This window comes from Phytophthora cinnamomi (assembly GCF_018691715.1).
Source record: "Phytophthora cinnamomi strain GKB4 chromosome Unknown Contig14, whole genome shotgun sequence".
Lineage (NCBI taxonomy): Eukaryota > Oomycota > Peronosporomycetes > Peronosporales > Peronosporaceae > Phytophthora > Phytophthora cinnamomi.
This window is the reverse complement of record NW_027150947.1, coordinates 1,849,164-1,920,294: the sequence shown is the minus strand read 5'-3', so window position 1 is coordinate 1,920,294 and position 71,131 is coordinate 1,849,164. Positions and strand designations below refer to the sequence as shown.

The window sequence follows — 71,131 nt, the reverse complement described above, 5'->3', positions numbered from 1 at the left end:
TCAAACGTGTCGCCCGAAACAGATGGTATACTGTGGTGGGATGTCTGAGTATGTCTTGGCATCGGTCAGGCGGCTTGGGTGGTCTCTCACGAGCCGCGTGTTGATGCTATGTGTACGCAATCTTTGCATAGACGGGGCTACATGGATGCGAGGTACGGGTCGTATTGTATTCCAATGGGTTCTACGCGACGTGTAGATGTTTTTTGCGCCATCACTTGCCCTCTATCTCCAAATAGTGACCTCAAGACGCCTCCCCAAAGTTGGCACTGCGGAACGTGGAGGTCGGCCCCATGCTGTAATCATGATACGCGGTCTGAACTGCAGTCGATGGAGGTGATGGAGGCAGAACTACAGTTGCAGAGCACTTTTGCACTGTAGTCGATGGAGGTGAACGTGCAGTCGATGGAGGCAGGTCCTCTGTGATTGGTCCATAATAGGCTGTGTCCTGTGTTCTGATTGAACAATTTTAACAAAATGTCCTGAGTAGCGCAAGAGCACCAATTGCGGGTCAGCAACACCTCGTCTTTATAAGCTGAAAATTTGGGGAAATAGGTTTTCGCAGGTGGCAAATTCAACTGTACCACTCCCGTGTGACATAGAAAGGGCATATCACCTAATAATAAACTATAGACATTCTGCAGCAAATATAGCTACTCGGAAGCTGGAAATTCGGGAGGGTACGTTTTGAACCACGCCGAACTTGACTATAGTGCTCAGCCATATGGTTTAACATCAATATTCAACCAATCAGCGATTAGCATTCGCGTTTGACGACATACAAACCGTATTGACGCAGAAATTTGGCTGGTGCGAACAGGCAGCTATATAGTGACTTTTTACAAACTTCTACCTCGCAAAATCATATGGGTTGTAGCCAATGCAGTCGTAACGATCCCATACTACATTCAAGTAAATATAAGCGGAAACGCACACGCTAAAGGCCGCGCTGCGAGCTTAAATAAGCGGAATAAATACGCCCTTTCAGCGACTCACGTGATGGTGCATCGTTGCCTGTGGCAAAACGTGTCGCCCAAAACCGGAGGTGAATTGTACTGTTTGGTGGGTGCTGTGCATGTATGTCTTAGCATCTCAGGCGTGCTGGTGGTTCTCTCAGACCGTTGTTGATCGCTTTGTATGCAATGTTGCATAGACAGGCGATATGGTTTCGAGGTAGGGGTCGTATTACCTATCCCACAGCTTCGCGCATGTGTAGATGTTTTTGCGCATCACTTGCCTCTATCTCCAAATAGTGACCTCAGACGCCTCTCCCAAAGTTGGCACTGCGGAACGTGGAGTCGGCCCCATGTTGATGAGGTGTGGTTTTGGATGAGTGGGTGGGTGCTGTGGGGAGATTTTACGTACAAGTGGCTGCAACCACTTGTGATAATAATGGGTTATCTGTAAACGTTTTGAATACTTCCTCACATTGGTGCAAGACTCCGATGGATACAGTGGACCACCACGGTAGAGTGTCCACACACTCTAAGATCCTATTGGTAGAAAGCAGCATCTTTCTACCAATCAAGATGCAATATTAGCGGGCTCTGACGGCCAGCCCTGCCAACCCTTTCAAGATGATAAACAGTTTTTTAGCAGCTTTTGGAGGAAGATCAGTTACAAACAATCAGTTCTCATTTTACCTAATCAAAGTCACTTGGAATCCTTTTGCTTATACTTATGTGTATTCAAATATAATTAACCTAAAGTATTCTAAAGCTTACGCTTCCTCATACGTTGCGCAGCGATGGGCAAAGCTAAATGATGAGTCAAGTTAGACCACTACACCTGGTAGCACTGTAGTCCGTCCAACGACCGACTGCTTGACGTTCGTACGCGGCGTACGAACGCGGAGCCGAGAACCACATGAGCACGGAGGTGCCCATGGAGAGCTCCAACACGCCTGCAACGCATGTTGCACGCGCTGACTGCCCCCACCTGTCTGACCCAGAGTGGGAGGCCCTCCAACGACTGTCAACAGTCATTGGAGAAGCGGCGATAGCTACAATGCTGCGTACGCTATCGCCGACGGAGCAACATGGTGTTGCTCTGGGATTCATCATGAAGGAGCAGCGTGACACTGCTTCCTCAGTGACGGCGTCGTCAGGGACGACACCGCGTGCTCAACCATTAAAGTTGAGCGTAAGCAATTACGTGGGAAGAGGGCGAGCCTCTCCTCCGATGGCTTGTCGAACTCGACACAGCCATAGCGGCTCGACGCATCGTCGACCCGCTGTCGAAGGTCGCGTTCGCCATGTCCTGCCTTGGCGGACGCGCAAGGAGTTGGGCGTATGGACGCCGACTCTCCGATCCTACGTCTTCAGCACGTACGAAGTATTCAAAGAGGAGCTCAAACAAGCGTTTGAGCCCCATAAACGAGTTCCGGTCGAGGGCGGAGTTCCTCGACCTTCAACGGGTAAGCATGACGTCCATGCTTACGCGCAGCGCACGATATTTGGTATCAAATATCGTGACTAACCGATTGACGAGGCGACCAAGGTCGTCACGTTCATGAAGGGGCTTAGAGATGGGCCTGTGAAGACCTATCTCTTCCGAGAGTACCCGAGTACTCTCGAAGCTGCAATAACTCTTGCCATGCAAGAAGAGTTTAGCCTGCGGCAGGCTAAACTCCATGTAAACGTACCGAGGCCGCAACCGCGCCCGGTAGCGAGGACGGGAGGTCCAGAACCAATGGACCTCTCGAATGCAACAACTGCTGGTTACCAGCAGCAGGGAGGTAACGTGCGATGCTTCCGCTGCGGAAGGATCGGTCACTACGCAGGAGTGTACAGCTCCCATGCCCCTGGAGGTGGCCGTCGTGGCGATGCTAGGCATCGCCGCGGACCAACAAAAACGCGAACATCCAGTAGGCGCGGGGCGCCCAACTGGTAATGCAGTCGCGCGTGCCGACATCGGGCACGCGACACTGAGACTGCAGCCCCCAGTGAGACCAGCTCTCACTGCAGAAACAAGATGACAGGCCAAACCTAGTCATCTTGAAGGTTTACTCGAAGAGAGCGAGTGACTCTCTTCGAGCATTGGTAGACTCAGGCGCGTCGAACAACTTTGTTCGACTACGAAGCCTGTCAAGACTTGACTTCGAGGAGGTAGATACACCTCGAAGTCTTCTGGAGATACGACTGGCAACAGGTGCCATCGTGAAGACCGAGAAGCGCGTCGTGAACGTGCGCTTCTCGTACAAACAACGAGTGTTTGTCGAACACTTTATCGTTCTGGACCTGGACGATAAGTTCGACGTGGTAATGGGCATGCCGTGGCTTGCACGGCATGATCCGGTAATAGACTGGAAGAAGCGCACGCTCGTGCGCTTCGGCCGCGACAGCGGAACAGAGAGCGATGGCCCTGTTACCGCAGCGCGCGCACCAGCAGGTGCGCGCGGCTCACCAGTCGAGACAGCGCTTTATGCTGCTGTCCCGGAGTGCCCAAGAAGTGCGCGAGGGCGCGCACAAGTGAAACCCGCGTCGGCAATGCTGCCGACGTCGGAAGATGTTGGTTCCGGGAACCAACACCCACGTTCAAGCGTGTAAGGGACAGCCCCTGACCCGAAGCGGTCAGGTCGACAACGACGCGTCGGCTCCGGGAACCGACGCACCCTCGGTCATGAGGGGCTCCGCCAATGAATGGCGTCGAGGTGACGAAGGCGTGTCAACTCCGGGAGTTGACGCTGCAAACAGTGTGGACGGTTGCAAACGTACCGCACTGACGCAATTTGCATGCTGTCGTGCAGCCGGGCTGCACGGCGAAGCGCCATGCGATCAAGCCGGGCTTGATATCGCTCGCTCGTTGACAGGATCTACCGGTGAAGGAACACATTACCGTGCAGTCCAGCTGCACGGAGAAACATGCGGTCAAACCAGGCTTGATATCGCGCACACGCGGACAGGGTCCGCCGGCGAACGACTGTCCACGGCCGGGCCTGAACAAGAAGAACAACTGTGCGGAGCCGGGCTCCGCACAACAAAGACGGCGCAAGCGAAAAACGCTGCGCAAGTCTCGGTCCGGGACCGAGACGCAACAAAACAGTCTGCTGGGCAGACTGCGGCGGTGACGCCGAATGTCAAGACGCTAAGCGTCTTGACGCGCACCGATACTGGATTCCAGTATCGTGACATGGAACTCGCTAGTCCTCCGACGACGGCGTCGGAGTTGACTTCGCTTCCAGCCATGAGCTGGAAGCGCTTCACGCGACTTGCACGATGGACGCATCGAGCAGAGTCTGCGTTCTTCGGACAGCGAAAGAACGGAAAGCGAGCGAAGAGCTGAGGCAGCTCTTCATGGGAAGTACCACTGAGAGTGAAGACACTCTCAGTGCGAAGACAAAGCGAGAGCGCTTCGAGGAACAAGTTGGGACTCGCTGAAGTCGAGTCCCTATTACGAATTGCTGAGGGAGTACAAAGACGTACTCCCGGAAGACATTCCTGCGGAGCTTCCGCAGGATAAGGGCATTCAGCACGAGATTGATCTCGTGCCGGGCACAAAGTACTGTGTCACGCGGCAGTGGCCACTGCCGCGAGAGCAAGTAGAAAGCGATCGACGACTTCTTTGAAAGTCGTCGTAAAAGCAGAGACAAGTGCGGGAATCAAAGTCCCCGCACAGTGCTCCGACGTTCTGTGTCAAAAAAGCCACAGGGCGGATGGCGCATCGTTCATGCGTATAACAAGCTGAACGATGCGACGGTACCGGCACAGACGCCGATACCACGAAAAGATGTCATCATCGATTCGATGGCCGGGAGCACCGTTTACAGTGCTCTCGACTTGCGAGACGGATTCTATCAGATCCTAATGCGTGAGAGGAATATCCCTCTCACGGCAGTGAGCACGCCAAGCGGCATGCTCTGGGAATGGCTAGTGATGCCACAGGGGCTTAAAATGCCCTGCGACTTTCAACAGGTGCGTGACGCACTTGTTGCGCTCGGTGCGCGACTTCGCACCGAGCTACTTCGATGATGTATTCATCCACAGCCGGGCTGTGGACGGGAAGACTTCGACGTAGAGATGCACAGGGTGCATCTCCGGCAGCTTCACCAGAGCTTATGCGAAAGCATAAGCTCTACGCGAACCTGAAGAAGTGTATCTTCGGGGCGAGCGAGATACCCGTCCTCGGGTGTCTCGTAGGGAAGAATGGTGTCCGCCCTGACCCAGAAAAGGTCCGAGTGGTCAATGAATGGCCAACGCCTTCAAGTGTCAAGGAACTGAGGCAGTTCCTTGGCTTGGACACATACTTGTGCAAGTACGTGGAGGATTACGCGGGCAAGATTCGCCCGCTGTCACAGCTTCTTAAGAATGAGGCTGTGTGGAATTGGACAACCGATTCTCAAAAGGTATTCGATGTAGTCAAGCGGGGCTTGACTGAGGCGCCGACCTTGGCAGTAGCCGACCAAGATCGTCCATTTCACGTCGTATGTGACGCATCCGACTTTGCAATCGGATGCGCGTTGATGCAGCACGATCACGAGGGCCGTGATCGTGTCGTCTACTACCAATCGCGTCAGCTGAAGCCAGCTGAGCGCAACTATCCGGTGTATCACAAGGAACTCCTTGCCATGAAATACGCACTCGCAAAGTTCCGAGTGTATCTACTTGGACGTAGACCATTCGTGGTCTACACCGACCATGCATCACTGCGCAACGCAGTGGAGTCGCCACATATATCACAAAGAATGGCGAGATGGCTCTCATTCTTTGCAGAATATAACTTCCGGGTCGAATACAAACCCGGAAGATTGAACGTGGTGGCCGACGCGTTATCACGTCGGCCGGACTATGCAGAAGCTGTTGACGTCAATGCCATTGACGCCATGCGATCGAGCAAACCCACATCATCTCTGTTGGATGATGTGAAGGCCGCGTACGCGCACGACGCGGACGCGAAGCTCTTGCTGGCATATGGCACAGCGCCTTCTGACAAGTCCCGTCAGAAGCTGCCCAAGCACCTTCGAGCGCGTGCACACCGCTTTCGTGTGCACGACGGACTGCTACTCTACAACGCAGTCGACGACAACGCGGATCGCGTTGTCGTGCCGAACAATCATGATCTGCGACTCAGGATCATGTACGAATATCATGATGCCCCGACTGCGGGACATCTCGGACGTGAGAAGACATACGTCCTTCTCACGCGCGACTTCTACTGGCACCACCAGTATAAGTGGGTGCGCAAGTACATCCGTGCTTGCGAGGTATGCCAACGCGTAAAGCCTGCGCAATTCGCGCAGGCTCCACTGCAATCACTACCGACTCCGTCGGAGTGTTGGAAGTCCATGTCTTTGGACTTCATCTTTGGTCTTCCCCCGGACAGCGGAGGGAACACCGGTGTTGTGGTCTTTGTAGACCGTTTCAGCAAGATGGTACATCTTGCTGCGGTGCCAGCAGAGGTGACCGCGAAGCAGACGGCCCGTCTGCTCGTCGACATGGTGTTCAAACACCATGGCATGCCGTCCGACATCGTGTCGGACAGAGACCCGCGCTTCACAGCGCACCTGTGGCAAGAAGTGTTTACACTTCTTGGGAGCCAGCTTTCCATGTCGACTGCGGATCACCCGCAGACGGACGGTCAAACCGAGCGCGTGAATCGCGTGCTCGTCGACATTTTGAAGAGCTACGCTCACTCGTTCCAATACTGGAGCGAGTGCTTGTCAATGGCAGAGTTTGCCATCAACAACTCAGTGCATGCCTCGACCGGGCATACACCGTTCTACGTGAATGCCATGCGGCATCCACGTCTACCGAGTTTACTCGGAGTGATGGCTCCCACTTTAAGTGGGGGAGGATCTACGACTGCATCACAGCAGTCGCAAAAAGCCGCTGACACCTGCACAGTGTCAGCCGCGACAACAAGGAACACGACAACCAGGTCTGCGCGGGGCCCAGACCTTGGCAGGAAGAACCAAGGGTCAGCGCACTGCGCTGACCCCCAGAACAAGGAAAACGAGTCTGTGCAGAGCACAGACTCCACAAGGAACAAGGACCACGGGTCTGCGCAGGGCGCAGACACCGCAAAGAACCACGCAGAGGCCGGGCCTCTAGCGGAGAGCGAGCTGAATGACTTCAGCTCGGATGCAATCAGTTTCATCACCAAAAGACAAGCCGTGATTCGGTTTGTCCAAGACACTATAGCAGCTTCTGTTGATCAACAGAAGCTGAACGCAGACAATGCGGGCAGAGGCAACACAAATGAATTCAAAGTTGGTTCATTAGTTTTGTTAGCTACACAAAACCTGCCTAGACATGCAGTTTTCGGATTTCGGAGCAAGCAAGCTTGCTCCGCGCTTCATCGGGCCGTTCACTGTGTTGGCACGGCACGGCAACGCATACACGCTAGACATACCGTCTAGCATGCGCCTCCATCCGACCTTTTACGTCGGACGGCTGAAGCCATACCGGCAGCACGAGCCATCTAGCTCGGCTGACCCGAAGCCTCGGCAGGAGCCGAGGCAGAAGCGGAGGACTTGGCCTCGGCGACGAGCAACCTCTCCTCCAGCGCGCGGACGCGCTGGAGCAACCCCTTCATCTGGGTCCCCAGCTCGACCTGGATATTCGAGGCGGTCTGCGAGACCGCCGCGACTTGGGCCTTCTGGTTCGCCAGCTCCTGTTTTAGGGCGGCGAACTCAGCGCCCTGCAGACGCTCCACGACGGTCACCCGGTCGTGGAGAGGCGCATACGGATCAGCCCGGGGCTGATCATACCCGGGGCGTGTTCCCACCCCCGCCACCGCCGATCCGTGACGCCCGCGGCTCAACCCGCTGGATTGTTGAGCGGATTGTTGACCACAGTATCCCGAAAACGAACCCTCAAGGGGCTCGTTTTCGTATTCGTTGAGAGGATTTCCTCCCCATCGATATACATAGAGCCGCGGAACGTCTTGCTGGAGGACGTTCCGGAAATGGTGAGGGCGTACGAAGAGCAGTACGCGCTGGCGCAGCGGAAGAAACACGAGCGCTGCGATCATCGCTAGCGCCCGAACCCTCACGTGCTAAGAACTTAGCACGGAGCTCTTGAGACTCTCGGGCACACGGAACGACGTGTACCCGTTCAGGTCGCGGTCGCTCAAGCGGACCGCGCCTGAAAGCACTTCGTGCACTGAAAGCCCTCGGGCACAGCGCACGGCACATTTGCCTCCTCAGCAGCAACATGAAGTTGCTCCAGCTTTCCACGCTTCGAGTACGTCTCGAAGCGATCACGCGCTTGCTTAATCCGATCACGGTAAGCACTCGGCCTCTTGTTGAAGTTCTCAACAAAGGCGTTCCAGCTTGACAAAGTGCCTGCCATTCGGGCACTTTGCTGCGAGAAGAGGTCTTCTTGCTTTGAAACCATCGGAGCTCATGAAAGAGTCCGATGTAGTATCGCGCCTTTGATGCGTTTCCGCATCAAAGTGCAGCTCGGCAGCCACAGCGTCATCTTTGATGGCGCTGCATACGTACAGCGGCACCTCATTCGAGGTACCGAGTTCCCAAACCGGTCCGCGATCTCGGACGCGGACGGCATCCATGGATCGCGCGCTGCAGGCGCAGCGCGCGGAGAGCCTTGAGCTTTGACATCACGCGCTGCAGCAGCAGCGCGCGGAGTACTGAGAGCCCCAGCTGAAGCGAGTGGGGTATCACTCTCAGTACGCGAACGCTTCGAACTCGAAGCGTCCGATTCGTCCCCTTCACGCGGGCGAACGTTCTTGGCGTGAGGGTCGAGCGACTCGCTCGACACTGAGTCTTTACGCTTTGAGGGCGAGTCCTCCTCGCCCTCCATGTCTTCATCGTCGTCGTCGAAGTCGACGACGTCACCGTACTTCGCCTTCTGGCGTTCGAAGTAGTCGTCGATGGAGAGATGACTCCCCATCGACTTTGAGGGCTTCTTCTGAGGCGCGCTCATCGTTGAATGAGCGCGGATTTCTTCTCCGAACGCGGAGAATTGACGAATGGTCAATTCCAAAGATTGACGTGCGGGGACCCCGCGCGTCTAACCTTAAGGGGGGGATGGTGTAACGGGGTTACACGTACAAGTGGCTGCAAGCCACTTGTGAATTTAACAGATAGGTTATCTGTTAAACGTTTTGGATACTTCCTCACATTGGTGTATCACACACCGATGGATACATTGAAGTGGACCACCACAGTGAGTGGTCCACACATACCCAAAAGATCCTATTGGTAGAAAGCAGCATCTTTCTACCAATCAGAGACATGCATATTAGCGGGGCTCTGACAGCCAGCCGCTGCCAACCCTTTCATAGATGATAAACAGTTTTTAGCAGCTTTTAGAGGAAGATCAATTTACAAACAATACAGTTCTCATTTTACCTAATCTAAGTCACTTGGAATCCTTTTGTTACTTAACTTATATTTGTGTATTCAAATATAATTAACCAAAGTAATTACTAAGTACTTACGCTTCCTCATACACGTTGCGCAACGTGTAAGCAAAAGTAGTGAGTCAAGTTAGACCCACTACAAGCGCAACGAAGTGAAACGATGGATCTTGGGATGCCAGGAATGCGGAAGCCGCAATGCGGGGCCTAGAGAGGTGATATCACCTCTACGTAGCATCAGAGGCGGAGACGTTGGCGACAGATGGGCGCTAGATGTAGCAGGCCCTCTGCCTACGACGGATGGAGGTGAATTATATGTGATCGCGGTGGTCGAGTATGTGACGCGGTATGCGGTGGCGATGACGGTGAAGAGGCACACCGCGGAGAATGTCGCGGCCTTACTCATGAGGAACGTGGTGTTGATGTTTGGTGATTTCCGAGAGATTTTGACGGACAGCGCGCCCGAGTTGACGGGCAAGGTCATTGAGCAGCTCGTGATCATGTTGCAGACGCAGCAAGTGAATCCAGTGCCATATCGTCAACAAATGATTGGGTTAGTAGAGTGCTTTCATCAAACATGTAATGATTGTATTGCTACGTACATGAATGACGAGAAGGAACGGACTGGGACGTCTGGGTGGACTTCACAGTGTACGCCTACAACAGCGGGCGGCACTCTACGGTCATGTTATCACCAAATGAACACATGATGGGCTGACGACTTTGGAATCCTAACGACTTACTGAGGGCGGCGAGTGTCACGGAAGCTGGTCCGTTGACGGACTATCACCGACGACTATTGGCAGCAATGGCGAGTAGCCACGAGTGTGCGGAAGTGGTTCGGCGGCGTGAACAAGAACGACAGGCACGGTACTAGGACCGTAAGGTGCGAAAGAAGCGCGTTTTCGCGCCTGGAGATCGACTATCGTTGTATAAACCTCCGAGAGGTCCGAAGGCATAGAAATGAGTACATCAGTGGCTTGGACCAGTACGCGTGGTGGAACCGGCAGCCTACGACAATTACTTAGTGGAACGGGAGGACGTGGAAAATGACCCTGAGCAATTTATAGCTCATTCTTCGTTCTTAGTTAGCTACCACTACCCCACTACACTACGCACGACGGTGGGGGCGGATATCGAGGGGCAACTCGAGCACGAAGGCGCACTCGAGCTTGAGCATGATGAAACGGAGGGCGGAACGGCTGTGGCATCAGCGACAGCTCGCGTGCAAGCAGCAACGGCGGCACGAGCTACGAAGCGACGTGAGCGAACAGTTGAGAGTGCGGCAGCAGAACAGCAGCAACGTAGACTTGTGGTGGAGATACGACGACGACGGCGAAGGAATGCAGCAGGACAGTAGGTCCTTGAATTTGAGGCGCACAACCCACGACGAGCAGGACTTCGGCAATGACGGAAGTACGGCGCCAAGCGATGGATCTCGATGTGCGCGTACGACCAGCTCCTACAGGACGAAAGGGTCGTGGAAGACCCTAATTTTTGAGAAGACGTGTAACAGGTGTGTTGAGCGTCGAGACCCACGTGAACCTGACGATGGTGACGGACGGCGACGCGAAGTTGGTGGCCGAGCAGCACGGCACAATCTTGATGGGAAGCACGATGGCGGTCCAGTTGATGGCGACAGCACCGGTAGAAGCCGGGTGAGTGGGCAAAACGGACAGTAGCATGAAGGACGGCGTTGTACCCAGCGACGACGTTGAAGTCGACGTTGAAGAACGACGACCGAACGGCGAGGCGTAAGCAGAGAGAAGGACAGAAGCAGATTTGCGGACTCGGGCACAAGCCGAGACGGCCATACGACAAGACTTGCGCCGTCGGACGCAAGGAGCGGACGTGCCGAAGAGCACGAAGTGGACGACGGACGGCGGCACATAGTGCTGGACGGAAGTAAGACGAGTGAGACGGATGCGAGACGAGTGGCTGCATCGGATCGACGAGCAAAGCGGATGAGCGGATAGCAGGCGGTGTGAGACGTGAAGAGGAGTAACGGTGGACACTGGGTCCCGGAGTGCCCTGGAAGCGTCGAGCGCGGGATCTGTGGACGGTCGGTCGTGCTGTTCGTACGAGCTTTGTGTGGTTGTTGAGACGGAACGGTGAATAGCGCTGGCTTGGGTAGCTAGTTTCTATTCAAGTGGTTTGGTTTTCATTCACTAAATCCCTTAATAAAATTGGAGCGAACACTTCGGTGGACGTTCCGGTAGGGGGAGATTCGGTGATCTCTGACGGCCAGCACGGTGTTGAAACTTCGAGGTTCACGCGAGAACACGCAGCGTGAGCATACGATCTGCCCAGACGCTCGGGCAAGATAACAGAGCCTGCTTCAGTACGCCTGGTACGAACGTCAAGGAGTCGGTCGTTGGACGGACTACAAAGTGCTACCAGGTGTAGTGGGCCTAACTTGGCTCACTACTTTAGCTACACGTTGCGCTACGTCTATGAGGAAGCGTAGGAATTAGTAATGACTTGATATAATTAGTCTTTAGTACACAAATATAATATAAATCAAATAAAGACTCCAAGTAGCTTAATTAGGGTAAAATGAGAACTGTATTGTTTGTAAATTGATCTTCCTCCTAAATCTGCTAAACATGTGTATCATCTATGAAAGGGGTTGACAGCGGCTGCCCTGACAATATGCACGACTCTAATTGGTAGAAATATGGTGTTTTCTACGAATAGGACTTTGGGTATGTGTGGATCACTCATTGTGGTGGCCCACTTCAATGTATCCATTGATGTGACTCACACCAAGGTGATGAAGTATCTAAAACTTTTAACATATATTTTATCTATTAAAATCACAAATGACTTGTAGCCACTTGTGCGTGTAAACCCGTTACACAGTCCCCCCTAGCCCTTCTAATCTGAAGATTATTCCGGAGAATCCGTAATTCTAAATATATGAATTAACATATATACCGAAAAATCAGTACTATAGAGCATGTATCAAACCTTTTCGCGTACCACGTGGCCTCAGCGAGAAATTTGATTGGGCAATGCGCTGGGCTGCGCAGTACAGAACATGCCCAAAATTCTACCAATTGCGATCTCCCTGCAAAATAGTTTTCCCTCTTGCAACGACGAGGCCGACAACGCGACAAGCATTTAGCAAAGAGGACTTCCATTCACTTACCCCTCAAACCTAACTGTCTTACTCCTCCTGTTCAGCCTCCTCAACTACCTCCGGTCTGCGCTTGCTGGCGAACCTGCTTTTGTGCTGCAGTTGTGGGGGGATTGTGGTGCCATTCTTCCAGTTCTGGTGCCACACCTGGTCGCAAGTGAGGGAGCTGCCATGCTCGAGGCGGCGCGGCTTGTTGCAGAGCGTGATCCTTCCTTTCTTCTCGTGCGAGCACGCGGCGCAGTAGTAGCTCGTCTCGTAGCTGCGCACGCCAGCACCAGCGTACACAGAATACACTTTAAACAACCATTGTCGACGCTTGGCGCTATTCATCTCTTCGGTCTTCTCCAGAATGTGGGGGTGGCGCGGCAGCGGCTCTGTCCCGCGATCCGCCATGTCGTCTCCAGCCGCAAAGTATTGGCTGGTTTGGCTCAGTAGTTCGGTGCGTAGGCGCATCATAAATTCAGCGTGAGTCGGAATAGGCTTGTTGCGGCGTTTTAGAGCGATCTTGTGCACGATGAACGCGTTCACCATGGCGAGATCGACCAGGCCGAGAAACACTGCTTTGTAGTACTTGTACATCCGAATAGCACGTTGAATAGAGTACCTGTGACGGCGTAATTGATCATGTAGGTCCACTCCCCCCATAATTTCGTGGTAGTCGCGCACAAGCCTCGGACCCGGAACGATCGAGACCGAGCCATCACGCTCTCGGCGCGTTACTTCCGCTCGTTCTGTAGAACACCCTGTTCCGAGGAAGCGTACGGGTTTGTTGTCCATCCAAGCAAGTGTTACAACCTCCGGATGATCTCTCCACACCATCTACCGCGCGGCATACGCTTTGGACGCTTCTTTTGCGTGAACGCGATGGCCGTGCACCAGCCCTTGCGATCTTTTCGAATGGTGCCAACGCGACTGTAATCCATGCTGAGAAGCTTATGTGATAGTGGCAGTGAAGTGTAGAAGTTGTCCGTACACACCAAGCGCTGCGTAGGTTGTCATCGAAGCAGATGCTCCAGATTATTGATGACAGCCCGCTGTACGGCAGCATCTTCCTTGCCGTTCGCCTTCCCGTAGTAGATTTCTAGCCTACAATGGATATCAGACACAATCCGTTAGCTTAAAGTACGGCACATAGGGAATATATAACGGATTTGCCGTATTAGTAAAAACACGGACACCCGTTTCATCCAACAAGTATCCGTAATAGTTGATCTCTGTGCCTGGAGCAGTACGCAGTATCGGCGCAGGACGTCATGTAGAACTTGGCGCCCCACTTGTGGGGCTTCGTGGGCATGAACAGGCGGATCGGGTTACGTCGGTGAAGCATGGGAACCATAACTTCATCAAAGGAAATCCGAGCTCCAAGTCGATACCCGCGGAAAAACGTCCTCTGTAGCGCCTGCATAACGAGGCGAATCTTGAACTCCCGATCACCGCTTTCCGTCTGTTTGGCGTTGTCGTTGAAGTGCAGGAAGCGAGCAATGTCATGGAAGCGGTCCCGGCTGAGGAACTGTCCGAACGTCCCACGCGACAGCGTTCCCTCCACCTTGGTGACCCAATGCCGACTTAGACTCTCGCGGCGCGGCTCGAGAGCGCGTGCGATCAGCAAACCGATGAAGCGCACAATCTCGTGGGGTTGGATGAGGTTCTTTCGTTGCAACTCGCCTTGTACTCCTCCACCGATAGCAGAATTGTCTAAGGCGTTGTCTCGTGTCGTGCACGAGCGCGTGCTCGCATTCCTTGGGCGATCGCGTCAATGCTCTCATCGCGGTAGTTCCTGGTTTCTTGTGCTATTTTCCGCCAGAGTTCCTTCGGAAGGAAGAAGTAGATTATTGCCAGTGCGTTCTCGGCGTACGCCAGAGCCTCACGTGTGGGGGCCCCACGGTCCCTCGTAGAGAGGTGCAGCGTCGTGAAGGTCTTGATCCAAACGGCGCTCATCCAATGTATCCCATCCGTTCGCCCCAAGGCCATCCAACTCGTCGTCTGAAAGGTCAAACCCCAGGGGAACTTCTGCACCATCAGAACCATCATCATCGCTTTGTTCACCTTCAACATCGTTCTCTACACTGCCGTCCTCCTCGGTGCCCTCGTTTTCGTCCAGCAAGATAGTTTCTTCATCACCTTCGGCATCTGACTCGAGTGAGAGCAACCAATCGGCTTCTCCGACGTTGAGGTCATTTGCATCAGCAGGGGGCGAAGAGGTGATTCAAGAGGAACAGAGGTTGACACCTCTGGAACTCGACGGGCAGTATGCTGCACTTCCGTAACAACTGCTTCAGTCGTATCTGTTGTCACCGTTGTCTCCGTTACATCTTGATCAGTAGTCTTCGCAACATCCACTGGCGCACCCGGAACAACTTCTGCAGTAGCTTCCAAAAGATCAGCTGGCGCCTCAGTTCCTGCGGACACTGTAGAATTCGTAACAACTATAAATGTCACTATGTGTACAACAAATTGATCTCGTCACAACATCGTACCCTTCTTGCGTCGCTTCGTAGGAGCCCTGGTTGTGGCCGCTTTCTGCTTGGTCGTCGCGGCACCACTTACAGCCTTGCTAGCAGATCTCAGCAGTCGCTAAGGGGGTCGGAGTAGTCGCAGTAGTCGTCGTTGCCATCGGATCCGTCATAGCACAGACCGTGGGTTTACCAAAAGCCAACCAGCCTTGACGCCGGCAGTACCGAAGCAAATTGGCTTCACCTGGCCAGTGAATCGTAGTTGGTAGTGATAAGCCATCTTGACGAGGCAAAATAAACGTACTGACAAAGTAGTCAATGCCCTCTGTTCCTTTGAGGTTCCTACCGGGAGGCAGGCACCTTTGGTCGTTGCTGAGCGCCGTAGATCGCTTGTATGCCCAGCCCTTCTTCGTCAACTCGCGCTATATCTGCTGAAACGACATCTCGAAGGCGTACATCGTCCCAGGGAGATGGTCTGTTCTCGGGCGCTGATTTCGGAATGAAGGGCTGGTGACAGCCACGCATTATCTGGTCCCCCAAACCTTTCCGAAAATTTTTGTGTCGCATGCGATATGGATTGTACAGCTGACCTGCTTCGATTTATCGCATACAAACTCCTATATGCGGATTTAGCTCGCTGGGAATTTGTTCCGGACATCGCCGTACAGTTTCGCCTCTGTAAATCATAACCCGGAGAATCCGTAATGTCGGAGTAGAAGTGTTAAGGTTAGACGCACGGGGTCCCTGTACGTCAATTCTCCGCGTTTGGGGAAGAAACCCGCGCTCACACGACGATGAGTGCCCCCAAGGAGGAGAAGGACCCGAAGGCGGTGGAGCGTAATCACTACATTGATGACTACTTCAAGCACCAGACGCCGAAGTACGGTGACGTCGGCGACTTCGGCGACGTCGACCAAGAAATGGAGGACGATAAGGACTCGTCCTCTAAGCCCAAAGACTCAGGGTGAACGACTCGCTCGACCCCAACACTGGGAATGTTCGTCCGCGTGAGGGGGACGAATCGGACGCTTCGAGCTCGAAGCGTTCGCGAACTGAGAGCGATACCCCGCTCGCTTCCGCTGGGGCTCTCAGATCTCCGCGCGCTGCAACGGCAGCGCGTGATTCCAAGTATCAAGGTTCTCCACGCGCGATCCGTGGAGGCCGTCCGCATCTGAGATCACGGGCTGGTATGGGAACTCGGTACCACCGAATGAGGTGCCGATGTATGTATGCAGCGCCATCAAGGATGACGCCGTGGCCGCTAAGCTGCACTTTGATGCGGAGACGCATCAAAGGCGCGATTTCTACATCGGACTCTTCCATGAGCTCCGATGGTTTCAGAGCAAGAAGACATCTTCTCCCAGCAAAGTGCCCGAGTGGCAGGCACTTTGTCAAAGTTGGAACGCTTTTGTTGAAAACTTCAGCAAGAAGCCGGATACTTACCGTGAACGGATTAAGCAAGCGCGTGATTACTTCGAGACGTACTCGAAGCGTGGAAAGTTGGAGTAACTCCACGTTACTGCGGAGGAGGCTAATGTGTCGTGTGCTGTGCCCGAGGGCTATCAGGGTGCGAAGTGTTTTCCGGGCGCGGTGCACTTAAGCGACCACGACCTGAACGGGTACACGTTGTTCCGTGTGCCCGAGAGTCTCAAAGAGCTCCGTGCTAAATTCTTAGCACATGAGGGTTCGAGCGATAGCGATGACCGCAGCGCTCGCACTGCTTCCGCTGCGCCAGCGCGTACTGCTTTCGTACGCCCTCACCATTTCTGGAACGTCCTCATGCAAGACGTTCCGCGGCTCCCATGTATCTCGATGGGGAGGAAATCCTCTCCAGCGAATTCGAAAACGAGCCCCTTGCGGGTTCGTTTTCGGGAAACTATGGTCAACAATCCGCTCAACAATCCAGCGGGTTGAGCCGCGGGCGTCACGGATCGGAGGTGGCGGGGGTGGGAGCACGCCCCGGGAATGATCAGCCTCGGGTCGATCAACCCGCGCCTCTCCACGACCGGGTGACCGCCGTGGAGCGTCTGCAGGGCGCTGAGTACGCCGCCCTGAAGGAGGAGCTGGCGAACCCGAAGGCTCAGATCGCGGTGGTCTCGCAGACCGCCTCAAATATCCAGGTCGAGTTGGGGACCCGGATGAAGGAGTTGCTCCAGCGCGTCCGCGCGCTAGAGGAGAGACTGCTCGTCGCCGAGGCCAAGTCTTCGCTTCTGCCTCGGCTCCTGCCGAGGCTTCGGGTCAGCCGAGCTAGGCGACTCGTGCTGCAGGTACGGCTTCAGCCGCCCGACGTAAAAGGTCGGATGGAGGCGCATGCTAGACGGTATGTCTAGTGTGTGTGCGTGCCGTGCCGTGCCAACACAGTGAACGGCCCGATGAAGCGCGGAGCAAGCTTGCTTGCTCCGAAATCCGAAACTGCATGTCTAGGCAGGTTTTGTGTAGCTAACAAAACTAATGAACCAACTTTGAATTCATTTGTGTTGCCTCTGCCCGCATTGTCTGCGTTCATCTTCTTTTGATCAACAGCAGTTGCTATTGCATCTTGGACAAACCGAATTACGGCTTGTCTATTGTTAACGAAGTCGATTGTGTCCGAGCTGAAGTCATCTAGAGGCCTGGTCTCTGCGTGGTTCTTCGCGGTGTCTGCGCCCTGGGCAGACCCGTGGTCTTTGTCCTTGTTGTTGGAGGAGTCTGCGCCCTGCGCAGACCCATGCGTGTTGTTCTTTGTTGTTGCAGCTGACACTGTGCAAGTGTCAGCGGTTTTCTGCGGCTGCTGTATTGCAGTCGTAGATCCTCCCCCACTTAAAGTGGGAGCCATCACTCCGAGTAAACTCGGTAGACGTGGATGCCGCATGGCCTTCACGTAGAACGGTGTATGCCCGGTCGAGGCATGCACTGAGTTGTTGATGGCAAACTCTGCCATTGACAAGCACTCGCTCCAGTATTGGAACGAGTGAGCGTAGCTCTTCAAAATGTCGACGAGCACGCGATTCACGCGCTCGGTTTGACCGTCCGTCTGCGGGTGATCCGCAGTCGACATGGAAAGCTGGCTCCCAAGAAGTGTAAACACTTCTTGGCACAGATGCGCTGTGAAGCGCGGGTCTCTGTCCGACACGATGTCGGTCGGCATGCCATGGTGTTTGAACACCATGTCGACGAACAGACTGGCCATCTGCGTCGCTGTCACTTCTGCCGGCACCGCAGCAAGATGTTCCATCTTGTTGAAGAGGTCGACGAAGACCACAACACCGGTATTCCCTCCGCTGTCCGGGGGAAGACCAAAGATGAAGTCCAAAGACATGGACTTCCAACACTCCGACGGAGTCGGTAGTGATTGTAACGGAGCCTGCGCGAACGGCGCAGGCTTTACGCGTTGGCATACCTCGCAAGCACGGATGTACTTGCGCACCCACTTATACTGGTGGTGCCAGTAGAAGTCGCGCGTGAGAAGGACGTATGTCTTCTCACGTCCGAGATGTCCCGCAGTCGGGGCATCATGATACTCGTACATGATCCTGAGTCGCAGGTCATGGTCATTTGGCACGACAACGCGATCTGCGTTGTCGTCGACTGCGTTGTAAAGCAGTAGTCCGTCGTGCACACGAAAGCGGTGTGCACGCGCTCGAAGGTGCTTGGGCAGCTTCTGACGGGACTTGTCAGAAGGCGCTGTGCCATAGGCCAACAAGAGCTTCGCGTCCGCGTCGTGCGCGTACGCGGCCTTCACATCATCCAACAGAGATGATGTGGGTTTGCTCGATCGTATGGCGTCAATGGCATTGACGTCAACAGCTTCTGCATAGTCCGGCCGACGTGATAACGCGTCGGCCACCACGTTCAATCTTCCGGGTTTGTATTCGACCCGGAAGTTATACTCCGCAAAGAATGAGAGCCATCTCGCCATTCTTTGTGATATATGTGGCGACTCCACTGCGTTGCGCAGTGATGCATGGTCGGTGTAGACCACGAATGGTCTACGTCCAAGTAGATACACTCGGAACTTTGCGAGTGCGTATTTCATGGCAAGGAGTTCCTTGTGATACACCGGATAGTTGCGCTCAGCTGGCTTCAGCTGACGCGATTGGTAGTAGACGACACGATCACGGCCCTCGTGATCGTGCTGCATTAACGCGCATCCGATCGCGAAATCGGATGCGTCACACACTACGTGAAATGGGCGATCTTGGTCAGCCACTGCCAAGATCGGCGCCTCAGTCAAGCCCCGCTTGACTGTATCGAATGCCTTTTGGCAATCGGGTGTCCAATTCCACACAGCTTCTTTCTTAAGAAGCTGTGACAGCGGGCGGATCTTGCCCGCATAATCCTCCACGTACTTGCACAAGTACGTGGCCAAGCCAAGGAACTGCCTCAGTTCCTTGACACTTGAAGGCGTTGGCCATTCGTTAATCACTCTGACCTTTTCTGGGTCAGGGCGGACACCATTCTTCCCTACGAGACACCCGAGGACGGGTATCTCGCTCGCCCCGAAGATACACTTCTTCAGGTTCGCGTAGAGCTTATGCTTTCGCATAAGCTCAAGTAGCTGCCGGAGATGCACCCTGTGCATCTCTACGTCGGTCTTCCCGTCCACAGCCCGGCTGTGGATGAATACATCATCGAAGTAGCTCGGTGCGAAGTCGCGCACCGAGCGCAACAAGTGCGTCACGCACCTGTTGAAAGTCGCAGGGGCATTTTTAAGCCCCTGTGGCATCACTAGCCATTCCCAGAGCATGCCGCTTGGCGTGCTCACTGCCGTGAGAGGGATATTCCTCTCACGCATTAGGATCTGATAGAATCCGTCTCGCAAGTCGAGAGCACTGTAAACGGTGCTCCCGGCCATCGAATCGATGATGACATCTTTTCGTGGTATCGGCGTCTGTGCCGGTACCGTCGCATCGTTCAGCTTGTTATACGCATGAACGATGCGCCATCCGCCCTGTGGCTTTTTGACACAGAACGTCGGAGCACTGTGCGGGGACTTTGATTCCCGCACTTGTCCTGCTTTGCGACGACTTTCAAAGAAGTCGTCGATCGCTTTTACTTGTTCTCGCGGCAGTGGCCACTACCGCGTGACACAGTACTTCGTGCCCGGCACGAGATCAATCTCGTGCTGAATGCCCTTATCCTGCGGAAGCTCCGCAGGAATCTCTTCCGGGAGTACGTCTTTGTGCTCCCTCAACAATTCGTAATAGGGACTCGACTTCAGTGAGTCCCAACCTTGTTCCTCGAAGCGTTCTCGCTTCGTCTTCGCACTGAGAGTGTCTTCACTCTCAGTGGTATTTCCCATGAAGAGCTGCCTCAGCTCTTCGCTCTCGCTCTCCGTTCTTTCGCTGCTCGAAAGAACGCAGACCTGCTCGATGCGTCCATCGTGCAAGTCGCGCGTGAAGCGCTTCTAGCTCATGACTGGAAGCGAAGTCAACTCCGACGCCGTGGTCGGAGGATTAGCGAGTTCCATGTCACGATACTGGAATCCAGTATCGGTGCGCGTCAAGACGCTTAGCGTCTTGACATTCGGCGTCACCGCCGCAGTCTGCCCAGCAGACTGCTCTTGTTGCGTCTCGGTCCCGGACCGAGACTTGCGCAGCGTTTTTCGCTTGCGCCGTCTTCTTGTTGTGCGGAGCCCGGCTCCGCACAGTCGTTCTTCTTGTCTAGGCCCGGCCGTGGACAGTCGTTCGCCGGCGGACCCTGTCCGCGTGTGCGCGATATCAAGCCTGGTTTGACCGCATGTTTCTCCGTGCAGCTGGACTGCACGGTAATGTGTTCCTTCACCGGTAGATCCTGTCAACGAGCGAGCGATATCAAGCCCGGCTTGATCGCATGGCGCTTCGCCGTGCAGCCCGGCTGCACGACAGCATGCAAATTGCGTCAGTGCGGTACGTTTGCAACCGTCCGCACTGTTTGCAGCGTCAACTCCCGGAGTTGACACGCCTTCGTCACCTCGACGCCATTCATTGGCGGAGCCCCTCATGACCGAGGGTGCGTCGGTTCCCGGAGCCGACGCGTCGTTGTCGACCTGACCGCTTCGGGTCAGGGGCTGTCCCTTACACGCTTGAACGTGGGTGTTGGTTCCCGGAACCAACACATCTTTTTCTTCCGACGTCGGCAGCATTGCCGACGCGGGTTTCACTTGTGCGCGCCCTCGCGCACTTCTTGGGCACTCCGGGACAGCAGCATAAAGCGCTGTCTCGACTGGTGAGCCGCGCGCACCTGCTGGTGCGCGCGCTGCGGTAACAGGGCCATCGCTCTCTGTTCCGCTGTCGCGGCCGAAGCGCACGAGCGTGCGCTTCTTCCAGTTTATCACCGGATCATGCCGGGCAAGCCACGGCATACCCATTACCACGTCGAACTTATCGTCCAGATCCAGGACGATAAAGTGTTCGACAAACACTCGTTGTTTGTACGAGAAGCGCACGTTCACGACGCGCTTCTCGGTCTTTACGATGGCACCTGTTGCCAGTCGTACCTCTAGAAGACTTCGAGGTGTATCTACCTCCTCGAAGTCAAATTTCGGCAGGCTTCGTAGTCGAACAAAGTTGTTCGACGCGCCTGAATCTACCAAAGCGCGAAGAGAGTCACTCGCTATCTTCGAGTAAATCTTCAAGATGACTAGGTTTGGCCTGTCAACCTTGCTTCTTGCAGCAAGAGCTGGTCTCACGGGGGGCTGCGGTCCTCAATGTCGCGTGCCCGATGTCGGCACGCGCGACTGCATTACCAGTAGGGCGCCCCGCGCCTACTGGATGTTCGCGTTTTTTGTTGGTCCGCGGCGATGCCTAGCATCGCCACGACGGCCACCTCCAGGGGGCATGGGAGCTGTGCACTCCCGTGCAAAGTGACCGATCCTTCCGCAACGGAAGCATCGCACATTGCCTCCCAGCTGCTGGTAACCAGCAGTTGTTGCGTTCGAGAGGTCCATTGGTTCTGGGCCTCCCGTCCTCGCTACCGGGCACGGTTGCGGCCTCGGCACGTTTGCATGGAGTTTAGCCTGCCGCAGGCGCTAAACTCTTCTTGCATGGCAAGGGTGATTGCAGCTTCGAGAGTACTCGGGTACTCTCGGAAGAGATAGGTCTTCATGGGCCCATCTCTAAGTCCTTTCATGAACGTGACGACCTTGGTCGCCTCGTCAATCGGGTTAGTCACGATATTTGATACCAAATATCGTGCGCGCTGCGCGTAAGCATGGACATCATGCTTACCCTGCTGAAGGTCGAGGAACTCCGCCCTCGACCGGAATTCGTTTTGCGGAGGCTCAAACGCTTATTTGAGCTCCTCCTTGAATACTTCGTACGTGCTGAAGCACGTAGGATCGGAGAGTCGGCGTCCATACGCCCAACCCCTTGCGCGTCCGCCAAGGCAGGACATGGCGAACGCGACCTTCGACAGCGGGTCGACGATGCGTCGAGCCGCTATGGCTGTGTCGAGTTCGACAAGCCATCGGAGGAGAGGCTCGCCCTCTCTTCCCACGTAATTGCTTACGCTCAACTTTAATGGTTGAGCACGCGGTGTCGTCCCTGACGACGCCGTCACTGAGGAAGCAGCGTCACGCTGCTCCTTCATGATGAACCCCAGAGCAACACCATGTTGCTCCGTCGGCGATAGCGTACGCAGCATTGTAGCTATCGCCGCTTCTCCAATGACTGTTGACAGTCGTTGGAGGGCCTCCCACTCTGGGTCAGACAGGTGGGGGCAGTCAGCGCGTGCAACATGCGTTGCAGGCGTGTTGGAGCTCTCCATGGGCACCTCCGTGCTCATGTGGTTCTCGGCTCCGCGTTCGTACACCGCGTACGAACGTCAAGCAGTCGGTCGTTGGACGGACTACAAAGTGCTACCAGGTGTAGTGGGCCTAACTTGGCTCACTACTTTAGCTACACGTTGCGCTACGTCTATGAGGAAGCGTAGGAATTAGTAATGACTTGATTTAATTATACTTTAGTACACAAGTATAATATAAATCAAATAAAGACTCCAAGTAGCTTAATTAGGGTAAAATGAGAACTGTATTGTTTGTAAATTGATCTTCCTCCTAAATCTGCTAAAAATGTTTATCATTTATGAAAGGGGTTGACAGCGGCTGGCCCGCCAATATGCATGTCTCTAATTTGGTAGAAAGATGCTGCTTTCTACCAATAGGATCTTTGGGTATGTGTGGACCACTTATTGTGGTGGCCCACTTCAATGTATCCATTGGTGTGGCTTACACCAAGGTGAGGAAGTATCTAAAACTTTTAACAGATATCTTATCTGTTAAAATCACAAATGACTTGTAGCCACTTGTGCGTGTAACCCTGTTACAGTTCGCATCCTCACAATACTCAAATACATTTTTAGACAATAGTTGTTATCTTCATAACCACTGGATGGGTCAATACACCTGCATATTTTGAGTAATACCCTAGTAATATCGCGGTCACATGAAATACCTATCGAACCGAACCGAACGAGTTAGATTCAGCAGATATTTCGATTGGAGAATTATGGCACCTCAGTGGCATCCGCATAAGGACTCTTGATAAAATCCAGAGAATTCTCCGCCCAAAATACGGGACATTACAAGGTTTGCTCATTAGCTACTCAAGTGCGAGATGTGCTTGTACGATGTATATGTAGAACCGCTTCCAGCGCATTGACTACCCCAAGCAACGGCTTCTGAGCCTCTTTCTCCGTTTCGATGGAGTCCTTACGGCACGATCAAGCTACCGTTGCCACAAACATGTCCTTCAGCTGCTTCATGGGGTCACTGCTGAATCCGATGGGCTTCAAGCGACATTAGCTCTCCAGTAAAGTTTACGAACACGAAGCCTTTGTCCCATGTGCGCACTCAACCTTTTCTGACAGAGGTCAGACCACGAGCCATCCCGATTCGTTTGTATGCCGTCCTTCAACATTGGCTTAGCCTTCCGTGACAGCGCGCCACACAACCGTGACGCGACTTTTGCCTCGAAATTCCTCACAGCGGAGTGCAGCACCTAATTGCCGCTCTCCGGGGTGTCGTTCAACCGAAATGTTGTAGTGTCGGAAACGGCTGCGTCTTGAATGTTCTGGTCGGTGTGGGCCATCATCACCAACGTCGCGATTTGTGCGATCAAAGTCGAGAGGAACGACCACTTTGCCTGCGCTGTCGAAGTGCTCGACGCCGCCACTACACTTCCGCGCCTTATCGTAGGCCACCGCTCTGCACGACGCGCATCATGTAAGAAAAAGTGCTCGACCATCCGTGGCGATCTGACTTCATCGCCTTCCAGCTATACAACGCAGGTGTACAGTAACCGCTCCCGATTCCGGAACTTGTCACCATTAATATCCTCCTCACTATGATAAAGTCGTTTTAAGGAGGATTTGGTATTGACGAAACTCACGCCCACCAGTGAAGCGCGCAAACTAGAAGCAACAGTGCACCTTCGCCACCCACCAGTCATTGCCTGGCCAACGCCCCACTGGTTGTTGCCGCGCACTACTTCCCAGAACAGAATCGGAGCCACCCAGCACACGCATGGGAGACTGGATGAGGATCCGACAGAAACGGGACCTCATCCAGAAAGCAGCTGAGTGTCCTACAATGCCCCAGGATGATCTTGCCTCGTGGGCAAAGCTAACGTTCAAGCTCAAGCGGACGCCCGCCCAGACGACGATCTCCGACATCCTACGAAAGTCGACCGCCATCATGAGCGAAGCGTATGGCGATGGCATGCGCCCCAAGCCGCTGGAGGTGACGTCATTAAGGCTAGAACAGAAGGTGTGGGTGGGCCCAGTCTCTCGAGGCCCAGACCGTATGCCTCTCGCGGGAGCTGATCACGATGGAGGCTCGGGGCTTGCAGAAGGAGCTCTGCGACGCGTTGGGGGTTGAACTTCTCTGACGGATGGCTTACTGGGTTTGAGCACCGTCACGGTTTACGCTATCGCCAGCGTCATTGTAGTGGGTCTAACTTGACTCACTACTTTTGCTTACACGTTGCGCAACGTGTATGAGGAAGCGTAAGTACTTAGTAATTACTTAGGTTAATTATATTTGAATACACAAATATAAGTTAAGTAACAAAAGGGATCCAAGTGACTTAGATTAGGTAAAATGAGAACTGCATTGTTTGTAAATTGATCTTCCTCTAAAATCTGCTAAAAACTGTTTATCATCTATGAAAGGGTTGGCAGCGGCTGGCTGTCAGAGCCCCGCTAATATGCATGTCTCTGATTGGTAGAAAGATGCTGCTTTCTACCAATAGGATCTTTTGGGTATGTGTGGACCACTCACTGTGGTGGTCCACTTCAATGTATCCATCGGTGTGTCTTACACCAATGTGAGGAAGTATCCAAAACGTTTAACAGATAACCTATCTGTTAAATTCACAAGTGGCTTGCAGCCACTTGTACGTGTAACCCCGTTACACCATCCCCCCCTTAAGGTTAGACGCGCGGGGTCCCCGCACGTCAATCTTTGGAATTGACCATTCGTCAATTCTCCGCGTTTGGAGAAGAAATCCGCGCTCATTCAACGATGAGCGCGCCTCAGAAGTCCGCTAAGTCGATGGGGAGTCATCTCTCCATCGACGACTACTCGAACGCCAGAAGGCGAAGTACGGTGACGTCGTCGACTTCGACGACGACGATGAAGACATGGAGGGCGAGGAGGACTCGCCCTCAAAGCGTAAAGACTCAGTGTCGAGCGAGTCGCTCGACCCTCACGCCAAGAACGTTCGCCCGCGTGAAGGGGGACGAATCGGACGCTTCGAGTTCGAAGCGTTCGCGTACTGAGAGTGATACCCCACTCGCTTCAGCTGGGGCTCTCAGTACTCCGCGCGCTGCTGCTGCAGCGCGTGATGTCAAAGCTCAAGGCTCTCCGCGCGCTGCAGGCGCAGCGCGCGATCCATGGATGCCGTCCGCGTCCGAGATCGCGGACCGGTTTGGGAACTCGGTACCTCCGAATGAGGTGCCGCTGTACGTATGCAGCGCCATCAAAGATGACGCTGTGGCTGCCGAGCTGCACTTTGATGCGGAAACGCATCAAAGGCGCGATTACTACATCGGACTCTTTCATGAGCTCCGATGGTTTCAAAGCAAGAAGACCTCTTCTCGCAGCAAAGTGCCCGAATGGCAGGCACTTTGTCAAAGCTGGAACGCCTTTGTTGAGAACTTCAACAAGAGGCCGAGTGCTTACCGTGATCGGATTAAGCAAGCGCGTGATCGCTTCGAGACGTACTCGAAGCGTGGAAAGCTGGAGCAACTTCATGTTGCTGCTGAGGAGGCAAATGTGCCGTGCGCTGTGCCCGAGGGCTTTCAGTGCACGAAGTGCTTTCCAGGCGCGGTCCGCTTGAGCGACCGCGACCTGAACGGGTACACGTCGTTCCGTGTGCCCGAGAGTCTCAAAGAGCTCCGTGCTAAGTTCTTAGCACGTGAGGGTTCGGGCGCTAGCGATGATCGCAGCGCTCGTGTTTCTTCCGCTGCGCCAGCGCGTACTGCTCTTCGTACGCCCTCACCATTTCCGGAACGTCCTCCAGCAAGACGTTCCGCGGCTCTATGTATCTCGATGGGGAGGAAATCCTCTCCAACGAATACGAAAACGAGCCCCTTGAGGGTTCGTTTTCGGGATACTGTGGTCAACAATCCGCTCAACAATCCAGCGGGTTGAGCCGCGGGCGTCACGGATCGGCGGTGGCGGGGTGGGAACACGCCCCGGGTATGATCAGCCCCGGGCTGATCAGTATGCGCCTCTCCACGACCGGGTGACCGTCGTGGAGCGTCTGCAGGGCGCTGAGTTCGCCGCCCTAAAACAGGAGCTGGCGAACCAGAAGGCCCAAGTCGCGGCGGTCTCGCAGAATGCCTCGAATATCCAGGTCGAGCTGGGGACCCAGATGAAGGGGTTGCTCCAGCGCGTCCGCGCGCTGGAGGAGAGGTTGCTCGTCGCCGAGGCCAAGTCCTCCGCTTCTGCCTCGGCTCCTGCCGAGGCTTCGGGTCAGCCGAGCTAGATGGCTCGTGCTGCCGGTATGGCTTCAGCCGTCCGACGTAAAAGGTCGGATGGAGGCGCATGCTAGACGGTATGTCTAGCGTGTATGCGTTGCCGTGCCGTGCCAACACAGTGAACGGCCCGATGAAGCGCGGAGCAAGCTTGCTTGCTCCGAAATCCGAAACTGCATGTCTAGGCAGGTTTTGAGTTCCTAACAAAACTAATGAACCAACTTTAAATTCATTTGTGTTGCCTCTGCCCGCATTGTCTGCGTTCAGCTTCTATTGATCAACAGAAGCTGCTATTGCATCTTGGACAAACCGAATTACGGCTTGTCTTTTGGTGATGAAACTGATTGCATCCGAGCTGAAGTCATTCAGCTCGTTCTCCGCTAGAGGCCCGGCCTCTGCGTGGTTCTTTGCGGTGTCTGCGCCCTGCGCAGACCCGTGGTCGTTGTCCTTGTTAGTGGAGGAGTCTGCGCCCTGCACAGACTCATGTGGTTTGTTCATTGTTGCAGCTGACACTGTGCAAGTGTCAGCGGTTTTCTGCGGCTGCTGTATTGCAGTCGTAGATCCTCCCCCACTTAAAGTGGGAGCCATCACTCCGAGTAAACTCGGTAGACGTGGATGTCGCATGGCATTCACGTAGAACGGTGTATGCCCGGTCGAGGCATGCACTGAGTTATTGATGGCAAACTCTGCCATCGATAAGCACTCGCTCCAGTATTGGAACGAGTGAGCGTAGCTCTTCAACATATCGACGAGCACGCGATTCACGCGCTCGGTTGACCGTCCATCTGCGGATGATCCGCAGTCGACATGGAAAGCTGGCTCCCAAGAAGTGTAAACACTTCTTGCCACAGATGCGCTGTGAAGCGCGGGTCTCTGTCCGACACAATGTCGGTCGGCATGCCATGGTGTTTGAACACCATGTCGACGAGCAGACGGGCTGTCTGCTTCGCGGTCACCTCTGCTGGCACCGCAGCAAGATGTACCATCTTGCTGAAACGGTCTACAAAGACCACAACACCGGTGTTCCCTCCGCTATCCGGGGAAGACCAAAGATGAAGTCCAAAGACATGGACTTCCAACACTCGACGGAGTCGGTAGTGATTACAGTGGAGCCTGCGCGAATGGCGCAGGCTTTACGCGTTAGCATACCTCGCAAGCACGGATGTACTTGCGCACCCACTATACTGGTGGTGCCAGTAGAAGTCGCGCGTGAGAAGGACGTAAGTCTTCTCACGTCCGAGATGTCCCGCAGTCGGGGCATCATGATACTCGTACATGATCCTGAGTCGCAGGTCATGGTCATTTGGCACGACAACGCGATCTGCGTTGTCGTCGACTGCGTTGTAAAGCAGTAGTCCGTCGTGCACACGAAAGCGGTGTGCACGCGCTCGAAGGTGCTTGGGCAGCTTCTGACGGGACTTGTCAGAAGGCGCTGTGCCATAGGCCAACAAGAGCTTCGCGTCCGCGTCGTGCGCGTACGCGGCCTTCACATCATCCAACAGAGATGATGTGGGTTTGCTCGATCGTATGGCGTCAATGGCATTGACGTCAACAGCTTCTGCATAGTCCGGCCGACGTGATAACGCGTCGGCCACCACGTTCAATCTTCCGGGTTTGTATTCGACCCGGAAGTTATACTCCGCAAAGAATGAGAGCCATCTCGCCATTCTTTGTGAAATGTGTGGCGACTTCACTGCGGTGCGCAGTGAAGCATGGTCGGTGTAGACCACAAATGGTCTACTCCCAAGCAAGTACACTCGGAACTTTGCGAGTGCATACTTCATGGCAAGGAGTTCCTTGTCATGCACCGGATAGTTGCGCTCAGCTGGCTTCAGCTGACGCGATTGGTAGTAGACGACACGATCACGGCCCTCGTGATCGTGCTGCATTAACGCGCATCCGATCGCGAAATCGGATGCGTCACACACTACGTGAAATGGGCGATCTTGGTCAGCCACTGCCAAGATCGGCGCCTCAGTCAAGCCCCGCTTGACTGTATCGAATGCCTTTTGGCAATCGGGTGTCCAATTCCACACAGCTTCTTTCTTAAGAAGCTGTGACAGCGGGCGAATCTTGCCCGCATAATCCTCCACGTACTTGCACAAGTACGTGGCCAAGCCAAGGAACTGCCTCAGTTCCTTGACACTTGAAGGCGTTGGCCATTCGTTAATCACTCTGACCTTTTCTGGGTCAGGGCGGACACCATTCTTCCCTACGAGACACCCGAGGACGGGTATCTCGCTCGCCCCGAAGATACACTTCTTCAGGTTCGCGTAGAGCTTATGCTTTCGCATAAGCTCAAGTAGCTGCCGGAGATGCACCCTGTGCATCTCTACGTCGGTCTTCCCGTCCACAGCCCGGCTGTGGATGAATACATCATCGAAGTAGCTCGGTGCGAAGTCGCGCACCGAGCGCAACAAGTGCGTCACGCACCTGTTGAAAGTCGCAGGGGCATTTTTAAGCCCCTGTGGCATTACTAGCCATTCCCAGAGCATGCCGCTTGGCGTGCTCACTGCCGTGAGAGGGATATCGCTCTCACGCATTAGGATTTGATAAAATCCATCTCGCAAGTCGAGAGCACTGTAAACGGTGCTCCCGGCCATCGAATCGATGATAACATCTTTTCGTGGTATCGGCGTCTGCGCCGGTACCGTCGCATCGTTCAGCTTGTTGTAGGCATGAACGATGTGCCATCCGCCCTGTGGCTTCTTGACACAGAACGTCGGAGCACTGTGCGGGGACTTTGATTCCCGCACTTGTCCTGCTTTACGACGACTTTCAAAGAAGTCGTCGATCGCTTTTACTTGCTCTCGCGGCAGTGGCCACTGCCGCGTGACACAGTACTTCGTGCCCGGCACGAGATCAATCTCGTGCTGAATGCCCTTATCCTGCGGAAGCTCCGCAGGAATGTCTTCCGGGAGTACGTCTTTGTACTCCCTCAATAATTCGTAATAGGGACTCGACTTCAGCGAGTCCCAACCTTTTCCTCGAAGCGTTCTCGCTTCGTCTTCGCACTGAGAGTGTCTTCACTCTCAGTGGTACTTCCCATGAAGAGCTGCCTCAGCTCTTCGCTCTCGCTCGTCGTTCTTTCGCTGTCCGAAAGAACGCAGACTTGCTCGATGCGTCCGTCGTGCAAGTCGCGCGTGAAGCGCTTCCAGCTCATGGCTGGAAGCGAAGTCAACTCCGACGCCGTCGTCGGAGGACTAGCGAGTTCCATGTCACGATACTGGAATCCAGTATCGGTGCGCGTCAAGACGCTTAGCGTCTTGACATTCGGCGTCACCGCCGCAGTCTGCCCAGCAGACTGCTCTTGTTGCGTCTCGGTCCCGGACCGAGACTTGCGCAGCGTTTTCCGCTTGCGCCGTCTTCTTGTTGTGCGGAGCCCGGCTCCGCACAGTTGTTCTTCTTGTCCAGGCCCGGCCGTGGACAGTCGTTCGCCGGCGGACCCTGTCCGCGGGCGCGCGGTATCAAGCCCGGCTTGACCGCATTTTCCTTCGTGCAGCCCGGCTGCACGGTAATGTGTCCCTTCGCCGGCAGACCCTGTCTGCGGGCGCGCGATATCAAGCCCGGCTTGATCGCATGGCGCTTCGTCGTGCAGCCCGGCTGCACGACAGCATGCAAATTGCGTCAGTGCGGTACGTTTGCAACCGTCCGCACTGTTTGCAGCGTCAACTCCCGGAGTTGACACGCCTTCGTCACCTCGACGCCATTCATTGGCGGAGCCCCTCATGACCGAGGGTGCGTCGGTTCCCGGAGCCGACGCGTCGTTGTCGACCTGACCGCTTCGGGTCAGGGGCTGTCCCTTACACGCTTGAACGTGGGTGTTGGTTCCGGGAACCAACACATCTTTTTCTTCCGACGTCGGCAGCATTGCCGACGCGGGTTTCACTTGTGCGCGCCCTCGCGCACTCCTTGGGCACTCCGGGACAGCGGCATTAAGCGCTGTCTCGACTAGTGAGCCGCGCGCACCTGCTGGTGCGCGCGCTGCGGTAACAGGGCCATCGCTCTCTGTTCCGCTATCGCGTCCGAAGCGCACGAGCGTGCGCTTCTTCCAGTCTATCACCGGATCATGCCGGGCAAGCCACGGCATGCCCATTACCACGTCGAACTTATCGTCCAGGTCCAGGACGATAAAGTGTTCGACAAACACTCGTTGTTTGTACGAGAAGCGCACGTTCACGACGCGCTTCTCGGTCTTCACGATGGCACCTGTTGCCAGTCGTATCTCCAGAAGACTTCGAGGTGTATCTACTTCCTCGAAGTCAAGTCTCGACAGGCTTCGTAGTCGAACAAAGTTGTTCGACGCGCCTGAGTCTACCAAAGCTCGAAGAGAGTCACTCGCTCTCTTCGAGTAAACCTTCAAGATGACTAGGTTCGGCCTGTCATCTTGTTTCTTACAGTGAGAGCTGGTCTCACTGGGGGCTGCAGTCCTCAGTGTCGCGTGCCCGATGTCGGCACGCGCGACTGCATTACCAGTAGGGCGCCCCGCGCCTACTGGATGTTCGCGTTTTTTGTTGGTCCGCGGCGATGCCTAGCATCGCCACGACGGCCACCTCCAGGGGGCATGGGAGCTGTGCACTCCCGTGCAAAGTGACCGATCCTTCCGCAACGGAAGCATCGCACGTTACCTCCCTGCTGCTGGTAACCAGCAGTTGTTGCATTCGAGAGGTCCATTGGTTCTGGACCTCCCGTGCTCGCTACCGGGCACGGTTGCGGCCTCGGCACGTTCACATGCAGTTTAGCCTGCCGCAGGCTAAACTCTTCTTGCATGGCAAGAGTGATCGCAGCTTCGAGAGTACTCGGGTACTCTCGGAAGAGATAAGTCTTCACAGGCCCATCTCTAAGTCCTTTCATGAACGTGACGACCTTGGTCGCCTCGTCAATCAGGTTAGTCACGATATTTGATACCAAATATCGTGCGCGCTGCGCGTAAGCATGGACATCATGCTTACCCTGCTGAAGGTCGAGGAACTCCGCCCTCGACCGGAATTCGTTTTGCGGGGGCTCAAACGCTTATTTGAGCTCCTCCTTGAATACTTCGTACGTGCTGAAGCACGTAGGATCGGAGAGTCGGCGTCCATACGCCCAACCCCTTGCGCGTCCGCCAAGGCAGGACATGGCGAACGCGACCTTCGACAGCGGGTCGACGATGCGTCGAGCCGCTATGGCTGTGTCGAGTTCGACAAGCCATCGGAGGAGAGGCTCGCCCTCTCTTCCCACGTAATTGCTTACGCTCAACTTTAATGGTTGAGCACGCGGTGTCGTCCCTGACGACGCCGTCACTGAGGAAGCAGCGTCACGCTGCTCCTTCATGATGAACCCCAGAGCAACACCATGTTGCTCCGTCGGCGATAGCGTACGCAGCATTGTAGCTATCGCCGCTTCTCCAATGACTGTTGACAGTCGTTGGAGGGCCTCCCACTCTGGGTCAGACAGGTGGGGGCAGTCAGCGCGTGCAACATGCGTTGCAGGCGTGTTGGAGCTCTCCATGGGCACCTCCGTGCTCATGTGGTTCTCGGCTCCGCGTTCGTACACCGCGTACGAACGTCAAGCAGTCGGTCGTTGGACGGACTACAAAGTGCTACCAGGTGTAGTGGGTCTAACTTGACTCACTACTTTTGCTTACACGTTGCGCAACGTGTATGAGGAAGCGTAAGTACTTAGTAATTACTTAGGTTAATTATATTTGAATACACAAATATAAGTTAAGTAACAAAAGGGATCCAAGTGACTTAGATTAGGTAAAATGAGAACTGCATTGTTTGTAAATTGATCTTCCTCTAAAATCTGCTAAAAACTGTTTATCATCTATGAAAGGGTTGGCAGCGGCTGGCTGTCAGAGCCCCGCTAATATGCATGTCTCTGATTGGTAGAAAGATGCTGCTTTCTACCAATAGGATCTTTAGTATGTGTGGACCACTCACTGTGGTGGTCCACTTCAATGTATCCATCGGTGTGTCTTACACCAATGTGAGGAAGTATCCAAAACGTTTAACAGATAACCTATCTGTTAAATTCACAAGTGGCTTGCAGCCACTTGTACGTGTAACCCCGTTACAGTCATGGTAAGGCTGCGTCTGCCGATACGGCTGCTGTTTACCTAGGTAGGAAGCAGTTGCAGGGCCTGACACACCAGTACTCTCCTCAAGATGTATATAACATGGATGAAACGGGCCTGTGCTGTGTTTTGGAACCGTCCTGGTCCATCTGCACGAGACGCGCGCCATGAAGAAGATGAAGACACGAATCACCATCGCTTTCACCGCAAACGCCGACGGCTCCGATGCGCTACCTCCACTATTTGGGCCGCGACAAGCAACCTTACTGTTTCAAGAAGCGTACAGCGTCCCAGTTCGGCTTCAGGTACAAGTCGAACCAGAAGGCGTGGATGACGGGTCAAGTTTTCCGTGAACGACTGCTTACCCTCAACTGCGAAATGCGAGCGTCTGAACGGCACATCATGCTGCTAGTTGACAATGCTTCTCCGCGTAACCTTGGCGATATTGTATGCACTAACGTTCGCCTAGAATGTCTATCACCAATCACGACAGCTTTCCTGCAACCCATGAATGCAGGGATAGTTGCCGAGTTCGCTCGCACCTTGGAGTACTTGCACTGCTGCAACGTGGCTTTATCCTTCCACGGGAAAACATCATTTCCCCTCTATGGTTGGAAATACACCCTATTCCCCGACCAGCAAAACTCGTGGCAGGGGGGGGCTGTATTCAGCAATATCCTTTCTAGCGTGATGTACCATTAAATTGGTATACTGCTCTAACTCTTACAGTGTAGCTACTGATGAAAAGCTGTTTGAAGTGTATTTGAGAGAGCTGGACGCGATATACGCCCAGACGGACGAGGTGTTCCAGTCGTGTGAGGCAGAGGCCATGACTGGACCGTTCTTGAATACCAAGCCTCTGAAGAAAAGAGATAGCGACACTGAGTGTTTCGAGAATGTACGCGTACTTCCAGTGCCGTTTGAGTACAAGCGAACGTGTTTGGGGCTGTGGGTGGTCACGCGACAGCCGTACCGACAGCCCGATAGAGGAGAGTATACCGGCGTGCTGGACGTTGAAAACACGATCGCCGTGCGATTTCGAGTCAAGTGCAAGCTCCAAACGGGAGGGCTGGTCTCACTTTCGACGCATTTTGCGTCCCGATCAGTGCTCGGAAAAAAATATTTTAGTATTATATTGACGGAATAACTTATTATTGGGAAATCGATTTTTCCGTAAAATACGAAATTGTAGCTATATTCAGTATACTGTGCTTTTCAAGGTGTGAGTACCTTCGTGGTCCGAATCGAACGACTAACACCAACGAAATTCGCCAATTTCTTGTTCCAATTGTGTTGACAACCACATTTCTACAGTTGACTGGTGTCAGGCAGAGTTCCTACCCAATCGCAGGTGTGCTGCTAGGACCTCAAGCGCATTGTTTGGTTGAGGGTTTCACAATGATTGCACCGTTTCAACCCAACCATTTTTTTATATTTATCGAACTATGTATTATTGGTGATCGATGTATTGCAGTAATTCATTAACCGTTTTTCAAAAATCAATTCAACTTTATATTTTATTTTCCGAGCACTGGTCCCGATCATATGTTGAACAAGGACGCACGGTGATCGTTTGGCAAGAGTTGTGGGAGGGAGAGGGAGAGTTTGAAGGAATACATTCCAACAGAACGGGCTGGTGCACTATTCAGCCGCGCGAGGGAGCGGTTGACGCGATTGCTTCGACAATCGACGGTACTGACAGGTTTCCTACAATTGTTCAAACGTGCGTGCTACTTGTTCCAGTGCATTTTTGTACGAATGTTTCAAGTGATCCCGACTTTGATCGGTTCACGGAGGTGCTGGTCACGTCCGGAAAAGAAGACAACTTGCAAGTAGAGCACATGATGGAGCGACTCCAGCTGCGCGACGCAATTGCTAAATTGAGATTGGAAAGCAATTAGGTGGCGGTTTATGTATTCCAGGAAAGTACTGGAGCGCAGGGCTCGTGAGGCTGTCCCTCGCGAGATCGAGGACTTCCTGGCGAAAATGAAGTGCTGATACAACTACCCGGAGCAGCTCGTCTTCGTGGACGAGACGTCGAAAAACGGCCTCGATAGTATGAGGCGCTACGCCTGGTCGGCCCGAGGTTCACGTGCTGTAGTGCGCGTCCCGTTCTCTCGAGGGAAGCGCGTCAGCAGTCTAGCAGGGTGTGATGTCAGCGGCTTTCTTTTGTGGAACTGTACTCGCGTCACGTACACACCAGTGGAGTTCCACCGAGCTTTTATGCGGGAGGTGGTGCCGACGTTAAACCCCTGGCCGTTGTCTAGATCCATCGTTGTGATTGACAACGCGCACATTCACATGTACGGAGAGCTGGACGCTGCTGTCCATGCTTGTGGTGCTGTTCTGTTGTATCTGCCTCCGTACTGCCCACAGTTTAATCCAACCGAGGTCATGCTGGGGTAGTTGAAGATATGGTTGGCTCGACATGCAAACCTCGCCTTCCCAATGTACCCTGAACTGGTGCTGGAAGTAGCGATGCGTGCCTGTGTGAAGAGCGACTACGTTGGTGTGAATCTGTTTCGCCCCTGCGGCTACGGAGATTGCGGTGTGGAAGACGCGGTGCTCACCCGCGAGCTGGAGATTCATGGAGGCCGCAGGGAGGGCGGAAGGTGAAGAGTAGGTGGGGTGGGCGGGAGGCAATCCCCGAGCGGGGCGAGGGAGCAAAGCTGTAAAACCTAGTAAAAACATTAGAAAAAGTTACTGTGTCTCTTGTTTTCCTAGTCCTCCTGGTGGTCTACGTCTTCTATGTCATCCTCGGATTCCGGTGGCGGGACAAACGCTGAGAAGATTCCGCTGCCCATTGCGTTGTGGGTTGGCAGGCCGAGTATGGCGCGAAGACCCTGAACGTTAAACGTAAGTTGTGGCTCGGTCGAGCCGTTGATGCGGACAGGAATGGTTTGGTACACGGCCTCGTCACGGTCCGCGGGAGGGTTGGCAGCTCCCACGGCATCCAGGTGTTGCATCTGCCGAAACGTTGCAATCTCGCGAACAGCAACGGTAGTCCCTGCTGGCTGACGCGCCTGAGTCATCTCCCAGTGCGTACGAGTGATGACACCAACTTGAACGTCGAGCCGCTCCACAAGGAACTCGTCGACGTCTTCCGCAGCCCGTTGAATACTATTACGTGTTGCACGTCGCCGCGTTGTGTCGCCTGCCTGATTTTCCCTGACAGCAAATGAGAATAACTCCAAGCAGAGCGGCCCTGTGTCCTTGCGACGCCGCTGAAAGTTGGATCGGACCGTGGCCACAACGGCAGTCCAATTTGACTCAGTTAAAGCCACCCAGCCCTGCTGAGTGGCGCCTTGACTTGTCTTAGCGTAGAGATTAGTATCAGGGCGAAACGTTCTAATATCGAAAGCAGCAAGCGCGGCTACGATGCGCTCTTCCGCTCTCGCGTAGAGGTCATCAAAGCTGCCCTCTGGATCGAAGCGAAACTCCGCGTCCTCGACACGGACGCTGGTTCTGCTAGTCCTGTTGATTCCTCCTGTTTTGACTGATGTCTTGGCTAGTGTTTGCATAGCCGCTTGCTCGGTGGATTTATTTGTGGGGACTTACTCGGAATGCCGAGGTTGGAGCTGACATTTCAGCCTATTTAGAGACCAAATCGATTCCGACTCTAAATTATAGCCGATTTACTATCCGATTAGACATTCTGAGTGCTTTTCACAATACTACGGTAGCAAGTATAAAAACGTTATTGCGTACTAGTTCTTCTTTCGATTAATGTAACTATGTGTAGTGAGTTTTTGTTTGACAGCCATCTTCCGAGAGAAGAGCAATGACTTCAGCAATTTTTAGTGGTGGAGTTCAAGAAGAAAGTGGCGATAATGGAAATCTAATGCTGGCGGTCGTTGACAATTATTGGATGCCAAAACAAGTTATATCAATGTTCTACGTTGCAGTGTGGATTAATAGATTGGCGATAAAACGAAAAAGACATTTGAATCATGAAACTACTTTTGCGGAACTAAAGTCAGCAGCATGAATGCTTTTTTTTTTTCTCGCAAGTGCACTGTCTTCTCGAAACTCTCTCTTCGAGATAAATTCAGAGTAATGGAGAGGCGATTAACTAGACAGTTTCATCTGCTGTAAGTATATGTCGTCGTGTAAACAGAATTCACACCGTTTACTAACTTGTGCATGTAAGTGAATGCAATGGTCGATTAATGTGGTTAGCAGCGTAGGTGTATCTGCGGCCAACCGTACCTCTGCAGTTGAAAATCCAAAATTACCTCGTTATCCGAAAACCAATTAAGGATCATTCAGTATTAGGTTTTCCAGCATCTTTATCATCCCCTTTGCGCCTGTCTCCGCCAAAACTCTCACAAATCGATCGATGTCATCGCTCGCTGTCTTCGTGCCCATGGTAACCGGTACAAAGCGCGAATAGCATTCTAAAAGTGTTGCACCAGATGAAGGCCGAACAATGATCCACGAAGTCTCATCGGACTGGATGCCGTCAAACTCGCCCTGTCCTTCAGTAATCCCTCGCCAGAGATACACTAGCCGATCTTTTTCTTTGTACTTTTTCCCTTCGCCGGAAATGACAAAGTCCACGCTTCTGCCTTGCCGCAGTCGATACTTTATGCGATACCTCGTGGTGTGTGTATCCTTCGACTGTTTTGCCCTCCCGGCCTCCAAACTTGTGTTGGGGTCGGACAGCAAGACCTCTGTTGCAACCTCTCCGGCTTCTTCAAAGGCGTACGGGAACTCTATTCTGTCGGCAATATCAAAGAACACTGCGTCTCCTCTCCGTTTGGGTTCCAACTCGAAACGTGTCGACTTGAACACTAAGCCCCGCATGATATCGTTGGTTTGGGCATAAAGTCCGTCCATGTCTCGCAAAAAGTCTTGAACAATGCCTCCCTGTTGAGCTCCCTCGCTGGTGTTCATCGACTCACAAACAACAACTTGCCGGTCACTTGGCAGTCTTTGTTGTAGCAGCATGTCCATCTGCTCGATCATCCTCGCCCGCCCTACCACCTCTGCTCTCAGCAGCTTCTGCCTTTGCTCGGCGTCCACGCGTCTCTCCAACTGTCTTATGGCGATGGCTCTCCACACCCCCAGCGTCGGAGTACGCACTTGTTTCAACTGTGCCTCTGCTTGATCTGCTAGCAGCTGAGTTAACTGTCTTGTTAACTCAAGCTCCTGTTGAGTCAGCGTCTCCTTCTCATCTTTTACTTTTTGACGATAACGCTGCCTCCTTTTGGCAGCTTGGGCGTTCCAAATTTCACGCCTTTTTTCAGCGGAAACTGGAGCCTTTTTTATCTTCAGAGTTTTTGGCTCGGCACTTTGGCTTTTGCAGGGTGGTTCTTGTTCGGGAGGTGCGCTGAAGCCTGACAGGAGCTCCTCGGTCTCCTCTACTAGCTGGTGACTGGCAAGGACAAGGTCGTCGTTGCTGGGGGTCGCCGCATTGTCGTTCTTTACTTCACTTGGCGCGTTGGACGCATCGCAGTCGCCCAGAAAGCCAGCCACTTCCGCCAGGAAAGCTTCGTCGACGAGGTCCGAATGGTCCTCAATCTTGTCCAGGGCCTCTGCTCTGGCTGGATTTTGATACTGGAGTCACTAACCCATTCAGAATAGTGACATGCATCAACGATTGAGTACGCTTAACGTTGAATGAAGCCCTATACGGTAGGTCACCTACCGTATATTTTGAGATCGATTAGACCTACCGTAGGTCTAATCGATCTCAATATCGGCCTAACAAAGTGCATTTGTTTTCGCTACGAATTGTGACCTCAAATTGTCTTGTGGATACAGGCATTTGAGTGTACATTTGTATAGCACCTCCAATATTGTAAGTCGGCACCACTCATTTAATTAATAAAAAAACATTTAGTTTTTCGGGAATGTACACTGCAAAACAGCAAGGAGGCCACTACATGCTGTCTTGTCATTTCGGAGTAACTATACAGATGACGCCGCAACTTGTTATATCTGGCACTGGTAGCGTCATCCCGACAGCGGAAGGTAGCTGCAATTCCGCCAGCCAGACGCAAATTCTCTTGACCAGGTTCTCATGGTCGATGACATGAATCGTGGAGGTACATGTATACTCACGCTGCGTTGCCTTGTCGGGTCATCCAATGAGGGGACCGTTGTCAAGTAGAGAAGGTATCTTCAGAGGGAAAGCTTAGTCATTGAAGGTCGTGTCGGCTTTAATGAGATGGCCCGCAGGTTATACTCTCTGTCCAGTCACGTGACAACCTCACGGTGAGAGAGACGCATCCAGTCATCTGGAGCAGTTGACTCCAAGAGAGGCAGTGATCTGCCATGAGCCTCTTGGCGTCCTGAGGAGGCAGCTGACAGGCTCAAGCCCAGGTGATTTGCTGGCGTGGTCAGGTTGAGAAAGGGGTGGGGTCACGTTCTCTCCACCTTCGCGCCAGTGTGCGAACAACTCAGTCCCAACCGACCTCTGGAGTGATAACATGGCGGACTTGCAGTCAAACGACCAGGTCTTGATAGACGACATCGTCGGGCTGCTCGACTTCGACGCCCCGCTCACGCCCAAGGTGCAGACCATCGGGTCGCTAGGAGACGCAAGCAACAAATCTTCGTCTTTCATGCCTCAAATCGTGGACACCGTAAGCCCATCGAGCGCCAGTAGTGACGACAACGCCCAGGCCAACAAACGCAGCACCAAAAGGGAGAAGGAGAAGGCCCGACAACAACGACATCGCCAGCGACTCAAAGATAGTCGCGACGAACTTCAGTGCCAAGTAAACGAGCTCTCCCGACACTTGGGGGCCTTGGTGCAAGAGGCAGAGAGGAAGAGGCAGAAGATGGAGGCAGCCAGCAACCAACGCACCAGCTCTGGCTGGATGGAGGCGGATTTCCAGCGAACTCAACGACTCAAGTCGGAAGCGCGACAGCTGCAGCTAGTCTCCGCTATGACGTATCAAGCGGAGTATATCAAAAGTCTCCGCCGAATGTACAGCAAGGCTAATGCGAGCAGATCCAGCAGGTTTCCTCTGGAGCCTTGTATTCCGACATTCCACTCGATGACAAGCGTACTGTACACCACGTATCTCCAGCAACTAGAAGGCTGCTACGCTCGAGTGGACACGGTGATGGACGCTTGTGGCGTGGTTTCGCTGCCTGAAACAAGTCTGACCACCATCCACAGACGCAATGCGGACAGTGTCGTGGCGTATTTCCAGCAGGTAAACAAGTCCATGCTGCCGTTCTCGTTTCAGCAGACGTGCGACGTAATGTGGAGAGCTGTACAGGAACAAGAAGAACCAGCTTTCGGAGGCATCGAAGTTGCTCCAGACAGCGACGTATTTATCAAGTCTAGAGTACTCCGGGTCGAGGGCATTGGTACGTTGGCACAGCGCTATGTTTCGCGTCGCTATTTCGAGGAAACGCGTATGGTTCTAGTCTGGAAGATGTCCTCGGAGGGTGATGCCGGATTCCGCGGGCTGCACGCGGAAGAAACGGGTTGGCTCTGCGTCGAGCCTTCGCCTGGGGGTGTGGTCCTTTCAGTCTGTGTCCAGCAAGTGCCGATGCAGTTTTGCGATCCCAAGTATCCGCAGCCCGCGATTACGCCGTTTTACAACTTGTTGAGCAAGTCGTTAGAGGCGGATAAAGTGGACGTGACGACGAACATGGAGAGAATGCTACTTGACGACGTTCTGACTGGTATCGAATGCTAGCTGTTTCGATGTAGAATAAACAATATAAATGAACCTCCATGGCTAGGCACCTCAGTTCCTCGCGCGTGCTCTTCTGTTGAAGGCGGTATATTCGGTACTTTATTACGGGGTTCGCGAGTATTAGTATTTCCAGCTTCATCATTAAAGATACAGGAGTCGATACGTGATACGTTCGGTGCCTTCGGTTTCTTATGTGTGTGTGGGGGGGGGATGAAAAGTTCTTCAAAAGCTTAGTCGCTTGAGAACAATATTATCGGGTCTTTGGTTTCAAACTCAAACTCCATTTTCTCAACTTTTTTGTTGCACTTCCCATTTCTGTAGTGAGAGCTGAGCTCATCATGGTAGGTCATCGTCAAGCAGAAAGAGACAGTAAGGTTTATCCTGAGCAAACAGTGACCACGTGAAATGTGTAGACTGGAGCACCTAGACAGGAATGCAGCAAGCACCACTCGGTAGTCAGCATGCTATTCTAAACTAATTGCTTCAAAGGGGCATTCAAGGAGAAGACGGCGATGCCATTATTGTATTGATCCTCATTGCTACTTACTTCAAGCAACTTTGGCTGCTACTCGTCATGGTCCCGCGTCACCTTGAGTGCTGATTCGAGAAGTAGCACCACTCGAAGAGCTCAACTCCAGGATGGAAAAGTCCGTCATCACCAGTACTGAGCCCATTAGGCACTGTCACCTGAATGCCGTGTAGTGCATCATAGTGTCAATGAGCCGGGATAATGAGATCGTCAGCATGAAGCCCACACTGGTCTCCAACGACGAAGTCCAGCAGACAGCAAACGTTAGGAATACGAAGTTCGTGGAGGGCATTAGGATGTCAATCGCCAGCATGGCGTTTCCTTCCGCTGTTGGCGGATATCCAATCGGCTCATACAATGAAGGGAATGGGCCGTGTGCGGAGAACACCGTGCTGACCAGCCACGCAGGGATTGTAAAAATCCCGCTAAGCCCCATCATGATCATGAGCGTGGAGGTGTCGTTAATATCCGCGCTGGCAGTTAAAGCTACAATCACATTGTAGTCTGCATTCAAAATCGCGGATGCCACCACCATTAGCCAAGCGACCATACTCAGGTTTCCAAAACCTTCACCTTCACTGCCACCTTGGAATACTATAAACCAACGAACGCCGTCAAAACTCCGAACATCTTGTTCTCAGACACTTTTCCATGAACTAGACAGACGGAAAAGTAGTACACAAAGAGTGGCGGCTGTTGAAGATGACAGAACCAGCAGCCACCGCTAAGTTCCGAAGTGCTGAGAACAAGAAGTAGTCCGCCATGAGATAGGAAACGCCAAGAAAAGCAGATAAGCGTTCGAGCAGGGGAAGTGGAGCGATGGAGTAGCGCTGAAACATCGAATGTGGGCATTTTTTCGCGGTTCGTCGTTGCTGTAGATATGCTAACTGTTCGAACAGTGTTCAGCTCTCATGCTTCCCATTCAATGCATCGATTTCTACATGTGCCAAGCAAGTTGTTGAAATGTGTCCGCCACTTATCTCCTCGTGGGTGGACTTATATGCTTTTCTAAAAGCTAAAACTTCAACGCGTCAATATTTTTAAGGACACTGATCAGCGGACCTGGTATGAACGATACACACTTCGGAGGCTCCCCTGGCAATAATCACAACCAAGAAGCAATAGCTTACAAATATGCAATTGAAGAAGAAAGCATCGCGTGTATGAGATGAGCATGTATTGTTTACCAATGGGTTTTATCAATCCTTACTACGCGTCAAACGTTTTAACAGTGGCCAACGCGTCGGCCAGTTCGAGCTGATTTAATGATAACGCAATTTCTTCCCACGCTTCTCGGTAGTGTTCTTGTAGGATCCGGTCAAATTCGCATCTTGTATCCTCGGTTATCGTTGACGAATAGTGCATCGGTGAACGACGGCTACAGGTTGATCGGATCGTACCGGGCTCCATTGTGTCTGTCAGAGGATACAGCCAGTACTAACCCATGTCTTCCTGGTACGTTCCACTAGCAATCCCTTGGCCCTCAGATATGAATTCCCATGTGAAAACGATGCGTTCATCTTCGAAAAAAGCGACGTAGAATTAGTCGCTGCAGCAACACGACCACCTCTCCGGTCCTTAATGTGGCGGTGTCCGTATATGTAATGGCATACGTATTTTCAGGGTCCTTGACGTTTTCGTGGCGCTTGTAATCGAATTTTGCAGTGTGGTAGCATCCCATAGGAAACAACCAGTTTCGTACAGCGAAAATGACTGGAATTCTTTGGTCAATCGTTGGAGGTACTCCAGTTGTCCGTCCGAATCGCGCTTCAGCTCTGATCGCACCGTTATATTCGTTTTCACCTCACCGAAGACGCAAGTCGCCAACACTTCATCTGCCCGTGCGTAGTTCGTGTTAAGCTCCCGAATACATGCGTCGTATATTGCCACCTCAATCGTCTTGGAACAATAACTCGAACCGAGAGAAGAAAAGCCGTTCTGGCCGACGACAGTCATAACTTCCGTGTGCGCGATGTTGCTCAAAATGTCGATGTACGTGGTTTGAGTGTTGACAGCTGCGTTAAGTTGTCTTTGTTCGGCTTCAGCCAGTCGACGTTCTTCAAGCTGACGATGTGCTACCGATCTCCAGAAGTGAAAAGACGGTGAGCGCGAGGCCTCAAGCCTCTCCTTCTCTTTAGCTTGGGTTTGCTTCAGTCGCAAGAGTTCATCACTCAACTCGATCACCTGGCGCCGCAGTTCTTCTCGTCCCGATTTTCTGGGTTTTCCGGTAGATTCGACGCTGCCTCGCCGTTCTCGACAGTCGGGTTTTATGCTTGTCGATTGGTTCGTTCTCGCCGGTGCTTCTGCTGGCGTCGGTGTCGTTTTGATCGCTTCTAGTGATCGATGATGTATCCGTGACAATCGCTAATGGCCTGTCAGTTCTGATAAGGAGAGCGTGTGGTTCATCCAGGCCATCCAGTGTGAGATTAACGTCAGCAAGGTCGTCAGTGAGTGAGGATGATAACGCGTTTGATCCAACCATTCGTGTCGATTCGAAATGAGGACTGATACGACGTGCTGAGTCTGTGGGAAAACGCGAAGGGAGCACATCAGAGTAGTGAGCGCATCTGTGCGGTGTTTGTGCAACATATGGCTGTATATTCAGATTGCGTGAAGTAGCGTGAACACGAAGGACACAGTGTGCATGACATACCGACCTCCTTTATTTGTTACTGACAGCAATGTTGTTGGTACTGGACTGCATAGAAAATACATTAAAATGCAATGTTCATGCCTACGACTCGTTGAGAATGTTATCGCAGTTCTCCCAACCAGTAAAATCTCTATCGTTGTCTACTTGCCCGACATTGCGGTCAATCAAGCTTAGGCTAGCTAGCTCACCTACTAATGTGCTAGCAACCACCTGGACCTTGGGCACGCCGAGCTCAGCCCTCGAGTAAGCTACGGTAATCGTGTGGACGTTCAGCTCGGCGTGCTGGCGAGATTTTGTGGTGACTGCTGTCCTTGGTGTGTTCTGGCACGCATAGACAATTTGTGACGCGCTTTGAACGCCTTTACCCAGGACCATGATGCGCGGAAATTAGTCACACCGTAGGCGTCAGCAACATCTAATGCCTGCAAAGGAAGCATCACAGTCGAAATAGGAACGCCCCCCTCCCCTCCCCTCTCAAGTCATCGATCCAAACCACCAGCTCCTTCTCAGTGCCCATGGGGAGGGCGATGCCACTTCCACGGCGTCGGGCCTTCTTCTCAGGCCGATAGCCGAGATTGCTGCGCGCCTGCGTGGCATGGCGCCAATTCGATTCTGATGGTCAGCACGCAATGTGGTGATGCTGTCAGTAACAAATAGAGGAATAAAATGCTGCGATTTGATTGGGTCAGAGCTTTCGTCAGTAATAAGCAGGCGTCAGCAACAATCAAAGGAAGTCGGTACATTGTATGTACCCCCTCCCGCGCGCCGCAGATTTCACATGGCTCGACAGCCTATGAGAGTATGAGACTCGTGTTAATTTCTTTCTCTATCACTCTCTCATGTTCACTCACGATCTGGTCGCGTTCTGGTCGGATGGCTAGGAGAAGACCTGCAAGTTCGATGGATGGATTGTATGGTCAAAGGGGGTTTTCTGCTTAGGCTTTCCTCCTCGTGCATGGCACGTGTAGAAGTCACACAGTTGGTGTGAGGTTAATGGTTGAATATTACTTCGAGTTCTGCTCTCTAGTACGCAAGTGTTCCCTATCTACTCTTCGTCGAAACTCATCCGCAGCGCTAAAGCTGTTAGGTTATGAGCCCAAGTCGTTCGTGCGGGTGCAGTGTCAGACTCAAGCATCTAGTAACAAGACATGGCTTCTACTGGTGGGAACAACGCGGCAACTGGAGCTGGGGAACCTGCGCAACCTGCACCTGGGCAACTAGCACAGCAAGCACAACCGCCGCCACCAGCTGCTCCGCAACAACAATGCTCGACTCGAGGCAGCAGCAGCAAGCTACCTCGATTTGAGGCTACGTTTGAGCTGTATCAAGCCGAGATGGGGCTGTACCTCGGCGACCGAGATGCGTGGGGTGTGGTAACCGCCGATGGCACAAGGCACGCCACGGACGCGACCCAGCAAGCTGTCTTCGACAAGCGCGATCGGCTGGCAAGGGCTGCGATACTGCGTGGACTTCGTGGCTGCACGAATGACGATGCATCCGAGGTCTGTAGAATGCCGTCGGCAAAAGATATGTGGGACACGTTGGTCTCGGACCATACTCAACGTGACTTCTCGTATGCTATGCTACCGAAGCGCCAACTCTACCAGTGCTCGCTAGAGCGAGGTCAATCGATGGCTGACTATATCAGCACGATGACTCCGCTTCGGCAGCGACTGCGGAACATGGGCGTGGAGCATGCGATTTCGGATAAAGCGATGGATAGTGTACTCATGATGGGCGTCGCGGTAATGCACAAAGAGCTGATAGAGCAGTTTGACCTCCCAACCCGACAGGGACACCCGCCGGCACTTCAGCAGGCGACGAATGCTCTCCGTTCGCGAGATGAACGCAATCGCATGGTGGGTCAGACTGGCGCTGAGTCCGCGGTGGTCATGAGCATGAATGCTACTGGTCGGGGTGGGCCTGGTGGTAGTGATGGTCAATGGCGAAATGGAGCTGACAGCAATGGTGGAGGTGCTAGAAAGAAGATTATTAAGTGTCACCACTGTAAGAAGGGTGGTCACATGAGGCGTGATTGCTGGTACTACAAGAATAAGTCCAAAAAGGTGAGTGGCAATGGTCAAGACTCGCGTAAGAAGGGTAGCTCCCAGAAGCGCAATGTCCAAGGCGAGAAGGAAACAAGCTCTGGTAAAAGTAAACAACAGACATCGGATGTGATCGAGCACATGCAATGGCTTAATAATGGTCACGAAGACAGCAGTAGCGATGAAGAAATGGAGGTGATCGGTATGGTACAGCAGAGCACACACTCGACCAACCCAAGTGAGTGGATGCTGGAATCTGGGACTACGACGCACGTATGCATTGATAGAAATCTTTTTACAAGCGAGAAGAAGTCGAGAGCAAGTTTCAAGGTCTGGACTGGAGAGATCACCAAAGGCATTATGAGTGGGAATGTTCGAGTATTTACACGCAATGGCAGATCTTATGGAGTCGTGGAATTGCAATTGGAGAACGTTGAGTATTCTCCACATGGTTCATCCAACCTGCTGAGTTTGGGCAAGTTGAAAAAGGCTGTCTGGAAAATGTCGACAAACTCTCCCGACGAAGCAATATCAAAACTTTTCTTAGATCGTGCAGATGAGCGACTAGGGTTTTGTGAGCGAGGTGATCATTACTGGCTACACACGAGTAATGTTGATTCCGTCGTGACGGGAGCAGTTATGATGTCGATGAATGCTGATGCTAGTCCATTAATGCGTTGGCACGAACGTCTGGCCCATTTGAACGTAGCAGCTATCAAGCACATGGTCGTGCATGGCGCGGTCACGGGCATGGATATCCCCCTGCACTTGTTCAAGAAGAAGTTTGTATGTCTTAGCTGCATGTCTGCCAAATGTAAACGGCGATCCTACAAAGCACGTGCCGCAGATAAGCGTACCAAAGTCAATTACGAGCGGCTGATGTCAGACATTTGCGATATCGGGAAATACTTGCCTGGTGTCAAGGGATTTCGATATTTTCAGCTGATCCAGGATGAAGGCTCTCGGTACAAATGGTGTTTTCCATTGAAGAAAAAGAGTGATACAAATGCCAACACTTTGAAGTTAATCACTGAGTTGCTGGCACAAGGCCATCGTATCAAGAAATTTACCAGTGACAGAGGAGGGGAGTTCATTAATGACGAGCTGAAGTGGTTTCTAGCAGCTCGTCGAATTCGTCTTGTACCTACGCATCCTTATACTCCCGAAGAAAACGCGCTGGTGGAGAAACTGAATGGTGTATTGGTGGGGAAAACGCGTGCTGCGATGTATGCTGCTAATCTTCCGACTCAATTGTGGCCTGAAGTGCTTCAATCTATCGTGGACATTGACAACATGAGTACGACGCGGGCGCTGAACGGCAGAACTCCATCTGAAAAATTATTCGGCACCAAGCCGCACGTCGCTAAAATTCGTGTTTGTGGTTCGATTGGTTTCATTTATCAAGCGAAGCGGAAAGATAAGTTGTGTCCTAAGGCCGAACCTGCTTTGCTACTCGGGTTCGCTCGCATCTCACCTGGATATCGACTGCTACACCTGCGAACAGGACAAGTTATGGAAGCGCGAGATGTGAAATTCGCGAAGATATCACAGTCAGCAAGTCTTACATTAAAGCATTACTACTTGGAAAGCAGGCGATGTACAAACAGATCCATTTCGTACCTCTTCCAGTGGAGTATGTAGCTGCTGACAGTGTGCGAGAAAATGTTCAACAGGAAGTGGACAGCAATTTGCCTGACGATGTTGTGCGTAAGCCTGGTAGTGCTGGTTTGGGGGGAGGAACCTCATCAAGTAGTGAATCATCAGACGCCGATGACGAATTGTCAGATGTTGACATGGATGACACAAATCCAGCAACTACACAAACACTAACCACTCCGCACACTCGAAGAGGAAGTAGAGGTCGTAGACAAGCTCGAAGACAGAGACACCTAACTGCTTATCAACAAGACAATGGTAATCCTGCTCGTCGCTCGACTCTAACTCGAAGAACAATTGTAAGATTGGGAGGGTATGTGCTATAGCTGGAAGAAGAGTTTGCTGGAAATCCATCATCAGTAGAGGAAGCGATGTGTTCGCCTCAGCGGAAACTATGGATAGAGGCGATGAAAGAAGAATTTGATTCGTTGCTGAAGAACGGAACATGGATTTTAGTTGACCGACCAAAGTCGCCGGAAGGAAATAAAGTAAAGGTGATCACGACAAAATGGGTGTATTGCGTCAAAAGAGATGAAAAGGGCAACATTGTACGATACAAAACGCGATTAGTGATACATGGTTTTAAGCAGCGGTTTGGACACGAATACTGGGACACGTACTCTCCGGTAGTGCGCATACTCTCCGGTAGTGCGCATAGTAACGATTCTACTGTTACTTCTGTTGGCGCTGCTCCTTGAGTTGGATGCCAGACACGTGGATGTCAAAACTGCGTTTTTGAACAGTCCACTCCATGGAGCAATTATCTACATGGAACAACCTGCGTGCTTTGACGATGGTACGGGACGGGTTTGCTGACTCCAGAAAGGTCTTTATGGCTTGATGCAGGTTGCAAGAATATGGTATCAAACCGTGCACAAATATCTGGTTGAACTTGGTTTTAGTCGCTGCGCACATGATGTGGGTATTTACGTAAAGTACGTGGACGGCAGAATTGTTCTGCTTACTGTCTACGTGGATGATATGCTAATTATTGGTAAGACCAGCGATATTGACGATGTGGTCGAAGCACTGCGGCTCAAGTTCACGATGAAGGATTTGGGACGCGTAAAACACTTGTTGTCGATGGAAATACACTATGAGCCTGGTGTCATGCTTTGTCTATCGCAATCCGCCTACATAGATCAATTGCTGGAACGTTTTCATATGAGTATGGCTCGTTCGGTGGGTTCTCCACAGATGCACAATGAGAAGATGGTGCCGCTGGAGCGTGACGTGGCCAAGATTAATGATCCAGCACTTCCGTATCGAGAGATTGTTGGGAAGTTGCAGTACTTGATCACTTGTACGCGTCCAGATATTGCTAATGCGGTACGAAGTCTCGGACGTCATTCTGGTGCTTTTACGAAAGAGAATTTTGCTAGCGCTAAGCGTGTTGCAGTACCTGCGGTGTACGAGGACATTTGGATTGGTTTCGCAAAGACGATGCGGCTCCGATCGAGCAGCTTCAGCTGCGAGCGTTTAGTGACTCCGATCATGGAAATTGTCCGGATACGGGGAGATCAATTACTGGCTATGTACTCCAGTTGGATGGTTTCAGCTTTGGTTTCAAAATCAAGAAGCAAAATAGTGTCACGGATGACACGTGCAAGTCTGAGCGGGTGGCTGCCAGTCGGTGTGTCGAGGACCTACTTTGGGCAGAAGAGCTACTCGAAGAGATTGGCATGAAGCCTTTGGTTCCGGAACTACACTGTGACAATCAGAGCACGATCAAAGTTTGTCAGCACGTCGGGAATTATGACGGTGTAAAGCGATTTGCCAAACTGAGCCATAAGCTGGCTGAACTTGTTGAAGGCAAGAAATTATCGCTGAACTACGTTCCTACAACAGATAACATTGCTGATACGTTCACCAAGGTGCTCGGACCACAGCGATTTGCAATGCTGCGGGAGCTGCTTGGAGTTGAGGATGTGATCGAGGCCGCTCCAAAAGCAGGCCTACCAACACGACACAAAAGTGTTGATGACCAGAAATCCTGAGTTCTGGGGGAGTATTAGAGTATGAGACTAGTGTTGATTTCTTTCTCTATCACTCTTTCATGTTCACTCACGATCTGGTCGCGTTCTGGTCGGATGGCTAGGAGAAGACCTGCAAGTTCGATGGATGGATTGTATGGTCAAAGGGGGTTTTCTGCTTAGGCTTTCCTCCTCGTGCATGGCACGTGTAGAAGTCACACAGTTGGTGTGAGGTTAATGGTTGAATATTACTTCGAGTTCTGCTCTCTAGTACGCAAGTGTTCCCTATCTACTCTTCGTCGAAACTCATCCGCAGCGCTAAAGCTGTTACAGCCTGCGGGATTTACTTACCTAGCTACACTGTACGGACTCTTACGCTCTGAAGCCAAACTACAGAGGACGGATAGTGGTCACGCGCCCGAAATGGTGGCTCTGAAGTTGGCGTGAGGCGAGCAGACTCTGCTCGACATTGCTACAGACGTTTTTTTAATACAAATACGGCCCTGTACCTTGTTAATCCGCCCACCGGTCTACTCAGGACTGAAAATCTCCACTTTTAGTGGCAATTTTTTTTATCGGCCAGTACGTATTGGACAACAAAAACTGTTTCGGTATGGTACGCACAGGTATGCCGTAATGGTGAAGAAAATGTTAGCGTGGAGGTCACAGATCAATTGAGTCTAAGTAACACTGATAAACTTTCACGGGCAGTTATTAGCCTTGAGATATTGATAACTAGGTGATCGAGATCAATACGAAGCTATTCCGGGTCTTTGCGTACTTTTCGGACAAGAACTCGGGGAGCTATGCTGCTATGTCTGGCATGCTAAAAAATAATCGTGGTCCAATCATTAATGACAGTTACAGTGCAATGGTTCGGGGGATCTGGGATCACAACGCCTCGGCGAAGTGGAACGAGTTCCGAGTCAGCATATTATGCTACATCACTACCGATGCATTCGCACCGAGAGAAACCCCAGTGAGGCAAATTCACGCTTCCTCTTGTTGTAGGACTGCGCACGGGTGTAGACAAGGCCAGCATTGGTCCCTGTGTGATGGAGCTCACTTGTATGTGGCTTGCAGGACCACAGCGAGCCTCTCACCGGCTAGCAGTGTGTGAACTGCCCAGAACTCGTTCTGACCACGTTGGTGCTTGAGAACCAATTTCGGAACGCGTCTACATTGACCAGAACGTCGCGTTCTGCTAACCCAACATCTACTAGGAATCTCAGTACGGTTTTACTCAGACCAGGGGCTTAAGTATTGTAATGTCATTAGTGATTGGACATGCCGGATACAGCGGCATAGTTCGCAAGCGGATTACTGTAAACCCCAGGCCAATGAATTACCGGTACATACACCGCATCTCGATTCGCCATCACAAGAGATCACTCTTAGTCACTTTGAATCATTCATGCCCTTGGTGGTATCAAAACGCAAAGTGCGTCCAACCCATCAAGTGCCCACCACCTTCCGCTAATGACGACGCCTAACGCAGTACATACAGTATATATAGCCGCGCCAGAGTATGAACACCTCGCGAATATACCACTAGACCCCGTAGCTTTGGGCGACAGTGTATTCTTCGCCGACGCGACTACCTTGCTATTTTCCGAGCTACATACTGATGATTCAGATGATTTTTTATTATCCCCGGCTCGTGTGGGCGACTGCGATCGTCTAGCAACCAGCAGCGCTGAGACAGAAGTTCCTGAAGACCGCAATGTTCTGAGAGCCAAAGAGGCTACCAAGCGTCGAGTATATCGACGTCTTCAGAAGATTGATCGCGAGGAATTGAGACGACTAGTAGGCGAGCTATCTAAAGAACTTGCCCAACAAGAGCGGGCCAAGGCTGACGAAAGGGCCAGGTTTGAAGCATCGCGATCGCCAGCGTATTTGCTCTGAAAATCGCTCGCCGCTCGACGCCAACACGAACGATTACTAGCCGAAGCCCAGCAGCAGGAACTTACCGCTGCAGTTGGCGCACAAGCCGTGTACATCAACGCTCTCGAAGGATTACTACAAAAACTACAAGACCAAGACACAACTGCACACGTTCCCAAGAAACGGCGACTAGCTTGATCGAAGTGCGCCGGGATAAATGATCGATCTGGCGTTGAAGAATGTACATTATTGTGCAATAGGTAGAAGACAAGATATCGTCAAACGCGACCCGTGTAAAACCGACCATGTGCGTTGACCCGTACTTTAGTACTCGATTATTATGAAACCGCAGTCGAATGGGCCATATTGGCAAAGTGTAATATAGAAACAGGGTTTCTTACGTATATTATACGTATATTATATTATACGTAAAGAAACCCTGTTTCTATATTACACTTTGCCAATATGGCCCATTCGACGTATAATATACGTAAACACTTTGCCAATATGGCCCATTCGACGTATAATCTACGTATTATACGTAAAGAACGAATATTATACGTAAAGAATATTATAATATTATGATATTATACGTATTTTATACGTAAAGAAACCCTGTTTCTATATTACACTTTGCCAACATGGCCCATTCGACGTATAATATACGTAAACAAACCCTGTTTCTTATATTATAATATATACATATTATGTATTACACATTTAATTTAAATGTGGCCATCTTATGCATGTTCTTATGTCGAATGACTCGTTTTGTTCGGTAACTCAGTTTGCATTAGTTACCTGAACCAGAGTGCGTTCTATTGGAATGAGACCTCTATACATTAGAATAATGCACATTGTGGAAATGACTGAAGATATGATTTAAATCTTCTTTATTCGCGTTCGAGCCCTTAGCTTACTACGTAGCATGTTGAAAGCCGCGTTGTCCGGTACGTCTCACATTGCGTCCCAAGTTGGGACGCAACGTTCTTGTGTATTCGCCGCCGCATCTTCCCCAATCTTCAACGCGATAAGTAAGCCTTCCGATTGTTACGAACTCGCCAACGATGGTAAAGAGCCAAAAAGATAAGATCGGGTCGCAGCACATTTTCGCTTTTCCTTTGAGAAATTCACATGAGAGTCAGTGTAACTTTTGCTCACAGTTAAGCATGGCCAGTCGCGCAGAAGAAGCCTACGAGTGCAGCGTATATGTCGTCAGAACCAGCCCATGGAGAAGACTTGTTGGGACCAAATCATATCCCAGTCAGTTCGCGGCACGGTATACTGGTGTTGCGGAAGCTCGGGCCACGTACGTTTGTCGGAGACGACGGCGCCAAGCACACACATCGAGGCGCCAGAGTCGTGTCGTCTGGATTCATGACGGGGGAGATCACAAATGTTACGATAGATATGTCAATGCGTGTCTATAACAGAAAAAGAGACCAAAAGACCTCCACTACCTCTTGTTGGGAGTGTACATGCAAAAAGAGGTGAGGAGTCGTTTGATTGGCGGATTCTCTTTCTGCGACCTCTTTTTTTGACTGCGACCTGCCAAGATCAAATTATTTATTAATAAGTGCATGCAGCTGCGATCGCGTACGAATTGGCGTTCGCTGTCGTTGTCGCTGCGGTGCCAAAATGCGTGGTGCAGCAAGTTCTCTTTCTGATTGGCTTATAGAGAACCGTGTGCACCACACAACCAACATTCCTAGCTCGCTCTTGATTGGTTGCCGAATCGTCAGCGATTGCTTTACCGCCCTACCCCTCTCTGGATTACGGCAATTCCGGTTACGCGATCACTTCAGTTGCCCTTCCATTCTCGAATTGTCTCCGCTGCAGCGCAAGACGCGCGCAATAAATACTTAAGCACAGTATGGCCGACTCGCTGTGCCTGGACGAGGTCGCGGGTTTCCTCCACACGCTGGACGACCCAACGCTCTCGGGCAATGAATTAGTGTTATCTCTCGACAAGGACGAGTCGCTGCTCTCGCTCCAGGGCGCCGACCTCGCCCTCCAGGTTCTGGACGTCGCCGTGTTCGACGATCTTTTCAAAGACCCAACGGATAATGACACAGACCACCACACAGACAGCGACTGCACGTCCGCCGAGAGCGAGAGCGTCGCGTCGACGACGTCTTCTCCTCCGCCGGTAGTGGAGAGCATCCGCTCTCGGGACGCCATCCGCCGCAGCACGTACAGGAAGAAGCAGAAGGAGCAGAAGAACGCTCTGCACACACAAGTGGAGGAGCTCTCGCTCCGGTTGGCGGAGCTGCAGACGAAGAAGGCAGCTTCTCAAGAGAGACAAGGCGCGGGCTTCGCGCACACTGCGGTGTGGAAGGCTCTGGCCAACAGACACCTGCAGGGCAGACTTATCGCGGAGGAGCAACAGCGCCGACTCCGTGAAGCTGTGGAGAAGAGAGCAGCGCTGATTCAGGATCTGGGCTTGATTTTACGGAAAAGAATTAGTGAAGAGCAGCCGGAAGACGCTCGCCTTGTTGCCAAGAGACCACGCACAGAGTCGCCAGATATGGCGCTGTATGAAACATACATCAACGAGCTGGACGAGGTTTATGCGAGGACGGACAAGGTATTCGAGGAGACGGCGGCGGACAGAGAGGCGTTCGAGGTGGACGACTCGCTTGGCCTGTGCAACACGCAGAGAGTCGTGAAGGACTCGGCGTACCATGAGCTTGTGGGCAAGTCAACCACGCCGTTCTCCTACGATCGCGTGCATGAGTACGTTAGTCGTGTCTCCTGTATGGAAAACCGCCCAGGGCGCGAGGTGATCGTGGGTTCCCGGATTCCGGAGAATACGACTATCGTGAAGGCACGAGTAAATATGCCGGGAAGCGCTGGGTCGATTGTGCAGCACTCGATTGTGCGGAAGTACTACGAAGCCAACCGCGTTGTTGTTGTCTGGAGGAAGTTCACTGAGGGCGAGGGAGCGTTCACCGGTATGCACTCCGATGAAACAGGGTGGAACATTGTTCGTCCTTCGCCGAGTTGCATCGGAGGCGGCGCGAGTACCCTGCTCGAGTCGGTCACTCGCTTCGTCCCTATCAACTTCAGCTCAGCCGCCTCCGGAGCGACGTTGAAGCAGTTTGCTGACACTATTATCAAGGCCGGCGAGGAAGATTGCCAAGTGTGCATGCAGTTGCTGGAGCAGATGCTTCTGGACGATGCACTCGGTGTCTGCTGAGACTGTTTTGAGCGAAGCTCATAATTTATATCCGTGTCGCTGTTACTCGTGCTTGCTTACTTGCGTCTTCAAGAGTATTGATCTACCTACAGCACGTTTATCAGCGTCAAGAAAAAATGAATTGCCTCGCGTTATCTGAGAAGAAGTTGGTGTTCTTTACACCATGATTATGCAGTCGTGACCATCGCTCCAGCAATGTATCAACCCATACCCTAGCCCTGACCGGATAACGCCATTTTATTGGTGGTACCCTGCCAGAAGTTGCCTTTTTGCCTCTCTCTGCCCCATTCCGCAATTGTCTCCGTTCCGCTAGACTTATCCGTCACCTCAATATGGCCGACTCCACGCTGCTGCTAGACAGCCTGCTCAACCAATTGGACGACCCGTCCATCTCGGGGAAGGAACTTCTCCAGTCGCTCGACAAGAATGAATCTCTGCTCTCGCTGCAGGGCACCGACGTCGCCCTCCAAATGCTCGACGTCGCAGCCGTCGACGGTCTGTTCAGTGCAGCGGGAGACTCATCACATTGCAACAGAGATCACCACATAGATAGTGACGCTAATTCCGAGAGCGCCGCCTCTATTACGACGTCTTCTCCTCCGTTGGCGGTGGCGGACAACATCCGCTCTCGGGACGCCATCCGCCGCAGTGCGTACAGGCAGAAGCAAAAGGAGCAGAAGGACGCTCTGTACAGGCAAGTGGAGGAGCTCTCGAGCCAATTGGAAAGGCTGCAGAAGAGGAAAGAAAGTGGCCGAACCAGCCACGGGCCGGGACTGGGCCATGGTGCCGTGTGGAAGGCCCTAGCGGGCAGACACATGCAGGCACGAGTCGTTGCAGAAGAGCAACGGCGACGACTCTGCAAGGCGGTCGAGAGGAGGTCGGCGCTGATTCGCGATCTCGGGACGCTGATAAGAAAGAGAATAAGTGAAGAGCAGCCAGAGGAGGCGGTACACGCTGCAAAGAAACCCCGCACAGAGTCGCCGGACGTGGTGCTGTACGAGGCTTTTATCAGCGAACTGGACGACGTCTACGCGAAGACGGACAGCATTTTCAAGGAGGCGGCGTTGGAGACGGCGGTGGGGGCAGAGGGGGACAGCTGCGACGATGTCCAAGTTTTCTTTAACCCCTCGCAGAAAGCTAAACCCGACGCACGCTCCCATGAGCTCGTGGGGGTGTTTACCACTCCGTTCGCGTTTGAACGGGTGCGTGCATTTCTTTACAAGGTGTGCAACTTCGAAAATCAACCGGGCTACGAAGTGATCGAAGGTTCGTGGATTCCGGACCATACCGACATTGCCAAGACCCGCATCGTGGGGCCGGGAGGCAACTCGTTAGTGCAGCACACCATAATGCGTCGGTATCGCGAAGCCGATCGAATTGTTTTTGTCTGGAGGAAGTTCACGGAAGGCGAGGGTGCATTTGCAGGTATGCACGCAGACGAAACGGGGTGGGCCATTGTGCGGCCCTCGCCAAGCTCATCGGTTGGAAGTCCTAGCACGGTGATGGAATCGGTCATCCGTTTTGTTCCGATCAACTTCAGTACTGCACCGGCTTCGACTACAGTCATGAAGCAGTTCACTGACACGCTTGTCAAGACTGGCGAAGATATCTGCCAGGCCAGCTTCAAGATACTGGAAGAGCTGCTGCTTGACGATTCACTGGGCGTGTGCTGACTCAATTAATGCAAAACAATAAAAACAAGCAGCAATGGTGTACTCTTGATGTTAGAAATCCACGCAGGTCGATAGCCAAAGACGGCAGTTGTATGTAGCTGACTCTTTAATTTCTCGTTGATTATGGAGTCCTCGCCATTACGGTGCAAGGAGCGGTACATGCAAGCTGCCTACACCTCATCACCACACAGAAAGCTCCGTGCGGCTCAACTGCAGTGATTACTGGTCTCTTCCGCGCATCAACAGCAGCTGATTGTGCGCTAACCATCACTCTGCTGGCACTTGGGTAGTCCCCATCGACTCGGATTTCTCCTGTCCTACCTGTTGTTGGATGAAGCCAGCCGTTCTCTCAAAGGCTATGCAAAGCTGGCTCCACTCTATAAAATGACAAGTCTCGAATGGATGGACGACCACCTCGTGCTCGATGAACTCATGGACTTCTTCAACGCGTCGGACGAGTTGGCTCTACCCACTGCTCTGGCACTGGATGATGTGGACTGCGACGGTCTGTTAGCGGAGACCGAGTCCTTGTTAGGCTCAGCTATAGTGCCGGAAGTGCTACCGATCGCCCCAGTTCCAGCTCAAAGCGCCAGTCCAACCACTGCAGTGGCAGCGACGGAGCTGCATCGACCACGATCAAAAGACGCAATCCGTCGCAGTATCTACCGCCAGCGACAGAAAGCAGAGAAGGAGGCACTGCGTCGCGAAATCGACGAGTTGTCGGCTAAACTCGACAAGTTGCAGGACTCTGCAGATGACGTCAATCTGTCGCCGTCCACGGACTTGGCACTGTCGAGTTGTTTGTGGAAAGCCATCGCGAGTCGACAGAAGGAGCATCGTGAAGTCGCCGAAACCGAGCATCTGCATCTGCGAGCTGCTATCAGCTCTCGAGCCGCATTGATCGACGATCTCTGTGGAGTTTTAAAGAAACGTGTCCACGACGGAGCCATCACGGATGGCGTCTTGGCAGATGCCCCGCGGCATAAACGAATGCGGCTAGAACCAACGGATTCGGCACTGTTCGAGGCATTTGTCCAAGAACTTCACACAGTTTACTTGCAGACGGACGAAGTTCTCAGTGCCTGCGGTTTAGAGACGTCAGCGGCGCCGTCAATGACCAAACAAAAAGACGGAAGCACGGACTATTACCAGCACACCGATCGACAAATCTTGCCATTCAAGTTCAAGCAAGTGTGTCATTCGATGTGGCACCTCGCTCAGCTCAAACATCGGCAGGAAGATCGGCAGATCTACCAAGGTGTAGAAGATCCCGAGAACACAATCGCGCTCAAGTTTAGAATAACCAGTCGTCGCATGGGAGAGAAGGTGTCGCTGCTGCAGCGCGTCGTCGTTCGTCGCTTCCAGGAAATCAACCGTGTCGTGCTTGTGTGGAAAATGTTTACTGAAGGAGAGGGGCTGTTCCGCGGAATGCACTCGGATGAGACTGGGTGGTGCGTTGCTCGGCCGTCTACAAGTAGTGCGGCAACAGGGACAGTAATCGACACGTGTTTCCGGAATGTGCCGATGCACTTCAGCAATTCAACTTCATGCACCCCATTAGTGAACGAGTTTACCAACATGGTCGTGAGTACAGGAGAGGAGGAGAACCAAACGGTGCTGAAGGCACTAGAGGAAATGCTGCTAGACGACACGCTCGCTAACGTGGCAAACTAAGCTCATTTTCCATGACTTCACACCCAAATGGTTTGTGCCCTCAAGCGTACAACACGATCATATATCGTTCACAGGTTTATTCCAGCCAGCACAGCGTCTAGCAGCAAACTCTCTGCTCCATTAGTGACCTCTTGGCTGTTTGCAGACTTCCATGATCGTGCTCTGTCCTGTTGCGGAAGCCGCACGAGAGCCCACCCAGACTCGTCAGGTTGCATCCCTCTGCTTGATCCTTCTCCAGCCAGAAACGCTTTCCACGTGATGATCATGCGCTCGCGCTCGACAAATCGACGGGTGATGAGACGTTGCCAGCGACGCGAACTCTCCACTACCTGGGCGCTCGGTGACGCGCTAGTTGACAGCTATCGTGGTCGCTTCGTCCTCAATCGAATACTCCTCGTCTTGCCTGTGTAAATATGGTGTGCAAGCAAGCACTCGTTTGCTAGAAGTCGAACATCAAATGCTGCTTCGAGGAGTATTGAATCGATGTCAGCGGTCACTGTACGGCGATAATCTTCGCTTTCCGTCATCGGATTCAAGTCTCCATTAAGAAAAGTCAAGTAATTTGCGTTGATTCCATGGCATGGAGCAGGTCACCCGTCGGCTAACACTTCCGAGCCACCTTGCGGATAGATTAGAGCAGCAATCTTCAAGTGCTGGCGCAAAGCACAGAGTAAATCACCAATGAGCTCCGTCTTGCCGGCAATTGCACCTCGCAGCTGTTTGTACTGAGCTGCCGAGGCAGTCGACTTTCAAGTTAGCGCCTACTGAGCGCTTTCCATGCCAAAACCACTGACGAGGGGCTGCTGCTCTTTTCTCCTCTGGTCTTGTGTAGCGTATTCTTGCTTCAAAACCTCCGACAGCTCCGCAATTTGCTAGCGCAGTATCTCCTTTTCTTACTTCTGGCGCTCGTGGTGTTGAAATCGCCGAGCGCGTTTGGGCGGGGCAGAGGTTATCAGATCGGGACTTGCTGGCTTTGTGAGGAATGTCCAAGTCTTCAAATGCACAATTTTGTGGCCAGGAGAAAGGTTTATGGCTTGTTTACTCTGTGGAAGAGGCTGAACAAAGGCCACAAGCGAAGAAATGTGTGGCATGTTATTGTACATGTACTCTCGTATCCAGAGGCACCTGATCATTCACATGAGTGGCCATAGCAACGCTGTCACTATATACCATCGCGGTTCCGTGCTTCTTTGGAATGCAAAGGAGACCCCAGCAGCTTTCATAAAAACAAAATAGTTCTCTGGGTTTTATCCACAGTCAGGTGTTAGCTGTAATGGTACTAGCGCGCACGATGGAAAATTGAAGAGTGACATTAAGTTTTAACTGTCGCTAGCAAGTTGCTGCACTACCCTGTTGTAGCTACGTCCGCTAAACTATTGACAAAAACTTCTTCTCAACTATCATTGGTCAAATTATCAATTGACGTGTACACCAAATGTACCAATTGACAATTTACGTATGAAGAAATTGACGAACCATGTATAGTTACATGAATCCGTCACATTAGCACCCACCCTGTTGAATATGCTCTGTGATGTTAAAGATCTCTCCTTGTTTAATGTGTGTTATTTTGGATAGTCTGTTTGATTTACAAATTATGCTGCTACTTGTATTGTGAAAACCGGCGATTTTGTCACTCCGTATAGCTCTGTAAATCAGGGCTGTGAGCAAAAACGATATGTGGTAATTTGTACTGAATAGGAAGTTAATGTGGGTACTAATCTGAGTAAGTCGGCTTAAATAGGAGTTGGGAACTGGGCTCTAAAGCCATCTTGTCAGAACAGTGGTGAGGGAGAGAGACAACGGAGACACGATGTATGCCGCAGAATTTCGACGGAGAGCTGTGGTTAAATCCACCCAGCCCTGCTGAGTGGCGCCTTGACTTGGCTTAGCGTAGAGATTAGTATCAGGGCGCAACGTTCTAATATCGAAAGCAACTAACGCGGCTACGATGCGCTCTTTCGCTCTCGCGTAGAGGTCATCAAAGCTGCCCTCTGGGTCGAAGCGAAACTCCGCGTCCTCGACACGGACGCTGGTTCTGCTCGTCCTGTTGATTCCTCCTATTTTGACTGATATCTTGGCTAGTGTTTGCATAGCCGCTTGCTCGGTGGATTTATTTGTGCGGACTTACTCGGAATGCCGAGGTTGGAGCTGACATTTCAGCCTATTTAGAGACCAAATCGATTACGACTCTAAAATAGCTTTGACGCGATGCTGCATAAGACCGATTATAATTAGGGATACCCAATCCTAAATAAGGGATGGATCGACATAAATAAGGGTTCCCGACTCTAAATAAGGCACTAAATCAGCCGATTTACTATCCGATTAGACATTCTGAGTGCTTTTCACAATACATGTATGTTGACCCACTTGAAATAAAATATATACTCTTTTGCATAGACTCTAAGTAACGAAAATACCTGTGACAAATGATTTATCTGTCTACTTAATCGGATTTTTCTATTCTCGAGTTGGAGAAGTTGAAGTTAGGCTTGCTTTTATAAAACATCCCCAATAATTAGAGAAACTCGATGTGACCCTGGGCGCGCAACAGCACGGTGAAATGGCGGGACACGGCGTACAAGTCCCGGTGGACTTGTTCATGACGTCGCTACAGGCGTAGCAGAATCGTCAATACAATTCCAGCGTGGCGACACATCGCACGCCGCCACCTACGAGCTCGACAAGAGGCGGAGAGCGAGAACCGACGGCTACGGGAACAACTGGTGGATCACCCCAAGTGGGGCAACGCGTTGCAGGCCAAAATGAACGCGCGAGGGTGCGGAAACGACCCGAATTCGGCTCGAGCAGCGGCTACGGCGGCGGCTCTGGGCTCTGTTGCCAACCCGTTGCTGCTGGCAGAGGACGAGGAAGGGATCACGGACTTGGAGCTGGAACTGGACGACACCGACAGGGCGGAGCTCGAGTTGCTGGCGAGCGGACTGGACGCGGCATACGCGATAGTGGACGAGGTGTTCAAGGACCACAAAGTCACTGAAGTGTCGTTGGGCTCTGTGTCGGGCAGCAGGAAGACGCTGGATGGGGCGGAACAGGAGGGCGGGATGGCTGCTGTGGAGCTGCGCGACTCGCGTGTGATTCCATTTGAGTTTCGACTGCCAAGCGACGCTGCGTGGACCGCGTGGGTGCTCTGGCACCTCGGCGGGAGCTGCCGGTAGAGCGTGTCGGCGCATCGGAGCTGCTCGTATCCGGATGTTTCACGACCGGAACATACTTTCGCTGTTAAGTTCCGCTTGCAGACGCCGGCATCCCAGCTTCCGACTGGTGCTGGCCCAATGTTCTTGGATCTGAAGTTGGTGCTGCGCAGATACGTGGAGCAGAACCGTCTAGTTTTGGTGTGGCGAGGACTTTCAGCGGGCGAGAAGGACCTGGACGGGTTGTTTACAGATGAAACTGGGTGGGTTCTCTTCGAGGAGATGCAACCGTTTCCGCAAACGCAAAAAGACGATGGAATTGCTGCTGCAGCGGCGAGGACGTCAATGCGATCGTGTGTGCGCATGACTCCGAAGCGTGCCGAGGAGTGTACTGCAACGCCGACGCAAGGACAGGTCTTGGCGAACTTGGTCGTGAATTCCTATGAAGAAGATGTCAGCTTCATATATCGCGAAATGGAGGCGCAGCTTCTTCGAATGACAAGGCACACTTGATGCGTTTGTATTCTAGTCGTGGGCAATCAAATATTCACCAAGGAATAGCAGAGGAATATAACAGCGGAGGACAGCGTGAAGGTGCCGAAGGAAGAGGTCTTGGAGGAGGAAGGATGCCCGGAGGTGCTTGTGTATTAGCAGTCAAAAGACGGAGTGAGGACTGGTGGTCCCTGGCGGGGGAGATAATCCCCCTTATTCTGCAACTAAATAAGTGGTCTACATTGTACGGGACAGCCCCATGAGCGAGTCCCATGTTCTCCTGCAAAGCATCAGCACGTCGGAGATGCTCAACTTTAACAGCCTCCCACATCGAGGAACGGCGTCGCTTGCTGGGTTGCAGCTTGCATAAGTTTATGCATAATTATTATGACCTGAGCACTCGGCGTGGACAATTTGTGCCTTCACCGGTGGTGATCTTCTACCCCGTGTGGCTTATTTCTGTTGAGGTTGCACTTCGCTGTCTGATCGACTGGATCCCTACCGCGAGGCAGACGGCCTGCGCGTGCTGGCACGTGCCACCGGGGTCTGTGGTTGAAGATGGGAAGATCTCGCAACCTGATTGGCTGGACTATCTCTGATACTGGAATGTGATTGGACGACAACTTCAATTTGGGTGCTTATGATTTGCATGTGTTGAGTCAACCGTTTTGAGCCGCAGCCGTGACTAGGCGGATCAGCCTTACGACTGGCAACTTCGTTTGGACCGCAGCCGAGATCGTTTGGACCACATCTACAAGCCTCACCTACTAGGGAACATTGCATACAGTAGGGACTGCTAGCTGGCCAACACACTAACCTAAATCGAGCTCACTTTCGGATTTCCTTCCAACTACTCACTCGACTACCAAGCCTCATTCGCACACTCTCAATTGGTTATGAGCCCAAGCTACGCGGACACCGTCAAGCTCGTGGAAGATAACTACTTCCACTGGGAGTTCAACATGCGGATTAAGCTCTCGCGCAAGGGACTGCTGCCCCACATCATCAAGGCAGAGTTCGACCCAGTGAGCAACCGCACCACGGATGCATGGAAGACCGACGATCTGAAAGCCCTTGGGGTGATCGCTGGCGACGTCAGCCTCACATTCCAAGTCTACATCCGTGGTGCGATGACTGCGATGGATGCATGGACCATGCTCCAGGAGCAGTTCAACCGGAGCACGCTCAAGAACCGACTCCTCGTCACCAAGAAGCTGCATAACTTCAAGATGGAGCCCGGTACGCGGTTCACGACGCACGTGGACCAATTCAAGGAAATCGTGCCCAGATGGGGACGATTGGTGAGCCTCTCGACGAGACCCGCCAACTCGTGCTGCTGCTCGGCAGTTTGACCGATGAGTACCGGATGATCAGTACCGTGCTCGAGAACACGCCGAACATGACGCTCTCGTACGCAATCCAAGCGCTCGCTGGTGTTGAAGCCTCGGATGAATCGTCATTGGCTCAAGAGAAGGCGTTTGCTACGAAGAAGAAGGAGAATTTCAAGCATCGGTTCAACGGCAAGTGCTTCTACTGCAAGAAGACTGGCCACAAGGAATTCGAGTGCCGCAAGAAGAAGGTCGACAACGAACGTGGGCAAGTCGCGCAAGCTGCGTCCGACTTCGCGTTTACGGCAACGGGTGCGATGGACAAGTCGGAGTGGCTCGTGGACTCCGGTGCCAGCTCGCACATGACCAGCGTCCGGGACAAGTTCGTGTCCATGAAGGAGCTGAAGACGCCAGTCCGCATCACGATCGCGGATGGCACGAAGATCGACGCAGTTGCAAAGGGCACCGTCGGAATGAAGCTGATGGACGGAACGTCTGTCACGCTGTCGGATGTGCTATACATCCCTGAAGTTGATGGAAGCCTCATCTCGGTTGCGAAGCTGGCCGAGAAGGACGTCGTCGCGCAGTTCAGCAAGGACAAGTGTGTCTTTCGCTATGGCGATGCTACCGTCATGGAGGTCAAGCGTTTTGGAAACGTCTACAAGTTGAAGACAGTGGGGGGCGAGGTGTGTCGTGCGGCGACGGCATCTCGTAAGGAGCCATGGGCCGTTGTGCACGCCCGTCTCGGCCACATCCCGTTCAAACGTTACGAACAGCTGTTGACCATGGCAGACGGAGTGCCTTGCGTTTCGGATGGTGTCACAAGTGGTACCGTCTGCGCAGGCTGCTGCATGGGCAAGATGAGAGCGGACGACTATCCGCGACACCCGGAGAAGCTCGTCAAGAGTGCAGGCGTACTGGATCTGGTGCACACGGACGTGGTGGGTCCGATGCAGACCAAGACACCCGGTGGCTGCACGTATGTGGTAACCTTCATTGATGACTACTCACGTCACGTGACTATCTACTTCATGAAGGCCAAATCGGAAGTGCTGTCGAAGTTCAAGATCTTCAAGGCGGCAATGGAGAACGCAACAGGCAAGGCGATCAAGCGCCTACGTTCTGACAATGGTGGCGAGTACACGGGCAAGCAGTTCAAGGCCTACCTCGACCGCAGTGGCATCAAGCATGAAAAGACGGTGCCATACACGCCTCAGCAGAATGGACCGGCTGAGCGCATGAACCGAAGTTTGGTGGAGATGGCGCGTTGTATGCTCTACCACGAAGCCATCGAGAAAAAGTGGTGGGCCGAAGCCGTAAACACGGCTGCGTGGATCATCAACCGGCTCCCCAACTCGGTGAACGTCAAGACGCCCTACGAAATTGTGCATGGAGCCAAGCCGCAGCTCAAGACCATGAAGGTATTTGGTTCAGTCGGCTACGCGCACATTCTCGACGACAAGCGCCGCAAGTTTGATGCTAAGGCCTTCAAGTGTCGTTTCGTGGGCTACGAGGATGGTGTCAAGGGATACCGAGTTCTCAACGTGGCGACGGGAAAGGTGCAAATCAAGCGCACCGTGAAGTTCGTGGAAACAACAAGTCTGGATGACATGGTGGAGAAAATGGAGCTGGATGACGATGAAGTCAAGGTGGAGCAACCTAACCATGATGGACTGCAACCGAACGAGTCAGGACAAGTCGTGCCAATGGATTCTGAAGTTGGGGACGTGATCCCACTTCAACGTGATATGGGCGTAAACGATGCGATCGTGCCATACGGATCGACACATCATATGATTACCCGATCGCGTGCTCGCCACATTGACGAGACAACGGATCCCGAAGAGGCAGGCGCTCGCAAGAAGCAAGTCGTGGCGCCCTCGACTACTGGCACGAAGCGCCAGAAGATGATTCAAGGCAGAGTTCAAGTTAACGAGGACCAACATGCAATTGAAGGTGGCCAAGCAATGGCTGCAACGGAAGCGGTCCCGACGTCATATGAAGAAGCTATGGCGAGTGCGGACCAAGTGGAATGGAAGAGGGCTATGCAGAGCGAGTTGAAGTCGCTCGTAGCAAACAAGACATGGAAGCTGGTGCCGAGACCAGCTAACCAACGACCGATCGGCTGTCGTTGGGTATTCGCATTGAAACGCAACGAGAAGGGACAAGTCATTCGTCACAAGGCCCGTCTCGTAGCCAACGGTTACTCGCAACGTCACGGAGTGGACTATGAAGAGACGTACGCCCCGTGGCTTACCTGAACTCGATTCGCGCCAAACTGGCGAAGTGTGTCGCAGATGGATACGACATCGAGCAATGCGACGTTGACACCGCGTTCCTGTACGGCAAGCTAGAAGAAGAGATCTACATGGACTCGCCAGAGGGACTCCGAGATCTCTTGACACTTGCCGAAGACGATGGTGAAGAGGACGTCGTTTGTATGTTGCTGCAAAGTTTGTACGGACTCAAGCAGGCGTCACGAGTATGGAACGAAACGATTGACGCGCACCTCAAGGTGATGGGATTCAAGCCTGCTGACACCGACCCGTGTGTGTACACAAGAGGGGATGGAGACGACCACTGCATTGTGTGTCTCTACGTGGACGACATGCTGATCGCATCGCGGGACAATGCGGTGATTACATCGGTGAAGGCTGGAATCGCGGAGAAGTTTCAAATCAAAGACCTCGGGCGCGCACGTTTCATTCTTGGAATTGAGATCGACTACAACATGGATCGCAAGACACTGAGGATCTCTCAACAAGCTTACACCGAGTCGATCATCAAGAAGTTTGGGCAAGAGAACGCGAAGCCGTGCACATCGCCTATGGAAGCTGGAGTTCATCTGACCAAGGCCGACGAACCGCAGGCGGAAGAAGAGAAGACCAAGATGAAGTCGAAGCCCTACCGATCGCTGGTGGGCAGCCTGATGTACCTGGCATGTGGAACACGACCTGACATTTCGGTCGCCGTTGCCAAGTTGAGTCGTTTCCTGGAGAACCCTGGCCAGAAGCACTGGGACGCCGGAATTAAGGTAGTGCGCTACCTACTGAAGACCAAGGACGTGGGCATCACGTACGATGGGTTATGTGGAACCGAGCTCGTCGCGTACTCGGATGCGGACTGGGCCGGCAGCCGCGACGACCGTCGTACCGTAAGCGGGACGATGTTAATGATGTGCGGTGCTCCTGTGGTGTGGCGTTCGACGTATCAGAAGACTGTCGCGTTAAGTTCTACAGAGGCCGAGTATATGGCTCTGAGCGAATGCGTGAAGGAGTCCGTCTGGATGCGCCGTCTATTGAAAGACATTGGCACTGAACAAGTGGGGGCTACTGTGATCTACGAAGACAACCAAGGCGCGATGGCACTGGCGAAGAATGTTGGATACCAAGCTCGCACGAAGCACATCGACATACGCTACCATTTCATTCGCGAGAAGGTGGTGAGCAACGAAGTCGAGCTGGAGTATGTGGAGACCAAGAACCAGCTCGCTGACTTCATGACGAAGGGTCTATCGTCGAAGACGCTCCGCTACTCGATGATATGTAGCAACGTTGGACCCAAGCTCGAGACATCGAATTGAGTGGGGGTGTTGAGGTTGCACTTCGCTGTCTGATCGACTGGATCCCTACCGCGAGGCAGACGGCCTGCGCGTGCTGGCACGTGCCACCGGGGTCTGTGGTTGAAGATGGGAAGATCTCGCAACCTGATTGGCTGGACTATCTCTGATACTGGAATGTGATTGGACGACAACTTCAATTTGGGTGCTTATGATTTGCATGTGTTGAGTCAACCGTTTTGAGCCGCAGCCGTGACTAGGCGGATCAGCCTTACGACTGGCAACTTCGTTTGGACCGCAGCCGAGATCGTTTGGACCACATCTACAAGCCTCACCTACTAGGGAACATTGCATACAGTAGGGACTGCTAGCTGGCCAACACACTAACCTAAATCGAGCTCACTTTCGGATTTCCTTCCAACTACTCACTCGACTACCAAGCCTCATTCGCACACTCTCAATTATTTCGCCTGTAGGGTGATATGCCAAAAGTTGTCGTGCTAAATGTTTGGTCATTTAGTTTGAGCTATGGTGGGCTAATCAGGAAACCTTTGTTGTGAAGGAGAAAACCTGTTCACCGATTATGATTGCTCTAAAGTGTTGTGCATATTGCTCGTGATCGCAGATATTTGCATTGCGACTGTACTTGGCTAGTCAGGAAAACCTTCTTGTGAAGGAGAAACCTGTTCACCGATAGTTTGCATGTACTAGATTTTGTAGGTGTGTTTTGCACGTATTCACCTTTTTATTTGTATCTTTGCGGTTTTGAGTGGCTACTCAGGAAAACCCTTTTTTCTGGTTGGGATAAAACCTGTTCGCCGAGTGTACTTTACTCGAGCTTCTTGCTCGTGGATATTGAATGTTTTGCTCTTAGTTTTGTTTTTGTCTCCTTTCGGAAGTCTCGGTAACTTATTTTACTCCCGATTCTCTCCTTTTACATGAGTTGTTGAGAGGACGTAGCCATCTCAACAGGTAGGCTGATGAGCCTCCCAGTTTCCTCAATTTGGTCAAAGTATTACATTTTCAAGGCTTTGAGCCTCCCAGTCGCTTTAGACTGACAATTGCAACATAATATTGTTGACAATGTGATTTTATTTTAAAGCTTGTCGATTTTTTTCCTTATAGATCAGCAACATAAAGTCGCTTAGAGTAAATTACTTTGCCATTTGTAGGAACATGTAGCTCTAGAAGCATGGACTGCATCAATTTAATATCTTCCGTAATAACACAACTGTCCGCTTTAAATGTGCGGGGATCACATCTTTGGGAGGTATTTTATTTGTCTCTCCCTAGTGTCCTTATCGAGATGTTTCTCGTTTGTGAATAATTATGCTTATAGCATGCACTAGCGGAAGTATGTGTGCGACTGAATCCATTGAGAGATGGTCTATTTAGAACCTGACATTTTGTATATGTCTCATGTTTAGGAGTTTAATCCACCGGCAGAGCCTTTGTGGCATTTAATGTGGCGACTCTCGACAGCGATTTTTTTGCTTCAATGCTTTGGCTGTTCATGGTTCATCCGTTGAGATCGGCGCTTTTTGCTTCTGCTTTTTGTGTCGTGGGTATTACAATAGTGGAGACATAGGACAGAGGCTTTGTGTGCTTGTCGTTGAGAGCAATGATTATTTTCCCTTTATTGTGATGTAGGTCGAAGTATTTCATTTCATGTTATCTCTTTTTTTTCAGACATTGACAGAGGCTTTGTGTGCTTGTCGTGTATGTTATTGAAATCGTGTGCTATCGACAGAGGCTGTGGGTTGCTTGTCGCTCATTGCAAGGGGGTAGATCTTAGTTTTAGTTCATGGACAGAGGCTTCATGATTTTGATTTTGTATTTGGTTTGCTTGTTGTCCATATTCATGTGATATGTTATTTTGACAGAGGCACTGTGTAGCATGTCATGTAGGCAATTCAATTTATTGACAGAGGCTTCGTGTATGTGAGCTTGTCGTTCATTTTCAGGTAGCAGAAGTATAGATGGACAGGGGCATTGAGTAGCATGTCCACTACTATATTCGTGCTGAAGGCCGATGTCGTGCAAGTCTCTCATGGGCGTATTTACATGGAAGCTCTCTAAGGTAGCTTTCGCATGAAAAAGTGGAAGCAGCGGTATAGTATCTCGCTTTGAAGTACTAGTACATGAGTACGAAAGGCTTGCCTGCCTTGTCAGGCGGTCTTACAGCTCATAGGGGCTCAGCCTGTGGCCGGCACAGCATGTAGCGCGTTTGGCGCGGAGTCCAGCGAATTTCTACTGGCTCTTATGCATAGCGTGGCAGACGTCCTGCTCAGCGCAGCGCAGCAGCACGGTGGCTGGCGCAGTGGGCAACGTGGCCTCACAGCTCGGCAGTAGCCGGCTAGCACGGTATGTGTGTGACTCGTGCGGCGCTGCAGCTCAGTGGCTGGCGCAAGGGGGGCAGCATGACCAAGTAGAGCAGCATGGCTCATGGGGGCAGCATGGCCTCGTGGGGGCAGCATGGCCTCGTAGCGGAAGTGGCTTGACACGTGGCAGCCGTCGAGCAGACGTGGTCCGTCGGGCTTGCTTGACACGTGGCAGCTTCGCGCGGGTCCTCTTGTCAGCGTTGGGCGCATGACCTGTTAAGGTTTTGGATCGGACATGTTAGAGGAAGGAATAGCAGAGGAATATAACAGCGGAGGACAGCGCGAAGGTGCCGAAGGAAGAGGTCTTGGAGGAGGAAGGATGCCCGGAGGTGCTTGTGTATTAGCAGTCAAAAGACGGAGTGAGGACTGGTGGTCCCTGGCGGGGGAGATAATCCCCCTTATTCTGCAACTAAATATGTGGTCTACATTGTACGGGACAGCACTGTGAGCGAGTCCCATGTTCTCCCGCAAAGCACCAGCACGTCGGAGATGCTCAACTTTAACACCCCTTAACGCGTCATTAATCATGATAGCGTGCGCCATGTTGTTCACTTCTTCGCGGTTTTTCTTGAACCATCCGTCGTACAAACCTGTGGAATCCAACCGCTGCAGGAGCTTCAAGGAGGTGCAATGGCTCTTGTTTTATAAAAACTTGACCGAGTGTCCCTGCTCGTGTTTGCGATGGTCGCATAACGCACCATCCCGTCTCGTTCATCTGCATTCCCGCGTAAATCCTGTCGCCAATAATCGAAGCCTTCCACACGACAACCATCCGACCGGTTTCCATGAAGCGACGATGCACGAAGCGGTATCTCACAGTCTCGCACTCACCCCCACAAAGAGGACTTGAGACGCGAAACTGGGCAGCGACTGTGTTCTCCGAGTCGTCAACTTTTCCGCACGGTTCTCTGTCTTCTTGTCGATGCACCAGAGTTGCCAACATCCACAGCGGCGCTTGAATCCGAAGGAAAAAAAACTGCTTCCACCCGATTTTGATGGACGAATTGTGACCACGAGAAACAATTTGATTGGCACAGCATGATTTCTTCCGACGAATCTATGCCGGAATTGGCAAAAACACAATCGGTCTGGGCGAAGACGGCCGGGAGTTCATAGATGGACAAAGCGTTTAGCATTTCGTCGGTGGGTTGCAGCGTTATCCCGTCGAAGCCCCCCTGAGGCTGCGTTTCTATCGCTCTCATCGTTCGGAGATGCTGATTGAGTAGAGCGACAAGGTCGTCCATCAACGCAGCTCTACCGGCAACAACCGTCTTCAACCAGTGGCGTTGAGCTTCTGAAGCTCGTCGATTCTTGAGCTGGAGTTGAGCTACCTCTTTCAATAACAGTCTAGATGATGTTGGCAGCGTTCTTCGCTGCCGGTCCCAAGCCTTCTCACGTTTCAACAGCGCTTGCAGCTCGGCGATTTGGTTTTCCAAAGCACGCTTCTCGAGCTTTTGTCGTTGAAAGGGCCTGAGCTTGCCGGCTTGGGATTGCTGGGTGGACGGTCAAGTTACAAGTTGATCCTGTCCGAGGAGCTGGTCAATATCGATGTCGGAAAACTCGGCTATCCCGTCACTTCCATCTGCATTCCTCGATAGGCTTCATTGCCCGCACACGACGATTTTCAGACAGTAACCTCTTGGTCGTCTTCCACGAAGGGCCGATGGACGAATCGATGAAGCAGAGCCTCACCCATATTTCCTGGAAAATCTCCTCCAGCGTACATCGTAGCAGAAATCTCGGGCTAATCCAGCGCCATTTTCGTGTCACGAAAGTCAGAATGAATGAGTCGCTACGTATGCCTACTCAACTGAAACTGTAGGATGCGCTACTTGTTCATGAGGGGAGAACAACGCCCTAGTAGGTTGACTCGGCCATTGTGTTCACACACCACGAGAGGTTGCGCGTTGCCCACAAACGTAAGACACGACGTGCTTTGAATGGAAGGCTACGAACGCACGAGCACCAGGCACGATCTGTTCAAGTACTATCCAGTCTGCTGGTCGAGAGAAGAGAGTGATGAAAGACAACCCGACTCATGCGGAAGTTGTCCCACCACGGTGGTCAGGCGGCTCGCGTAAAGCGTTCACAATACAACACAATCCAGTCTGTTTTCCTATAAGCCGCCAGCGTACTCGCAGTAATAATGCAATTCGGAACCGTAAGGCTTAAGACGTAAGCTTTACCGCGAGTCAGTCACCAAGGGAAGGGTTTGTATTTCCCATGTCCAAAGCCATCCGAGCTAAGAAGCCAGGATAAACCCTGCGTCAAACTGTATGAGAGTGAAAATCGGCCTTGGTGGCGGATAATTATTGTGTATTCACAACTTGCCATACTTCTTAGCCACGGTCAGTCATCACAAAG

The 71,131-nt window shown here is 52.4% G+C and overlaps 7 protein-coding genes across 7 annotated transcripts; all 7 read left to right on the top strand.

Annotated features, from left to right (window-relative positions):
* Positions 1-24,391: 24,391 nt before the first annotated feature.
* Positions 24,392-24,745, top strand: IUM83_01339 (uncharacterized protein; the record flags this gene model as incomplete). The annotated part of the gene is made up of 1 exon (XM_067925184.1): positions 24,392-24,745. One exon carries the CDS (start codon positions 24,392-24,394, stop codon positions 24,743-24,745), a length of 354 nt encoding a protein of 117 aa, XP_067797650.1.
* A 14,594-nt stretch (positions 24,746-39,339) lies between these two features.
* IUM83_01338 (NPP1 protein) lies at positions 39,340-40,566 on the top strand (the record flags this gene model as incomplete). Its single annotated transcript, XM_067925183.1, has 1 exon — positions 39,340-40,566. One exon carries the CDS (start codon positions 39,340-39,342, stop codon positions 40,564-40,566), a length of 1,227 nt encoding a protein of 408 aa, XP_067797090.1.
* Positions 40,567-45,082: 4,516 nt separating this feature from the next.
* IUM83_01337 (uncharacterized protein) lies at positions 45,083-49,446 on the top strand (the record flags this gene model as incomplete). Its single annotated transcript, XM_067925182.1, has 2 exons — positions 45,083-46,031; positions 49,298-49,446. 2 exons carry the CDS (start codon positions 45,083-45,085, stop codon positions 49,444-49,446), a joined length of 1,098 nt encoding a protein of 365 aa, XP_067797117.1.
* A 3,733-nt stretch (positions 49,447-53,179) lies between these two features.
* Positions 53,180-54,505, top strand: IUM83_01336 (uncharacterized protein; the record flags this gene model as incomplete). Its single annotated transcript, XM_067925181.1, has 1 exon — positions 53,180-54,505. One exon carries the CDS (start codon positions 53,180-53,182, stop codon positions 54,503-54,505), a length of 1,326 nt encoding a protein of 441 aa, XP_067797298.1.
* A 332-nt stretch (positions 54,506-54,837) lies between these two features.
* On the top strand, positions 54,838-56,178 carry IUM83_01335 (uncharacterized protein; the record flags this gene model as incomplete). Its single annotated transcript, XM_067925180.1, has 1 exon — positions 54,838-56,178. The coding sequence occupies one exon, from the start codon at positions 54,838-54,840 to the stop codon at positions 56,176-56,178; it is 1,341 nt and encodes a 446-aa protein (XP_067797642.1).
* A 402-nt stretch (positions 56,179-56,580) lies between these two features.
* On the top strand, positions 56,581-57,852 carry IUM83_01334 (uncharacterized protein; the record flags this gene model as incomplete). Its single annotated transcript, XM_067925179.1, has 2 exons — positions 56,581-57,629; positions 57,714-57,852. 2 exons carry the CDS (start codon positions 56,581-56,583, stop codon positions 57,850-57,852), a joined length of 1,188 nt encoding a protein of 395 aa, XP_067797086.1.
* Positions 57,853-60,620: 2,768 nt separating this feature from the next.
* On the top strand, positions 60,621-61,031 carry IUM83_01333 (uncharacterized protein; the record flags this gene model as incomplete). The annotated part of the gene is made up of 1 exon (XM_067925178.1): positions 60,621-61,031. The coding sequence occupies one exon, from the start codon at positions 60,621-60,623 to the stop codon at positions 61,029-61,031; it is 411 nt and encodes a 136-aa protein (XP_067797087.1).
* Between the last annotated feature and the right edge of the window lie 10,100 nt (positions 61,032-71,131).